Consider the following 72,089-nt stretch of genomic DNA (forward strand, 5'->3'; position numbering starts at 1 on the left):
TATTGTTCCATAACAAATTATGAGCAGGGGGATTTCAGAAAAACCTGGAAAGACTTACATGAATTGAGGCTGAGTGAAGTGAGCAGAACCAGGAGAATGTTGTATGCAGTAACAGTAATATTGTGTAATGATCAACTATGATAGACTTAGCTCTTCTCAGCAATACAATGATCCAAAACAAGTCCAAAAGACTCATGATGGAAAATTCTATCCACCTCCAGAAAAAGAAAAGAATTGATGGAGCCTGAATACAGATCAAAGCATACTATTTTCACATTTTTATGTTTTTTCTTTTGTTCTATTTCTTATTTTACAACATGATTAATATGGATATATGTTTTACATGATTGTACATATGTAACCTATATCAAATTGTTTACCTCTTTAGGGAGGGGGGTGGGAGAAAGGGAGAAAATTTGGAACTCAAAATTTTATATAAAATATGGATGCTAAAAATTGTCTTTATATGTAATTGGAAAAAATAAAATAATATCTACTGAAAAAAAGTAAAAATTGTCTTTAAAATATATTTTTCAAATGGCATGGTTCTCTGGGAGGGGCAGAGATATCAAGGGAAATTATGGCGATGTAAAAAAGGGAGCAATAAAAACAAAACAAAAAAGGATATATGAAAATTAGTTTTGTGGTCCTTTTAGTTGCTAATAATAATGATAATAATAATAAACATTTACATAGTGCTTTATATAATGTTATATCATGTTCTTCAAATCACGCCAGGGGAGGTGCTATTATTATCTCTATTTTATAGTGAGGAGACTGAGGCTGGAAGAGATTAAGTGACTAAATCTCTCCCAGAGTCACACAGGGTCACATAATAAATGTCCAATTTACAGCTGGCAGTCTCATGGAGGTTGTGTCCATGGTCATACAGCACCATGACAGGCAAATACTGCTGGATTTGGAGTCAAAGTCTCACCTATGGAACCTTGGGCAAGTCCCTTCATCTCCCTCAACATTTCCTTCATTTGTAAAATGCAAAGGTTGCTCTAGATGATATCCCTTCTAGCTCTATCTCTGATCTTGAATGTCAGAAACTGGAATTCAAACCTAAGTCCAGCATATTCTTTTTTCTCATTATGCCATTCTGTTTGTCAAGACTGACAATAGTTTGTTCTAGTTCTAGAAGCTTGTTGAGATCATTTTCTGCCTTTTCTTTTCTCTAAGAGGGCACATTGACACCTTTGCAGACATAAGAAAGGGCCTGTGATCTGTACAATAATGGGCAGGAAGCAGTGAGGCAGAATTGTGTGTGGCCCATATCCCCTTTGCCTGACCAGAGTTTCCACAAGTCACTATAGATTGATGTGTGAGATTCCACCCCTGCCTATGCCCTAGGCACAGAGGTGTTGTTGATTTTTTTAATCCCATGGGCTGGGTCCAATTTTTTCCCTTCTCTGTCCATTTTAAATGAACATCAGAATATCTTCCCTTTCTCAGAGATTCAATATGAAGAATCAAGAAGTATTCATCTTGATGTCCCTTGCCCTCAATTTATGGCTGATCCAGAGTAGGGCCTCTTTGTAAAAGTGATGGAGACAAATTCCTGAGTACAGTAATCACTGAGGCTAGGATAACTCAAGGTGAATTATCCTCTCTGAACCATCCATTTTATTTCTCCTTCCAAACTCCAGACCCCAAAAAGTATAGTCTCTGTTTTTCTGTCAAACTAAGGCAGAATGGCCACTGATGGTCCCTGAGAATAATTTGGTTCAATCTTCATCTCTAAGTCACACACAGCTCACAGATGAGAATATCCCTGCATATGATGATATATCTTTTAGTAGTCTGGTCAGCATTGCTGTTGTTTGCTCCAGTGAGGTCTCAGATGAGACCTCTTTGGCAGTCTGGTGGAGCCTATGACCCCTTCTCAGAAAAAAAAATTTTAAATGCATAAGATAAAGTATATAGGTTTACAAAGAAAAATAATTACATTGAAATAAAGATGTGTAGGTTCTTTTTTTCCTATCTAAGTTCACAGAATGCCTGAAATCTATCCATAGACTTCTTGGGGGTTCACAGGCCCCAGGTTAAGAATCTCTGCCTTAGGTGTTAGTTGTTAGAATTCTGAGCTTATTTCCTTCACTTGTTGCTTCTTGTTATTTGTTGTTGTTGCTATTGTTGCTGTACCACAAGGAATAGGAACCCATATAACAAAGGTGTTCAATCAATAACAACTGTTGAATGTCATCCTTTCATTGCTGGGTTGCATAGTAAGATGGGGAGGATGATTCCCACCCCAACTTAATGTCAGTTTAGGATTCTCTAGTTAGATTAATTGAAGTTGGAAAAGCCAAGAGGAGGAGCCCAGAATGGCAAATGACATTCCAGCCTGTGAAGATGCCTAATTATTGATTTATGGCAGGTTCCTAATCCTTCCTAAATTTTTCTTAAGCTTCCAAAATCTCAGATGCAGGAGGTAATGAACAGCTTAATATAAAATTCTTGAGTTTTTAAAGGTCCTTCAAGATAAATAGGAAAAAAGATTGGAGCACTATTAACATACCTGAGTATTTATACCATTAGTGGGATCTCATCTTAATAAGATATTACAAAAAAAGGTCCTATGTTCTTTCTAGGTCAATCAATTAATCAATAATATTTATTGAATGCCTACTATTTGCTAGTTACCATGTCTAGCACAATATTGCATAGTGCCACCATAGGATCATCTCCTAACAAATTTGACTAACCTTATGAATTAGCCCACCACAAACTAAGCTCCAATGTGGGAATTCACAGAGAAATCTACATACAGTTTTTTACAGTTTTTCTATTGGAGCATTTGCAGCAGAATATACCTCACCTGTGGAGACTCTTTCCTAGATACCTGCTCACCTTGTGCAGATCTGATATCGTCATGGCTACACCAGGCTGCCCTGTCACACTGGCTAGGGTATAGTCATTGAAGTGATGGTTGCACAGTCTTGAGGAACAGGTGGTAGTCAGAGACCCTGTTTGGATTGAGTGATCCTATCCACAAGTAGGAACTGTATTAACACAAGGACAGGTTCAGGATACTCCTTGGATAGTTGGCAGGCTTTTGGATTGAAACCTACTAAGATGGTAGTAACAAATGCTTTGAAACTTCAGTTTTAATGAAACCTATTTAAGGTGAATCTAATTCTTGTGTTAAAAAACTAATACTCTAGCTTTAATGACCCAAGGGCCTCCTCCCTACAATATCTATTGACTGCTATATGAACACAACAGCATTAGAGGCTGTTCAGTAATCATCATAAAGAGCATGCTTATCAAACTCAGTGGCACTGGCCCATGGCTCCTTATTTTAAAAATTGCCAAAAGAATTGTCAGTCTTTACAAACAGAATGGCATAAGGGGAAAAATATGCTGGACTTAGGTTTGAATTCCATTTTCTGACGTTTAAGATCAGAGATAGAGCTAGAAGGTCTAGAAGCTCTGATATCATCTAGACCAGCCTTTGCATTATAGTCAAGGAAGAGTTGTCAACTCTTGTCTGCAGGTTGCACATCCTGATATTGATCCCTCAAGATTATTAGAGAATTATTATTATTAAAGAATAGACCTAATAAACTCAAAGAACTTATAATCTGATAAGTTTTGCTCAAGATAGTCACAGAATTGACATGGAACTACAATGTCTTGGTGGAGAACTGGTTTCTCCCTGAAGGGCATGACTTTAGAGCCATAGGAGAAGAGACTGATAAGAATGTAAAATCTCTTCAGGAAAAGGGTACTACAATTGAAAGAGTACCAGTCAAAAGACAAAGATAAAGCATGGGCAGTAATACTGAGACAGGGAAACTTTGGATGAAAATGTAAGCAAAGAGGTCACTTAGAAACAAACAGGAATGTTACCTATTGATGAAGAAAAGTAAGTATGTTTGCCATGTTCAGGCCAGTTGCTTCGTGTTATATTGTCTCAACTGTTTTAGTAATTATTTCTCCTCTTAGCCCTCCATCTCCACTAAAGATGTTTGTTCATGCCTGTAATGCAAGGTGCAGGTGTATAGCCAATTTACCATTTTTATGCTAACTAACTAGTTAATGGAAACATCGATTAGATTTATCCTTCTCACAGTGTGCAAATAATACCTGTCTCTAAGAGCAAACCACCCACCCAATTCTTAGATGTTCTGATAAACTTCATTTATACTGGACTCAAGACAAAATCCTCTCTCTGCCCAGACAGAGGACATGTGTCTCCTTCTTAGGTGGCCAGTCATCTGGCAAGTCTCTGTCAGTCAGCACTGCCCTCAAGTCAACTCCAGCTGCTTGAGTCTCAAGTGTGGGGAATGCATAAGGCAATCCTAGCCACAACCTAGGAAGAGGCTAAGGGCTAGGGCCCCAGGTGGGTTTTTTATACTTTTATCCTTATAGCTATGGGTGTTCCTAAGTTGTTTACCCATATAATTGGATTGATGTTTTACTTCTAAATTACTATTGATTTGTTTATATTTTTTTCTTGGTGGTCTGTTCTGTAAGAGGATCCACATATTTTTATCAGTTGTTTAAGAACATACAAGTGTTTATTATGTATCACACAAGTGATTATATTATTTTTGAAATACAACTTATAAAAAATAGTTTTCTAAAACATTTAAATCACAAAATGGAGACTTAAAATGAAATAGTCAGATATACTAAGTTGACAGACTTATTCCTATTATCTTATTGAGTTAATCAAATATATTTTCACTACAATGCCCCATTGCAGTGTGAAAGAGACTCTGGATATTCAAAGGCTATGACTGTGTGGGGCAAGGTTTGACAGGTCTTACCAAGTAAACAAGGCTTTAAGGATGGGTCTAAGTGACTGACCATACATCTTTGTAGCTGAGGACCAGCCCATTGAGGATTGATGGGCTCATCCACAGAAGTCTGGCCATCAAGTAATGAATTCTTCTGGTCACAGCAACCTGCAAGTTGGTTGATGACTAAGGTGTGGGAGGGAGGACCTGCACTGGTGAAATCACAGATACTTGAAAGGATTAAAATAATTCTTGGAAGGGAAACTTTGTTTGAAAGTGGCTCCACCTTCTTCCCATATGCTCGGTACTTTCCTGGTGAAGTAACAATTGGTCAATTTTTCTCAGTCTGATTGCCTATTTATTACACTTTAGCCTGGAATCCTTAGTCTTTTATCTAGTTTAAAAGTAATTAATTACCAGAAATAAATGAATTCAGTAATCTAGTATTGGATAAACTACAAAACATAAATTATTTAGGAAAGAACTCATTTTATGTTGGGAAAACTGGGACAAAGTCTGGGAGGAGTTATTCTATAATGTATTCTAAATTCAAAGTGAATTGAAAGATGATATGGATATGAAAGATCATAGTTTAAAAAGTTAGAAGACTCATAACACTTTCATGGTAATTGGTAGGGGATGATTTCTTAAGAACGAATAGAGACAATTATAAAAGATAAAACAGATAATTTCCACTAAGTGAAATTGAAAAGCTTTTGCATAAATAAAATTAATTCATCTAGGATAAGAAAAAAAGCAAGCAATTGGGAAAAAACTTCTTTGAATCAATTATCTCTGATAAGGGTTTGATATCCAAGATATATAGACAACTAACAGAAATATGTAAGATCAAAAAGAAATTCTCCAATAGATAAGCAGCCAAAGGTCATGAGTAAACACTTTTCAAAAGAATTTCAAAAGAATTCATATAAAAGCATACTCCAAATCTCTAATAATAAGAGAAATGCAAATCAAAACCACTATGAAGTTTTACTTCACACCTGGCAAATATTGGTAAAGATGACAAAAGATGGGAATGGTTTTCTTCGGCAGGGTTGCAAGAAGATAGGCCCACTAATGCATTGTTAGTGGAGCTGAATTGGTACAACAATTCTGAAAAGCAATTTGAAACTATGCAAAGAAAATGACTAAAACATCTATATCCTTTAAATTAGAGATTTCATTGCTAGGCATATACCCCAAGGATGTCATTGGGAGAAAGAAAGGCTCTATATACATCAAACTATTTATGAAGTACTTTTTGTGATAGTAAAGAGCTAAAGAGAAAAAAACTGCCCTTTGATTGGAAGAATGGTTAAGCAAATTATGATGAATATAATGGAATATTACGATTCTGCAAGAAATGGCAAATATGATGAATCCAGAGAAGCATGAAAAGTCTTATGTGAACTGATGAAAGCGAAGTAAAAAGAACAAGAAAAACAATATGCAAAATGACTATAGCAATATAAACAGAAAGAACAACAATCACAAAATAATAAAAATTGAATCTTGCAAAATCATAAAGCATAAGCTTAGCCCAATGCAGGATGTCATCCAGTCACACTGCTAATCATGTGTGTCTCATTGGTCTCTGTACTTGTTCCTCTTCTCTTTTCCCTTCTCCATATATTATTTCACTTGATGATCTCATATGCTCTCATGAATTCAATTATCATCTCTATGCTGATGATTCTCCAATCTACTTATCCAACCCTAACCTCTCAGCTGACCTCCAGTCTAACATCTCCAATTGCCTATTGAACATCTCAAACCAGATGTTTACAGACATCTTAAATTCATATCCAAAATTAAACCTATTATTTATTATCCCCAAACCCTCCACTTTTCCTAACTTCACTATTACTCTTGAGAATACCTCGTAGTCACCCACGTTCACATACTACATGTCATTCTCCAATCTTCATTCTTTCTCACACCCCAAATCCAACTTGTCACCAAGGCCTATCAACTTTACCTTTTGCATCTTTTTTTTGGCTAAACAATAGAGTTAAGTGACTTGCCCAGGGTTACACAGCTAGTAAATGTCAAGTGTCTGAGGCCAGATTTGAACTCAGGTCTTCCTGACTCCAGGTCTGGTGCTCTATCCACTGCACCACCTAGCTGTCCCCCTTTTACATCTTTTGCATATACCTCCTCTCCTCTGACACTGCCACCACCATGCTATTACCTCAACCTAGACTATCACAATAGCCAGCTGGTTGATCTTCCTACCTCAAGTCTCTTCCCACGCCAATCCATCCTCCACTCAACTGACAAATTGTTCTTTCAAAAATGAATGTCTGGCTATGTCACACCCCCAGATTAATTAACTCTAGAGGTTCCCTCTTGCTTCTAGGATCAAATATAAAATGCCATGTTTGGCTTTGAAAGCCCTTCATAACTTTGAGCCCCCACCCCTCACCCTCTTCCAGATTTCTAGTCCTCTTACACCTTACTCCCCACCATACACTCTGTGATCCAGTGATACTGACCTCCTTGCTGTTCCTCCACCATGACACTCTAGCTCCTGACTTACAGCATTTTCATTGGCTGTCCCTCTTGCCCGTATGATTCTCCCTCCTCTCCACTGCCTGGTTTCCTTGGCCTCCTTCAAGTCCCAGCTAAAATCTCACCATTTTTTTCTTCCTTGAACTCATTCTTGACTTTGAGGATCTGGTACAGTGAAAACAGTTTTGTCTTTGGAGTCAGAGAACCTGGGTTCAAATCTTGCTTCTGATGCTTAATAACTTTGAGACATTGATCAAATCACTTGACTTAGTGGGACTTTAGTTTCCTCCTCTGAAAATGAGGATATTGGACTAGATGGTCACTGAGATAACTTTTCTGATCTCCCTTAATTTTAATGCTCCCTCTGCCCCATGCTGTGTTATTTCCAATTTATCCTGCATGTAGATTGTTTATACATAGTTATTTTCATGTTGTTTCCCCCATTAGACTATGATCTCTTTGAAAGCAGGGAATAACTTTTGCCTTTTTTTTGTATCCCCAGTGCTTAGCGCATAGTGCCTGGTACAGAGTAGACACTTAATAAATTCTAGTGAATTGGCTGACCCATGAAGAGATATGAGAAGATAATTTCTCCTGCTCCTGTGCAGAGGTGGTGGTGGTAATGTGTCTATAGATGTAGAACATTGGATATAAGGACAGATTTTTTTAATGTGGTTATTGATTTTTTTATTTTTAATTTACTTATTTTTAACATTCATTTAAAAAAAATTATGAGTTTCAAATTCTCTCCTACAATCCCACCCCACTTCCACTCATTGAGAAGGCAAGCAATATGATATCAATTATTCATGTAAAGTCATGTAAAACATATTTCCATATTAGCCATGTTGGAAAAAGAAAACCAAGAAAAAGCCAAAAAAAAATGAAGAAAGTGAAAAAAGTATGCTTCAATCTGTACTCAGAGTTCATAATTCTTTCTATGGAGGTGGATAGCATTTTGCATCATAGGTCCTTTGGAATTGTCTTAGATCAATGTCTTGATCAAAGTAGTTAAGTCTTTCATAGTTGATTATCATTACAATATTATAATTACTGTGTACAATGTTCTTATGGTTCTGTTCACTTACTTTGCATCAGTTTATATAACTCTTGCTAGGTTTTTCAGAAACCTTTGTAATTGGCATTTCTTAGAATACAAAAGTACTCGATCAAAATCATGTATCACAACTTATTCAACCATTCCCCAATTGGTGGGCATCCCCTCAATTTCCAATTCCTTGCCACCACAAAAAGAACTGATGTGTGTGTGTGTGTGTGTGTGTGTGTGTGTGTGTGTGTATTTCTCCTTTTCCTTGATCTCTTTTGGATTCAAACCTAATGATAATATTATGGGGTGAAAGGGTATACACAGTTTTATAGCCCTCTGGACATAGCTCCAAATTGTTCTCCAGAATGCTTGGACCATTTCACAATCTACCAACAGTGTATTAGTGTCCGTATTTTCCCACATCTTTGCTAGCCTTTATCAATTTCTTTTCTGTCATGTTAACCAATGCGATAGGTAGAGGTGGTGTGGTTATTGGTTTTGATGATTTTTTTCTTATTATTTCTATTTTTAAAAAATGTTATAAGAGATAGCTGGGAGGGATACAAGGAGAAGTGTGGTTAATGTTAAAAGGCCAATTTTTAAAAAGTAATTGATGATGCTTGGTCTGGAATCACCCATAGTATAAATGAGTGAGTGAAAAGAGTTCAAAAAGTAATAGCTTGTTTCCAGATAATATCTTGAATTGTTCAGGTCCCAACAGGCTTTTCCCCTGCAGAGCATTTTCACATCTATTATTTCTTTTTGTTACTTAATCTTCTCTGTGTCTCAATCCCAGATCATTCACTCCATACAGACCCGAATTTTCTGTTTATTCCATACATTGCTGATTAATAAATAACAACTTTAATGTTTTAGTTCAATCCCATTTAACAGGTATTTATTAAGTATCTACTGTATGCCAAACACTATGCTAGCTCTTTGAGGTCAGAGACTGTCTTCTGCCTCTTTTTGTATCCCCAGTGCTTAGCACAGTGCCTGGCACATAGTAGGTACATAATAAATGTTGGCTGATTGATTGACTGATTGTGGGGAATATAAAGACAAAAGGGAAATAGCTTTTGTCATGAAAGAATTAAATTACATTGTTTTTCAAAAAAGAATTTCTGAAGTAGCCATAGCAGTGGTAGCTGAAGTGATGTAAGGTCCAGAAGCTATTCTTTCCATTCCATTCACAGGAGCAAAGAGTTAGAGCTAGATATTATCTCAGTGACCATCTAGTCCAATCTCCTCATTTTACAGAGGAGAAAACTGAGGTCCCACTAAGTCAAGTGACTTGATTAATGTCCTAAAGTTATTAAGCATCAGAAGCAAGATTTGAACCCAGGTTCTTTGACTCCAAAGACAGAGTTCTTTTCACTGTACCAGATCCTCAAAGTCAAGAATGGGTTTAAGGAAGGAAGAAAAAAGAATGGACTCAAGAATAAATGATCAGATGGGAGACATGAATCATTTTTCTCCTTGTATGACAATTGTCTTTGTTTATATCTTAGTGAGTTCCTTCAAAGCTCCTGCCATTCTTATGATTCATGGATTACAGTTCACCCAATAATTGTGAGTGGGTGTATAGTTAATTAATATGAAATCATCAGTATTATCATAACTTGGGGCTAGTTTTTCAATTTCACAGATGGTCAAACCTAAAAAACACACCCTCAGTTATTCCCAATAATTGTGCCAAGCACCTCCCTTTTTTGAAAGGAGAAAAATCAAACCGGTCCATGTTGTTATTTTTCCTCAAATTCTGCCTCTGATACATATTTGACTGTGTGACTTTTGGCAAGTTTCTTAACCTCTTAGTGCCTCAAGGAACACTCTTAGACTAAAAGGTATAGATAAATATATATTGGACAGAGTTTGTTGGAGAGAGTTTCCACAGTAGGAATTCCCCATACAGAGTAAACATCAGATATGGACCAAAAAGTAACTTTATATGAAAACTTCATATTTAATAAAAAGATACAAGTTTTGACTCTCTGGCCACTGTTCTGCCATTACATCAAATCTTCATGTTCACATTAGAGTGGAAAGATACTTTTTATTAGCTGCCAATGTGTAGTCATATTTCAGCTTCTATTTGTTGTAATGAACTCGAGGGTATAGACATTTGAGTCTAGGATAGAATATGTTATGTAATAGAAACAGGTGATTTGTCCTTCTTTGCTATCCAAAATAGTTTTTTAAAAAAATCAAGGTGGGGAGCCAAAATGGCAGAGTAGAGGAAGCACTATAGCTAAACTCTTCCAACATTCCCCTCCAAAGAATTTTAAAATAATACCTCAAATCAAATTCTGGAGCAATAGATTCAACCAAAGGTCAAGGTGAAACATTCTCCCAGCCCAAATGACTTGTGAGGTATGAAGCAGAGACCTGTCACACAAGGGTAGAGGCTGGCCTAGAGTTCAGCATCCAGGATGCTGATGCAACATCAATGATGGGACTTGCTTGTGACAATGGCAGCAGTAGCTTCAGGAGCTCTTAAGCCAGAGACAATAAGCCAGAGACAGAAAGAGATTACAGGGGACTTCTGCTAGCACTGAACACAAGACTGGGTGCCATTACCTATACTCACTTCTAGGTCACAGTTCAAGGGTAGAGAGGAGGACTTTCAGTTATAAGGAAGCAGGGGCATCGAGGAGCAATATTGCTTTTGGTCCCAAGGGAGCAGAGAATCTAAGGAGCAGTATCTATTATGATACTTAGGGAATCAGGGCCCATCCTGGGTAATGACCAGATCTCAGATAAGGAGAGCAGCAACCACATTTCTTGCTAGATCACACCATCTTGGAAGCACTGAAAACTTCCAAACCCTCAGAACTAGCTTTGAAAATAGCAGTGAGAGGAAAAATGAGGAAAAGAATCTTGCATAAAAGAAGCAAACAAGGAAGAACTTTTATGATGCAGGGGAAAATATTGGCAGGGAGGGATAATACTTGAACCTCATTCTTATCGGAATTGGTTCAAAGAGGAAAGAATATATATGTGTACACACACACACACTCAAACACACACTCACTCACTTGGGTATAGAAATCTCTTATATAATAGAGAAGTAGGAGGGGAAAGGAATAAGAGAAAGGAGGTGGGTGATAAAAGGGAGGGCAGATTAAGGGAGACAGTGGTCAGAAGCAAAACAGACTTTTGAGAAGGGAGGGGTAGAAAGAGAGAGAGAGAAGGATAAACAGAAGGAAATATATAGTTAGTAATCATAACTGTGGGTATGAATGAGATGAATTCACCCATAAAATGGAAGCAGATAACAGAATGGATTAGAACTCAGAATCCAAAAATACGTTGTTTACAAAAAACACAATTGAAACAGAGAGACACATATGGTGTTAAAAAAAAAAAAAGGGTGGGGAGGGGCTGGAAAAGGATCTATTATGTTCAGCTAAAGTAAAAAAAGATAGGTGTAGCAACCATGATCTCAGACAAAACAAAAGCAAAAACATACCTAATTAAGAGAGATAAGCAGGGAAAATAAATCTTGCTAAAAGGCAACATAGACAATGAAGTAATATCAATATTAAACCTATTTGCACCAAATGACATAACATTCAAATTCTGAAGGAAAAGTTAAATGAGTCATAAGAGGAAATAGATAGTAAAACTATACAAGTGGGGGACTTTCCTTTCATAAAGCTAAATAAATCTAATCATAAAGTAAGTAAGAAAGAAGTTAAAGAAATAAATAGATTTTTAGAAAAGGTAGATATGATGGACCTCTGGAGAAAACTAATTAGGAATAAAAAAGAGTATACCTTTTTCTCAGTTGCACATGGCATCTTCACAAAAAAAGCGATCATTTATTAGGGCATAAACACCTCACAAACAAATGCAGAAAACTTGAAATATTAAATGTACTCTTTTCAGATCATAATGTAATAAAAAACCACATTTAATAAAGGGCTGTGGAAGCGTAGAATAGACATCAATTAGAAGTTAAATAATCTAACCCTAAAGTATGAGTGGGTCAAAAAATACATCATAGAAATAATCAATAATTTTGTTAAAGAGAATGACAGCAATGAGATAACGTACCAAAATTTGTGAGATGCAGCAAAGCAGTACTTAGGGAAAATTTATATCTCTAATCGTGTACATCAATAAAAGAGAGCAAGAACAGATCAATGAATTGGATATGCAACTGAAAAAATAAACTAGAAAAAAACAAATTAAAACCTCCAATTAAATACTAAGTTAGAAATCCTGAAAATCAAAGGAGAGATTAATAAAACTGAAAGTAAAAAAAAATCATTGATCTAAAATAATAACAATAAACTAGGTGCTGGTTTTATTTAAAAAAATCAATAAAATAGACAACCCATTGTTACTTTGATTTAAAAAAAAAGAAAGAAGAAAACCCAAATGATCAGTATCAAAAATGAAAAGGATGAATGTACCACCAATGAATATGAAACTAAAGCAACTATTAGGAGTTATTTTGCTCAATTATGTGGTAAAACTGACAATCTAAGTGAAATAGATGAATGTTTACAAAAATATAAATTGCTTAAGTTAAAAGAAAAGGACATAGAATACTTTAACCCTATCTTAGAAAAAAGAAATTGAATAAACCATAAATGAGTTCCCTAAGAAAAAATTCCCTAGTACCTAAAGGATTTACAAGTGAATTTTATTAAACATTTAAGGAACAATTAATCCCTACACCATATAAACTATTTGAAAAAATAAGTAAAGAATAAGTTCTACATAATTCTTTCTATGATGCAAATACTGTTTTCATATTTATATCAGAGAGAGCAAAAACAGAGAAAGAAAATTATAGTTTGATTTTTCTAATGAATATTGACACAAAAATTTGAAATAAGATACTAACAAGAAGATTACAACAATTTATCACAAATATAATACACTATGGCTAGGTGAGATTTTTACCAGGAATGCAGGGCTACTTTAATATTAGGAAAACTACCAGCATAATTGATCATATGAATAACTAAGGCAACAAAAAAATCATATGATTATATCAAGAGTAGCAGAAAAAAGCTTTTGACAATAAAACACACATTCCTATTAAAAATACTAAAAAGCATAGGAATAGATGGAACTTGCTTTAAAAATATAAGTTGTATCTATCTAAAATCAAGAGCAAGCATTATATGTGATGGGAATAAGCTAGAAGCCTTCCCAATCAGATCAGGGTGAAACAATGATGTCCATTATTACTACTGCTATTCAATATTGTACTAGAAATGCTAGTTATAGCAAAAGGACAAGAAAAAGAAATTGAAGGAATAAAAATAGAAAATAAGGAAACAAAACTATCACTCTTTGCAGTCAATATGGTAGTATACTTAGAGAACCCTAGAAAATCAAGTAAAAAACTAGTTGAAATAATTAACAATTATAGAGATTGAAGGATATAAAATAAATCTGCACACATCATCAGTATTTCTGTATTTTACAAACAAACCCAACAGAGATAGAAAGAGAAATTCCATTTGAAATAACTGCAGACAGTATAAAATACTTGGGAGTGTACCTGCCAAGACAAACCTAGAGACTATTTATATGAACATAATTATAAAACATAATTCACAGAAATAAAGACAGACCTAAACATTTGGAAAATATTAATTGTTCACGGGTATGCTGAACAAATATTATAAAAAGATAATTCTACCTAAATTAATTTACTTATTAAGTGCCATACTGATCAAACTACCAAAGAATTATTTTATAGCACTAGAAAAAATAACAGAATTGATCTGGAAGAACAAAAGTTCAAGAGTATCAAGGGAATCAATGAAAAAATATGAAGGAAGGAAGCTTAAGAGTACCAGATTTTAAACTGTATTACAAAGCAGGAATCTTCAAAACAATAGGGTACTGGCTAAGTAGTAGATTAGTGAAATAGATTAGGTACCCAATACATGGTAGTAAATGATCATAATAATCTAGTGTTTGATAAACTCAAAGATCCAAGCTTTTGGAAGTAGGAACTCACTGTTTGATAAAAACTGCTGGGAAAACTGAAAAGCAGTTTGGCAGAAATGAGGCATAGATTAACATCTCACACAGTATACCAATATAAGGTCAAAATGTATAAATGATTTAGATGTACAGGGTGGTATCGTAAGTAAATTAGGGGAGTCTGGAAAAAATTTACCTGTCAGATCTATGGATAAAGGAAGAATGCATGACCAAAGAAGAGACAGAGAGGATCATAGGAAATAAAATGGATAATTTTTTTTTAATTTATTTTTTTTATTTTTTTTAAGGCAATTGGAGTTAAGTGACTTGTTCAGGGTCACACAGCTAGTAAGTATCAAGTATTTGGTCTGAGACCAGATTTGAACTTAGGTCCTCCTGACTTCAGGGCCAGTGGTCTATTCCCTGTGCCACCTAGCTGCCCCAGATAATTTTAATTACATGAAATTTAATCTTTTTTTTTTTTTTTTTGCAAAAACAAACCAATGTAGTCAAAAGTAGAAGGAAAGCAGGAAACTGGGGGGGGGCAATTTACAACAAGTTTCTCTGATAAAGACCCCATTTCTCAAATACATGTGGAATAAATGAGACAAGCTTACAAAAATAAAAGACATTCTCCAATAGATAAATGGTCAAAGGATATGAAAAGGCAGTTTTCAGAGGAAGAAATCAAACTATCAATAGTCACATGAAAAAATGCTCTAAATCACTGTTGATTAGAGAAGTGCAAATTAAAAGAACTCTAAGGTATCACCTCACACCTATCAGATTGGCTAACAAGATAGAAAAGTAAAATGATAAATGCTAGAGAGTATATGGGAAAATAGGGACACTAATGCACTGTTGATGGAGTTATAAACTGGTCTAACAATTCTGGAGAACAATTTAGAACTATACCTTAAGGGCTATAAAACTGTGCTCCCTTTGACCCAGCAATGCCACTACTAGATCTGTATCCCAAAAATATCAAAGAAAAGGAGAAAGGATCTATATGTACAAAAACATTTAAAGCAGCTCTTTTTGTGGTAGCAAAGAAGCAAAAATTGAGGGGACACCCATTAATTGGGGAATGGCTGAATAAGTTGTGTTTTATGATTGTGATGGAATACTATTGTGTTCTAAGAAATGACAAGGAAGATGATGTCAGAAAAACTTAGGAAGACTTATATGAACTGATTCAAAGTGAAGTGAACAGAACAAGGAAAACATTGTACACAGTAATAGCAATATTGTAATGATGATGTAGCTGTGAAAGACTTAAATACTATGATCAAGATAATAAAGCAAGACAATTCCAAAGGACTCATGATGCAAAATGCTCTCCACCTCCAGAGAGAGAACTGATGAACTCTGAATGCAGAATGAAGTGTACTTTTTTCACTTTCTTTAATTTTTAAAAAATTTGTTTTGTTTTGTAACATGGCTAATATGGGAATATGTTTTCCAAGATTTAACGTGCATAATTGGTATCATATTACTTGCCTCCTCAATGGATGGGAGGGAGAGAGAGAATTTGGAATCAATTTTTTTAAAAAATGAATGTTAAAAATAAAGATTAAAAAATTTAAATAGATGTCCCATAGGCATATCAAATTTTAGCATGTCCAAAATAGAACTCATTCCCATCTAAAGCCTTCCTTCTTCCAAACCTCTTTATTACTTTTGAGCATAGCACCTTCCTTTTGGTGACCCATTTTTGGCAATATCAATGTCATCCCTGGCACTTCTCACTACATAATCAGTTGCCAAATTTTAATATTTCTATCTTCCCAACACTTCTCACATCATTCTCTTCTTTCTGCTCATGTAGCTACTATGAAGTGCAGCTTGCATCACCTGTCATCTGGACTATTTCAATAGCCTCGTGTTTCCTCTGTCTAAAATCACTCTCTACTCTAATCCATTCTCCACAAAGTTGTCATTGTGACTTATCTAAAATTTAGATTTGATCATGTTATCCCCTCTATTCTCCTCAATATACTTCTATGGTTCCCCATTACCTCTACAATTCAAATATCAGCTCCCTTGTCTAGCACATAAAATACTACAATTTGGCCCTTTCTTAGCCTTCTAGTCTTACACATTACTCCCCTCCATACCCTTGACCACCCAGTCATATGTAGCCCATTTACTATTTCTTATGTATAATACTTCATCTTCCATCTCTTTGAATGGGTTGTCCCCCATGCTGGGAATGCCCTCCTCATGGTGCCTTTTAGAATCCTTTAAGACTCAGCTCAAGTTCCACCTACTCCAATGGGTCTTTCCTGGTCCTAGAGTTGCTTACACCTTCCCCTCTCAGGTTAGCCTAAATGTATTCTGAATATGTCTTATATATCCTTATTTACGTACAAGTTGACTCCCTTCTTAAAAAGTAAGCTCCTTGAGGGCACTTTTTCACTCTTTTTTATTTCCCAGAGCATGTAATAAGTATTTAATAAATAGTTATTGACTGAATGACCTTCAAACCCTTCTCTGCCCATGTCTACTCATCCACAAAAAGCTTGGCAAGAAATAATGTGAGAACTGATACTTAAAGTCATATATGTATAGGACAGAGCCATGTTCACTGTTACCTCTGTTTGGGTTGATTTATCAATCAATCAACAAGCATTTATTAAGTGCCTGTATGTAGCTAGTATTTATATGACTAGCATTTGTGCAGTGTTTTAAGGTTTCTAGGAGCTTTAGAAACATTCTTTCATTTTTGTATCCTCGCAACAGCCTTGTGAGGTAAATACTACTGTTATTGCCATTTTGGAGATGAAGAAACTGAGGCAGACAGAAGTTGAATGACTTGCCCAGGGACACAGAAAGTGCCTAAGGCTGAATTTAAACTTAAGTCTTCCCAACTCTTTGTGGAGTATTTGATCCACTGCACCACCTAGCTGCTTCTGTGTGCTACTATGTGCTAAGCAGTGTAGATACCTATACAAAGTAAGATGATTTCTGCCCTGAAGAAGCTTACATTCTACTACAGGATACATGTTCACAAACAAGTACTACAGGATACATGTTCACAAACAAGTAAACAAAGGATGTTTGCAAGATCAATGCATAAAATTTGGGGAGGGGACACTAACAACCAGGGTGAATCAGGAAGGACTTCTTGAAGAAGGTGATACTAGAACTGAGGCTTGAGGGGAACTGGGAGTTCCAATAGGCTGAGGTGAGGAAGGAGCAAAGAAGCAGGAGATAGAATTTTATGGATGTGAAACATTCCGTAAGCAAGTTTGGTTGGAGCATTGAGTTTATGTGTGTATTGGTTGGAGTGGGGAGAGGTTAGGGATAGGTGGGGGAGGTAACAGGTTAAAGCCTGCAAAGACAGGCTGGTAGTGGGCTTGTGAAGGGCTTTACAATGTAAATGTCTATAAGTGTCAAACAGAGGAGTTTGTATTATTTAGTCAATGAGGACCCATTACAGTTCCTATTTTAGGAATATCAATTTGGCATCTGTCTGGAGGGTGGATTTTAAAGGGGGAAAAACTAGATATACAGAAATGAGTTAGGAGCTATTGTAACAGGCCAGGCAAGAGGTGATGAAGGGCCTGGACTAGGATAGTCGTGATGTGACTAGAGAGGTGATGGGGCAAATGTTGAAAAGGTAGAAATACAAGACATAGGAGATGGTTGAATATGGGCAGTGAGATAGAATGAAGAGTCAAAGATGGTTGCAAAGTTGTAGATCTAGGTTATTGAGAGAATGGTGGTATTCTAGAAATAGGAATTTCTCTTTTCCTAATCCAATCCAAACCAATAAACATTAATTGATTGATGAATTCCTATTAGAATAACAATTAGTTCAAATAATTGCTTTGCCACTTATTCTTTATGTGATTTTGAGTAACTCACTTAATTTCTCTGGGCCTCAGTTTTCTCATCTAAGAAATGAATGTGTTGGAATAAGTGACCTCCAAGTTCCCTACTAGGTCCATGAATGATACAATGAAGAATTTATGGAAAGACCATAGGATAGAGACCAAGAAAGAGCCTTAAGAAATCATATAGCTGAACTCACTAATTTTATAGATAAAGAAAGTAAGGCCTAGAGAAGAGGTGCCGTGGGATCATGAACTGGAAAGACTTCAGAAGTCATCTAAGCCAATCCTGTAATTTTAAAGATGAGGAAACTGAGGGTCCAAGATCATATATGTAAATGGTAGACCAAGGATTCAACCTTGATCCAGCTTCAAATCTAGAACTCTTCTTATGGTACTAAGGTCACAAGGTAAGTAATAGGAAATAGAATTTTAACCTAGATCCTACAAAGTTAGATCCAATACTCTTTGTCCCAAATTACACTGATTTTGGGGAAAAGATTCATACTTAATGATGGGAATTGGATTAGTTGTGACATGTATCAGTTGGTGGAGTACCCTCATGTCGGAAATCACAGATCCATAAAAGTATTTCACTATATTTTTAGTTGACTCTCCAGGATTTGCCAAACACTACATTATTCTGCTCATTTGCTTCGATATTTTGTTGTTCAGTTGTTTCAGTTGTGTCTGACTCTTCGTGACACCATTTGTGATTTTCTTGGCAAAGATACTGGAGTGGTTTGCCTTTTCCTTTTCCAGTTCATTTTTCATCTGAGAAAATCGAGGCAAACAAAGTTAAGTGACTTTCCCAGAGTCACACAGCTAATAAGTGTCTGAAGCTGGATTTGAATTTAGGTCTTCCTGATTCCAGACCCAGTGCTCAATCCACTGTGTCTCTAGCTGCCCTTCGGCATATTGCATATCTAATCTATTACATTGAGCAGCCACTCTATTTCTGATCCAACACTAAACTGTTTTGATGACTACCACTTTGTAATGTAGCTTAAGATTTGGTACTGCTAGTTTTTTTCAGTTGATTCTTTAGGGCTCTCTAAGTATACGAAGATGGACTCAAAATATGATTCAGACATATAGCATGATATAAATGACTAGGCATAGACCAACAAAACCAGAGAATTCAGGAACCAGCAAATCATTTGTTGGCATGAAAACATACAATCGTTGCTCATTCTAATGGTTTTCAATAACAATCTTTAATATCCAAACCAGGATCACTCAGGGAGTTGGTCCAGACAATACCATTCTATACTAAAGGGTAGACTTCTAATGATATGGTCAAGAGAGTCTCTCAAGGTGTTATGTTACACTCACCCTCCAACCTGGGGGTACTGCCCACCCTTCTCTCCTCACCTCAGTCTACCTCTAGGTACCACTGTAGCATCTGGTTGTTGCTGTTTTTTTGTTTTTGTTTTTTGGATCACAAAGGATTTGGGAGCACAGAGATTTAAATCTTTTTGCGTTTCCTTGTTCAATTGTTTCTCTCCCTTCCCCAGCAATGATGGTGGGGCAGGGGCTACATTAACCAAGAAAACAAAGCATGGAAAAGACATTTTTGGAGCACATGAGAGGACATATTTCCCTCTTATAGTCACACCCTAAAACTTGCCCCCTCCAATAAATTCTTTTGTAAAACACAATTTTAAAACTGAAAGTTACTTTAGAGAATATTCTCTTCATTTTGCAGAATCAGTACATCAAAACACATTTATTAAAGTGCCTACTTTTCACTAGGCCCTCTGCTAGACATTGAGGTTACAAAGAAAAAATAACAGTCTTTTTTCCCAAGGAGTTTACATTCTGTTAAGAGACTTTGGGGATTAAAATTGTCCAACTTACAATAAAAGAGACTGAGTCAGAGCTCTGAGTCAATGGCACTTCATTAAAGGGTCCATGGTGCTTTCTAATGAAGTAGACCTCAAATCTTCCTCACAATCTGAGATGCCTTATTCTTCCAATACCTTGTTTTTATAGAGTTTGATACTGAAATATGCAAAAGAGGCATTGCAAAATACAGAATCTCATTGATTGATAGACCTTGCTCTTGAGGGCCAAAAATGACATATTAGCAGGGGTGGGGTCATAAGGTGGACAAAGTATGGGACATCTCCTCTACATGGTCACAAGATGATCACTTGCTCATGTTGGACAAGAGAGGTCCAGAGGTACAAAAAAAAATTGGAGGACTTTCCAAAGCATCAAGGCATCCCACTCATTCTGGGTTTGGACATGGAATTTGAGTAAAACAGGATGGAGATATCTTTGTCACCATTCTCATGGTTGTACAAGTAAGTTTCATAACTTGGTAAACAGCTAGTGAATATTACATTGAAGTTTGAGGCCCGCTATAAGAACCTATGTATCTGTATATGATTTATGTAAAATATCAAACTGATTAATGCTGATTGGAATAGAGTAGGGGTCCAAATGAATTATTTCTCACAAGAAAAATGTCTAACTAAATCATACAAACTTCATTTGGAAAAGACCTTAAAGGTCAGCTAATCCAGCTTCCTCATCCTTAGATCAGCCCTCTTTTATATAACACTTTTCAAGGACAGATCTGCTTGAACATTTGCAATGATAGGGGAGCTCATTACTTCACAAAGCTACCTATTCCTTTTTTGGTTCATTCTAATTGTTGTAAAAGTGCAGGTAGGAAGCGCAGTGGATAGATTGCCAGGCCTATAGTCAGAAAGACTCAGCTTCATGAATTCAAATCTGGCCACAAGCACTTAATAACTGTGTGACTCTGGGCAAGTCACTTCACCCTGTTTGCCTCAGTTTCCTCATCTGTAAAATGAGCTGGAGAAGGAAATGGCAAAACCACTCCAATATCTTTGCCAAGAAAACCCCAAATGGGGTCACTGAAAATGACCAAATAACAACAACAATGACAATTGTTGTAAAATCTTTCTTCTATTGAATCAAAAATCTGCCTTCTGTAATTTCCACAATTTAGTCCTAGTTCTTAGCTTCTAGAGTTAAGTCCAATAAATCAAATCCCTCTTCCACATGACAGCTGCTAAGATGTTTGGAGACAGATATCCTGTCACCATCCACAATTCTTGTAACTGTTCTGCATATCACATGGTTTTGCGATCTCAGCTCATCCTTCTCTAGACACACTCCAGTTTCTCAATGTCCATCTTAAAATGTGATGTATAAAACTACATCTATTCTAGACATGGTCTAAGCAGCATAGAATACAGTGGAATATTACACATCCAGGGAGAGTCAGTATATGTAATGAATAGGGTGTTAGACTTGTAATCAGGATGATCTGAGTTCAAATACTGACACTTGCTGGCTACATGATCATGGGCAAGTCATTTAGACCACATGATCTTCATTCTTGTTGTCTGTAAAATGTATATATGAAGATAATAATACCTGTGGTACTTACCCTGTACCTACTTCACAGAATTGTTGTAAGGCTGAAAGTAAATAAAGTTTTCAAAGAGCTTCATAAATCTGAAAAATCTATAGGAATACCAAATACTAGGATTTGAGTAACCAAAGATTATATTGGCTTATTTTGGCAACTTTATCACACTGATGATTCATATGACGCTTACAGTCAACTAAAAAACTTTGCATTTTTTTGATCATTTTTTGACATGAACAGCTACCTCCTAGGTGTCTCATCATGTCTCATGCCAGTTAAGCAAGGAAGCAAAATCCATTTTATGTTGAAACATGCTGGTTGTCAAAACCCTAGATTTATCATGGCTTAGAAAGATGGTGAAAGGGCAAACTTCTGATCATGGTGCTACTCTTGACTTAAAGGTCCCATAACCACCTACATCAATGTGTGGTCAGATTCCATGTCATGCTACTGATCTTGTTAGCTATTATTTATTTATATGAGCCTGGTACATGGTAGAGCAATGTCAAAACTGCCCGGTGACACTTATGCTTTCGATGTGGTTCACTTGGAAAAAATAATTATGTTGAAATATGTATCTAAAACTCTATCTTCTCATATCCCCAAAGGCATAAAAATTCATATCTATGGGATTAACCATAGAAGAATGGTATAAATGAACAAAAATCACCAATCTGTGCTAGTTTCCAATCTCTTTGTCACCTGAAGAGCTATGTTCTGCAAGGTTTTGCAAGGACAAGCAGGAAAGACCTCTCTTATGAAGGAGTCGGCACTTTTTTGAGATGGACTGGGTCTTTCTGACTCTAGGTCCAGTGTTCTGTTAGTATCTTCATATAACATTAAAAGTCAGGAGGCAACTTGTAAGATCCTTCCAAAACTATAGTTAAACTCTTATCAGGTGAAGTGCTGATATCATGCAATTATTTATGAATTAAGCACACAGATATCATCGAGCACACATGTGATTTTCACAAATGACGAGAGTCAAATGATCTTCTACTTCTAATACTTGGAAGAGAACATGTTTCCATGATCATTTCTCGCCATTGTACATGAGTTGTCTATTTTCTGGTTGAATCACTTAAATGTTTGGCAATTTTTCCAAAAGACTCAGCTCATAAAGAGAAGTAGCTGTTAGCTACACAGTCCACACCCGAATAGGGGTTTTGTTCTTCATTTAGTGTTGAGTAAATTTGGGATTTCTCAACTCCAAATCTATAAAAGGAAAAGGGAAATTTCTGGGAAGTATTACTACCCTCCTCATGGACGAAGAGCAACAGAAACATCGTAACGATATTGAACAAAGCGTGATCGAGCTGGTGAGTGTTATAAATGACATTTTGACGATTTTAATGAAATCATAGAAGTTTATAGCTAGAAGAAACCTTAGAGGTTATTTAGTTCACTTAACAATGAAGAATTTAACAAATCATTTAACAAATGAAGCATCTGAGGCCCATCCAGGGGAGGTGGCATGCCTAAGGTCACACCACTAATTAGTGTCACAGCCAGAATTAGAAGTCAATTCAGTGCTTTTTCCTTAAAATGTCTAAGGCCCTTGTTTGTAATATTTTGCCTCCTAATAAAAATCAAATTACATTTTAACTATAATGTTATGGAATAAATAAAATCTTTTTTTTACCATTGGGTATGAAGAAAATTTAAGTAACTATTCGAGGAACTCTATGATGTGATCAGTTTCACTTGAATATATTTTAAAATGATACATTAAATTGTTCTTTTATAAACTTGATATCATATCAGGAACTCACATTGGAAGTGTCATGTTATTTCCAGCCCTGACCTCTCTTATAAATTCCAGACCCCCATTTTCCTACTATCTAGTATTCCGGTCTACTTGCATCAATAGTGCTTCAAATTCTGTATGTTCAGAACTGAATTAATCATCTCAATACTCCTCTCCCCTCCAGATTGTATCTCTTCCTGACTTCTCTATTTCTGTTAAACCTATCATTGCCCCTAGTTACTCAGGTAAAAATATCTAAGTCATCTTTGACCCCTCTGGTTTCTTTGCCTTCCTGCATCTAATCAATCACCAAATCTACTGATTATGAATTTTGTAGTATCTTTAACATTTCCCCTCTCCATTTCATTCCTATTTCTACCACCCCAGTTCAAGTCTTCATTATATCCCACTGAGATTATCTCAGTAGATTAGTCTCTTTACTCTTAGTTTCAATCCTTTCCAAACCAGACCAGAATGGCCAGTCAGTCAATAAATATTTATTAAGCACTTACTATATGCCAGGCACTGTGATAAGGACTGAGGATACAAAGAATGATACATAATAGAATGTGGTAGGAATACAGGAAAAAGTCAAAGTACTCTAGGAAAATTCCAGGAGGGAATGGTATCTTGCTGCCAGGGGAGATCATGAAGGCTTCCTAAAGGAGATGGCATCTGAGAAGAATTTCAGCAGGAAGAGAAAGAGAAGTAATATGTTTTCTAATTATTCCTCATGGTATTGCACTGAAGTCTGCATGAATACACAAGTCAAAGAGTGCAGGATTCGACTGGGGAATAGGTGGCATCCCAGTTTGTTCGATACATAGAGAAACATAAATTCAGTTGGAAAGGAAGGTTGGAGCCAGACCATGGAGGGCCATGCCAAGGACTTTTCATTTTATTCTATAGGCAATAGGGAGTAACTGAAGAGCTTTGAGCAGGGGAGTAATAATCAGGCTTACCTGTCAGGAAGATTGTTTTGGCAGTTGTGTAAAGGATGGATTTAAAATTTTTAATTAATTTATAATAATTGATAGTAATGTTCATTTGATTTTTGGTCTTGTGTTCAGGCTGATTTGAAGTTCTTTGTATAAATACATGCTATAAAAAAAACAAAAAACAAAACAAAACAAAAAAAAAGACTTTGGAGAATACCTCCAGGGGGGCATTTGTACTTTACATGTGTTTCAAGAATAAAATTAGAACCCAACTCATAAACTCATAAAATTTCAGGCCTGGAAGCAGCCTTAAAGATCACCTAGTCCAATTTCTTCATTTTATAGGAAACCGACGCCCAGGCAGTTGAAATGATTTGCCCAAGGTTGTTGTACCCTCCAATGAATGGAAGATTCTTGAAAGCAGGGACAGTTTTGCTTTTGTATTTGCATTCACAGTGCCTGGCACGTAGTAGGTTTTCATATATTATTGTGGATTAGAATGGATTTGGATTGGATTGGAGAACCAGGGCTAGAACCCATGTCTGCAGTGCTTTTTCCATTGCGATTATTTAAAAACAAACAACAAAACAATTGACAGTGAAAATTCTAATACCAATGTGATGATACATTTAATAATGAACTTATATTTAACAATGAAGGAAGAAAAATCAAATTGTCAAAAATCAGGCATACTATGAAGTACAATCATTGCCCTTTACATTTAGGAGTATAGGGGGAAATCCATGCAGAGAACAATTGGCTAGACAACTCTTAGTGAATTTAAAATACAAAATCTCATTTATATTGAATATTTATTCAGTTCAGTCAATTTGTTAAAATACTCAGACTATTAAATTTATACAGTAGCAACAACAACAAAAAATCATCAAACCAGTGGTGCAATGTCCATCTATTGAGTATATTCTTGTACTAATGTGTTCAACAATTTCTTACTGGAATTTTTCATTTTTCAACTATTGATTTTGGAATCATACAGACAACTTCTTTCAATTCAATTCAAGTCAACAAACATCTATTTAGAAGTACTTGTTATGTGCTCAGGATGAGCAGCAGCATAGTTCTTACTTTAAAACATCTTATAGTCTAAGGAGGAGGCATCCAATATGGACCATCTCCCACATCCCAAAGGAAAATAGGAAGTAAAGCAATCTGATAAGGAATGAGGCAGAAAAGAGCCAATTAACTGTGGGATGGGGATAATTAATCCTTCCCTCTCCCACCTCATAGGGTTGTTGTGAAGAGTCCATGTTGTAAACCTTAAAGTATTCTATTAATGTGTGCTAAGATTTTTTTTTTTTGCTTTTTGGTGAGGTGATCAGGGTTAAGTGACTTGCCCAGGGTCGCACAGCTAGTAAGTGTTAAGTGTCTGAGGCTGGATTTGAACTCAGGTCCTCCTGACTCCAAGGCCAGAGCTCTATTCACTGTGCCACCTAGCTGCCCCTAAGTTTTTTTAAACATATAAATTGTCTGGCCCATTTTCTGGCATCTGCTCCTTTGAGAAGTTCTTTGGGAATCTAGCGTAGCAGTACTAATTGTGAGTAACACTTGATTCCAGTGAGATCATCACCACCATCATTATCAGGGCTTACAGCTAGTCTTTCAATTTCAGGAGTGGCAGGAAGTGTTCACGGTCACGAAAAGAGGTTTCACGGCAGTGGAAATAATCCTGGATTTGGAGTATGAGAACCTGGGGTCAAATCCTGCTTGTGTCCTTTACTACCTATGTGACCTTGGGCAACTCACTTAATCCCATCTGTAAAGTGGGAGAGTTGGACTAGATGACCTCTGGGCTCCCTTCCAGCTCTAACTCTAGGACCCTAAATCACCAAATCTCTCCGGGCCTCAGGATCATTGCAGACAAAGGGACTAGATGTCTTCCAAAGGCCTGTCCAGCTCTCTCTCTACCATCTTATGACATTCTGTTTTTGTGAAGCAGAAGAGAAATGTGTTAAAATAACACTCTCCAAGAACAGAATTCAGCTTCTCTCTGCAGTAGGACGTCACCTAGAAGTATAGTTCTCTAAATGAATCTAATTTTTTTACCAGTTGTTTCTTTCCCTGCAGTTAACCATGAATCCAAGAAGTCCATATGCTGGAACCTACAGCCATTGTGGAACATGCAGCAAAGGACTGTGCCAAAATGGGTAATAATTTTAAGTCCCAGGGTGGCACACAGAATGAGGGCTCTGAAGTGCGGAGTTGGAGGTGGAGATAACTCTAATTAAATCTCAGCAATATTGCTAAATATGGAAAATTTCTCTCTACCTCTGCCAATCCCTTTTCTAGTGCTTCCTACTCCATCTCAGACCCCCTTCTGAGGTAGCTACTGTTTATATGTTGTACTTTGGATTGGTCCCCAAACTCCTAGAAAACCCCCTGTGTTCTGAAACCACAGTGATTGTAGGTTCATCTTGTACTTTGTCCATCCCTAACACCAGCATCACTCTTCACATTGACGGGAAGTCTGGCATTGTCACCTATACCTCTAATTCTTTCCTTGGTCCTGTCTCAACACCTGTTTCCTCACTGTATCCAACTATAGGAACAACCATGCAGCCTTCTACCTCAGTGAACAATCAAAACAACCCCACTGAAATCACCACACAATCTGTCACAGAGACAACTAAAGCCACAACCCCACATCATAGAGTCATTATAGAAAATGATGGCAAATAGGCCTTTTTGCTTCTCAAGTCCAACAGTCAAAAAACATTTATTGAAGCACTTACTATGTGCCAGGCACTGTGCTAAATGCTAGGGATACAAAGAGAGGCAAAAGCAGTCCCTGTCCTTTGGAGCTTACAATCAAATGGAACCACTGTCTAGTTTCTGAATTTGTATGACAGCATGCTAAAGTCCTGAAAGTCTTGTTCTCTTTCATGCAGCTGTATCTCCCTGCCACTCCACCCCTTAATATAGCAACTGAAATCAAGGATCCATCCAAGGAAGAACAGCTGAGTCATTATATGATCTCTCTGGCTGCCATACCAAGTCACTGTATCAAATGGGAAACTGTCAGTTCTTCCTGGTGATGCAGTAAGGGGGACATCACCTGGGGGTGATGACACAGAACAATCTCCCCCATTTATCCTGTGCAAACATTGTCTTTTATTATGACAATATGAATATGATACGAATATGAACAATATGAATTGTGACCATATGAATTGAACTAGAATATGAATTCATATTATGAATTATGAATTCATATTAATTGAATATGAAAAATTAACAATATGACAACATGAATCAGAACATCACACATGGACTTCTAGGTACCAGTCTACTGAGCATCTTTGCATCCAAGGGAGGAAAACAGCCATCTAGAAATGTTATTCTCTCAGGACATGGGCTAGTCCCCAGCTATGACTCTTTCAGGCCACCAAAGTTGGACCCAGTTACTGATCAAGGGAACCAAGAAACAGCAGTGGGAACCTAAAGAACTAATACAATTTTCAAACATGGTTCATTTTCTAGAAGAAGTATCTGGAGCAGGAGCTGAAATCTCCCCGGAAGTCACTCTCCATTGTCTTACTGTAGTATGGAGAAGCTCCTGGGCCTTTGAAATTTATGCCCATTAGTCAAGCAATCAGCAAGCATTTATAGATACTTACTATGTGTATAGTAAGTATCTGGGCATACAAAGAAAGAAAGGAAATAGTCCCTGCTCTTGAGGACTTGTCTTTTTTTTTTTTTTTTTTTGGCCAGAAGTCCAAGTCCTACAGACCCTAAGGCTTTGTGTCTAAGGACAAACCTAACCAGAGCTGTAACTAATATGGAGCAACCAGGGCTTGGCCCCAGGTACCTATGTAGTGGTAGGGCCCCTAAAACCAATCTTCCTCATACGATCTCTATGGCTCATCTATAATCTTCCCTGAATTCTTCCATGTATTCTCAGTATCTTGATCCAAACTAGAGAATTTTAAGTAAATCAATCAGCCAGTCAAGAGGAATATACTAGGTGCCTCATCTGTGCCCAGCTCTGTGCTAGATCTTATGGAAGATACAAAAGAAGCAGAAGAGCTGGTCCTTACCCTTAAGTTGTTTCTAGGCTTATGGAGAGAAAAAATAATTAACAGACTTTAAACATTAAATAATAACATAAGATTGCAAGTAAATGAATGTTGAGTTGCAGGGTTCAGACTCTAAGTGCAACAAGAGTAGAAAGAAAGGAGAGATCTGAGTGATGCAGAGGAGTCAGACAAGGCTTTGAGGAGATGCTAGATTTGTGCCTGACTTTCAAGGGTAGAAATTACTGAATTGGATACTGCAGATATTATAGATGTGAAGACAGTATGGTAAGAGTCAAATGAAATGGATAAACTCAGAGACAAACTTTGGAAAATGTAGTGACTGATGTAAAATATGCCTATTTTCAATGTTTTTCTCAAAGATAGATGGTAATACATTCCCTCATACTATGTATATATTATTCTTCAGATAAAGATATTCTTTAGGGAAATTAAATGAAACAATTCTTCAATTTCAACAATTCCATTTGGAACCCATTTGATGCTTTTTAATACTTTTGTAATTTGAGATGTTTGCTAAATGGTCCTTCACTCCATACTTGTTGGGTGCTTGATAAATAAGTATTATATATATTTAAATTTTCAATGATCAGCTATGTTGTAGGTATGCATTCAAGAGATGAAATGAGAAACAATATGTCTTGAAAAGTTACTCTCCCAGCCACATAAATCATTCCCCAGCTAGACTACTATCAATCTGCTAGTTACCATTTCACTGAACTGTATGACCCTGAGGAACTAAAGCAGTCCCCAAAGGTGTGTAATTTTCATTAAGGAGTACCTAGACATGAAGCTAGATGTGTCCTTCTCTGAAGTCCTCTTCTGATGCCTTGTTGCATGTAGGAATGACTTTAGGTTCTTGAAGATTATATTAGTGGGGTCCAAACCACATAGAACCTTTTAAACCTTTGAATTGATAATAAACTATGTGTCTAAAGACCAGTCTTGAAAAAGATGTAACTAACTTGGGATATTAGTTGGGTTTTGCACCAAATGGCAGATAAGTGGTTGAGTGCTTCTTCTCTTGGCAGGCCCTTGCCTAGTCACAGCTCACTACCCCCAAGGGTCCCATGATCCATCTTTCAGAATCTTTTCTGGGATTGTCTTGTACCACCTGGCCTGGGTATAAGCAATATACTTGATTTCCAGGATCAGAAGTGAAGGTGTAGGGTCTGGCTACAACTGTAATGTTGCCCCTCTGGTGAAATTTCTGATGGCAAAAATTCTCTCAGTTTTCTCTTGCCCTACCTAGTACTGAATGTAGTACCTTATAGTAAGCTCTACGTAAGTTTTTTGTTAATGATAATGATAACAGTTGATCCATTTTTATGTGTTTTTTTCCAATAAATAATCCCCCAGTTCATCCCCTGCTATAATCACCTGGGAAAGGGGAGTGGGGTGGTGGGGGTAGGGGAAGACTCCATTTCAGTGACAGGATATAAAGTGCTTAGCTGACTTAACTTCTGTAATTGGTTCTTCCCATGCCCCAAGGCTAGCTGGTTTCTCCCTCTTGTCCCCCTAATATCAGCCTAGGTGAAAGCCCCTCTTCCCTCCTACATCTCTATCTCCTCACCCCTACCCCCACTCTCATCCTTAAGTGAGTTCAGCCCTAGCCTTATCTTCCTTTGCTCTTACTTCCCACTTTGGCTGCCAATTCTTCCTCTATTGCTAACAAACACCCCTTCTTCCTAGATCTTGTATTGAATGAATAAATAAAATGAATGACAAAACATTTATGATATGTAAAGCAGTATGCCAATCAATGCAATACAAAACAAAACAAAACACAATGAAACAAACAAAAAACCCAATGAGACAGTCCCTGCTCTTGAGGAGCTCACTCTATAATGCAGGGAGTTAACGCATAAAAGGAAGTTCAGTCGCTAGGAAGACGGCAAGACTTGAGAGTGTATGATCTCCATCACTACTTTCATACCCTCCCTTTACAACCATCACTTAGCACCCACCTTATCCCTTTAAAGTTCATTCTGTCCTATCCAGATACTTATTGCTCTCACCTATAGACCTACAGGTCACTCTCCATTTTCCCCATTAACTTCAGGACTTGACTCATAGACTTTTTCCCCCCTTGACCCCTACTCCCTTCCAAACATCCTGGGCTCAAATTTCATTATGTCTACTTCCAATCTACCTCAACTACACATAGCAGTGTTAATATTTTAGCCACTCTGTTCCCCACACTGCCTCTATTCCCTATTCATTCCCACACAATTACTTCAACTGAATTTGCCACAGTCTCTAAAAAGTCCTAACTATACCTCTGGTTGAGAAACAAGATGGAAGTCAAGGAACTGTGCTGGGAAACAGACTGAGTATCATTTTACCAAAGATGAGTGGGAGCAAACAGACAAAAGGTCAAAACTATCAAGGGAATCGATGAAAAAAAAGTGAAGAAAAAGGCCCTACAAGTATCAGTTCTCAAACTTTATTATACATCAGTAATCATTAAAACAATTTGGTACTGGATAAGAAATAGGTGTTGATCAATAGAATCAATGGATTAGGTACAGAATATACAGATGCAAATGAGCACAGTAGCCTAGAGTTTGATAAGCCCAAAGATCCCCATTATTGGGGAAAGAATTCTCTATTCGATGACAACAATACCAACCAAAAAAAAATGATGAGAAAATTAGAAAACACTGGCGGAAACTAGGCGTAGACCAACATCTCACACCAAATACTAAGCTAAACTCAAAATGGATACATGTTTTAGACAAAAAGGATAATACCATAAACAAATTAAGGGAGCACAGAAGAAATAACCTATTAAATCTATGGATAGGGAAAGAGTTCATAACCAAGAAAGAGACAGAATGGTCCACAGAAAGTAAAATAGATTATTTTCATTATGTAAAATTAAAACATTTTTGAGTAAACAAAACCACTGTGTCTAAAATTAGAAGAAAAATGGGAAACTGTAGAAAAATATTTAAAGCAAGGCTCTCTAATAAAGGTCTCATTTCTCAAATATATAGAGAACAGAGCCAGATTTATAAAAATACAAGCCATTTCCCAATTGATAAATAATCAGGCAGTTTTCAAAGGAAGAAATCAAAGCTATCAATGGTTGTATAAAAATGCTCTAAATCACTCACTAAAGAAACACAAATCAAAACAACTCTGAGGTACCACCTCATACCCAGTATATTGGCTAACAAGACAGAAAAGGAAAAATGACCTTTGTGACCCTGAGTCCCTGGGGTTTTGTTGGCAAAGATACTATAGTGGTCTGCCACTTCCTTCTCTAGTGGATTAAGGCAAATAGAGGTTAAGTGACTAGCCAAGGGTCACCCAGATAGTAAGTGCCTGAGGTTGGATTTGAACATAGATCTTCCTTAGTCTAGATGCAGTGCTGTATACACTGAGTCACCTACCTGCTTCCAATTTCTTCTATACCATCTCATTTTCCCAACAGTTTTTGTCAGATACTGAGTCCTTATTCCCATAGCTGAGATCTTTTAGCTTATCAATACTAGGGTATTAGATATATTTGATCTGACTATACACACTGCCATGCCATTCCAAAGAGAAATTAGAGGAAGAGGAAAAGGTTCTTTATGTACAAAAATATGTATAGCAGCTCTTTTATTGGTGGTAAAACGAAAGAAAACAAAACAAACAAACCTGAAAACCAAGAGGATATCCATCAATTGAGAAATGACTGAATAAGTTGTGGTATATGAATGAGGAGTACTTGTGCTACAAAAAAATGAGGAAATAGATGACTTCAAAGAAATATGAAAAGATTTATATGAATTGCTGCAGAGTGAAGGGGGTAGACAGGAAAAAAATTATGCTATAACATCAGTATTATAAAAATGATTAATTCTGAGGACTTTTATAGACTAGTGAAGAATAAAATGAGCAGAGACAGGAGAAGAATTTATATAATAACAGCATTGTAAAGACAAACAATTTTGAAAACTATAGGAACTGTGATCAATGACCATTTATAATTCCTGAGAATTGCTAATGAAATATGTTATCCATTACAGTGATGTGTGTAGGTGATGGATTTGGGGTGCAGAATGAGACATATATTTTTGTGTATAGCCATTGGGGAATTTGTTTTGCTTGTACACACATACACACACATATTTGTTATCAGAAACCTCTTTTCTTTTTTTTTTAATGAGGCAGGAGGTAATTAAGAGAAGATAGATTTCTGTTCATTTAAAAATTAGAGAGGTAGCAGAATGCTACAGATAGGAAATGTTGCATGTACTTTCAGATGTGCTCACTGGTTTACTTAACTATCTTTTTCAGTTAAAAGAGACTTCTCGCAAAGTGAGAGTAATCTATAAGTGTATGTAATGTAAAAAATAATAATATTAATAATAATTATAACTAGCATTTATATGGTGCTTTAAGGTTTATATCACATATGTATTATCTCATTTGATACTCTCAACAACCCTGGGAAGTAGCTGCAGTTATTTTTCACATTTTGCAGAGGATGAAACTGAGGCAGACAGAAGCTGCCTAGGGTCACATAGCTAGTAACTGTCTGAGCCAGGATTTAAACTTAGGTCTCCCTAACTCCAAGTCCAGGCTCTCTCCACTTCAAGCCACCATGGTTCTCACAGATCAGTAAAATGAAATTACACACACACACACACACACACACAGAGAGAGAGAGAGAGAGAATTATTGCTTTCAGCTTTGGAGTTCCTGCTCTGGGGTTAAGCAGCTTGATTGGTGATTAATTGAGTAAAAACATACCTTTCCTATTAGATCTTATTGTGGTTGTTCAGTAGCTTCAGCCATGCCTGACTCTTTGTGATACCATTTGGGGTTTTCTTGGCAAAGATACTAGAGTGGTTTGCCATTTCCTTCTCCAGCTCATTTTACAGATGAGGAAACTGAGGCAAACAGGGTTAAGTAACCTGCCCACAGTGACACAGCTAGGGAGTGTCTGAGGTCAGATTTGAACATGGGTTTTCCTGACTTGCCAGGCCCAGATCAAACCATGTTCTACATCTCACACTACCATTCATTCAGGCCATCTTGCCATGTGCCTTGCTGCCTAGCATGTACTCCCACTTCCCTTTTTTATGTCTTGCTCTGAACAAATTAATACTACCATTGCTTTACTCTTTGACCTAGCAGACCTATATGTACAAAAATAATTATAGCAACTCTTTTCTGGGGGCAAAGAATTAGAAATTGAGGGGATGCCCATATATTAGGGAATGGCTAAACAAATTGTGGTATGTGATTATGACGGAATACTATTGTATTATAAGAAATGATGAGCAAGATGCTCTCAGAAAAACCTGGGAAGAATTACATGAGCTGATACAAAGTGAAATGCACTGTGTACAAAGTAACAGTGATATTGTAAGATGATCAGCCATGAATAACTTAAGCTGTTTTCAGCAATACAACAATCCAAGACAATTCTGAAGGACTTTTGATGAAAAATGCTATCTGTCCTCAGACAAAGAACTGATGATGTCTGAATACAGACTGAAGTATACTTTTTTTAACCTCATTTTTCTTCAGGTTTTTTTTTTGTCTGTTTTCTTTCACAACATGACTATTATGGAAATGTTTTGCATGACTACACATGTATAACCTATATTGAATTGCTTGCCTTCTCTCAATGAAGGGGGGTGAGGAGGGAGGAAAGGAGAGAATTTAGAACTCAATGTTTTAAAAATGAATATTCAAAATTATTTTTATATGTAACTGGGAAAAAATAAAAAAGATTTGGAAAAAATACTACCATTGCTTCTGGAAATGATTTATTAATTGACTATCCTATGGAATAACTATCTTTGTGACTCCCCAGACCAAAACTACTTTCTCTGGTCACTTCCCCCACAATGTGTATTATCTCTTACTATTTAAGAATGTAAGAAAGCAGGGACTGTTTCACCTCTTACATTAGTATTCCCAACACTTAACTAATATTTTTTCATTCTTTACTTCATTCATTTCATTTCTTAATTCATCTGCAACTTTCATCCACTGCTCCAAGTTTGACTCTCTTCCACTGAATAGAACACATCTAATTCCCTATTCCATAAGACAGCTGTTTAAATACCTAAAGATAGCTATAATGTGTCCATTATGTTGCTTCTCTCCAAGCTAAATGTCTCCAATTCATTTAATCAATTTTCATAAGGCATGAATTTGAAGCCCTTCAGCATCCTGATTGCCAGCCACTGGCCATCAAATAGGTCTTAAACTAGGATAGTGGCTGTGGGAACAGAGGAGAGAGAGGGGGCTAGTAAGAACCTACAAAAAAGAGGACAGATGCTAGAGATGTTGATTTAGAATTCCAGACCTTCAGAGCGAAACATCCAAGTTGGATGTGTGCAATAACCCTTCCCTGTCCATGACTTCCTTTTATATAGTATTTTATACTATTAGAATGTAAATTCTTTGAAAACAAGGACTGTTTTGTTGTTTGTATTTCCATTCCCAGGGGAAAACACAGTGTTTGGTAAAAGTATTTAATAAATGCTTTAATTCATTTGTTCATTCATTCACCAGTGCTGGTTCTAGATGAAATCTCAGGATTCCAAGTTGCCCAGCTAGTCTCTTTCTCTTAGGTGTGTGGCTATGCCATAACTACTATCCTTCAGTTTCATTCATGGTGCTCAGGAAAAAAGACTCAAGGGTTCCTTCTGCTCCAATTACTCAACTCTGATTCAGTACATACCATGTGACTTTCTATCCTTATGTGAATAGAGTAATTTTCCATAGCTGACACCTACCATGGCTTAACTCTTCCTTAAATACATACTTTAGTTTCACCCAGGTGAATAAAACCGTGATTAGTTACCCATTTAAAGATGGGTTGGGACAAGTAGGAAAAATTGGAGAAACCCTATATGGACATCAGTGTGGCCTAGTTAAGGCTTTTGCAAAGCCAAAGTAGGGTGTGGAAGTTGAGAATGGGGATGGCATTGCTTCTGAAGAAACACTGCAGGTAACAGCAAATTAGAGGCAGAATCACAAGTAGGAATGAGCTCTGCACCAAGTGCTCACAGCCTCAAGTCAAAACTCAAGCTTTACATGTGCACAGCATGGAAAGGACTGGAGGTCAAACTTTGGCTTTTTCAGCCACACCCATAAGCCCAAAGGGCAGTTACGATCTGTCTCACCATCCCAGAAGAGGGATGTTCACTACACAGGTGTGCAACAGTTGACTGCTTAGTCAGGCCAGAAGACTCATAGATAGGATTATAGAATCAGAAATTTAGAAGTGGAAGGAGGTCACCCAGTCCAATTCTCTTATTTTTATAGATGAGAAACTGAGGTCCAGAGTCAAGTGATTACCTAAAGTCATATGGATAGCCAGTAGCAAATCTGAGTTTTGAACCCTGGTCCTCTTACTCAAAAGTTAATGTTCTCTCAACTGTACCATGAATAAATAATAAAGAAGATACAGCCTTTGAGTCTATGGAAGGAGTAAAGACAAGAATAGCAAGTTGCCTCCAAGGCCTAACACAGTACTTTGTAAATGAATGAATGAATGAATGTTGATCTAAATTCTTAGATGTTTACTATTATTTCCATGATGTACAAATACATATAGTTATCCCTTCCACATCATGACTTTCCTTATAGCAGTTTTGATATATGGCGTGTCAGCATAAGAAATTAAATGGGAATTTGGGGGAGTTTTGCAGAAGCTGCAGACAATAAGTAAAGGCCAGCAGATGACACAGACCAAATATTTAACCCAAATTTTACAATAAGGTATTGTAAACACCCCATAAAAGAAAAAATTCAGAATTCTTTCTCTGGTATGAAGGGAATGCCAAAAAATTTTACAAAATTTTTCTGGATCATGGAATACCACACCTTACCCCTGCAATGTGGAAGGGATAACTGTACTTGAAAAGCTTGTTCTTTGATTTGATTCAATAGGTGCTTTGTGCTGAGCTGGTGATTCTGCTTCAAACTTGCTGTAAGCCCTTGGTCTTCTTTCAGAAGTGGTGCTCTCCCCATTCTCAAATTCCACACCCTTCTTTGGCTTTGCAGGGTTTCCCAGGGGCCTTTAACTAAATGGCATTGATGTACATGTAAGACTTCTCCTGTCTTTGTTGCTTATCTCAATCCTTATTCACACGGGTAATCTCAGTTTTATTTACCTGGGCAAATGAAAATTATACATTTAAAGCAGAGTCCAGATGATAATCTCAGCTTTACTTACCTGAGTTAATCTAAAGTACATATTTAAGGAAAAGTTCACCAAATCATGAACTGAACCAGGTACTGTGTTGCCATTCCTACCATGCTGACTCTGGTTCTCTACCCCTCTGAACTATCATAAGGCTCAGTGACCCTTAAGACTTGAGACAATCACAACGCTCAATGATTCTAGTAACTTAGAGACTGTTTCCACAGGACCCAAGAACACATGAATTGTCCCAAGAAATGCCAACTGTGGAAATTGTTTACTCAAGACCTAAGAATTGTGTTGTGGTCTTTTTTTTGTGGTTTTCATCCTTAAAAACCCTACCTTTGCCACAAGCCACAACTCCTCCTTCTCAGGAGGACTTTGGTTTGCAAACCTGTTTTCCTCACTCTGAAATTAAACTTCTGTTTGATTCCTGACTCTCCCATCTCTGGCCTGCTTTGTTTGGTTCCAGCCACCCACAGGTTAGAGGCTGGTTCCAGTCTGGTTGACAATGGTCAACTGCAATACTTTCTTAATAGTTTTCACCATCTCAATTTTCTCTCCTCCATCCAATTCATTCTTTACAGTTTTGTCAGACATATCTTTCTTGTGACTAGATCTGATTATCTAGTTTGAAATCTTCAGATTACAGTCTCACTCACTCTCTCTCTCTCTCTCCCCCTTTTCCTTCTTCCCTTCCCCCCCCTTTGTCTCTCCTTCTCTCTCACCTTCTCCCCACCCCTCCTGAATTCCAGTTCCTCATTGTCAGCTACCAGCTGAACATCTACTCTGGATGTCCTGCTGACATATCAAACTCAACAGATATAAAACAGAACTTTTCACGTTCTCCTCTAAGCCAAACTAGTAAGCAATACAAACTTCCTTAATTTTATTGAATGTACCACCATCCTCCCAGTGACTCAGGTCCAGAGCTTTGGGGTCATCCATGGGTCTTCCCTCTCTATCAACTCATACATAATCAGCTACCAAGTCTCTTTCCATAATATCTCTTTCACCTATCCCCTTCTCTCCACTCAAACATCCCCCTTCTAGATTTTCTCCTCTCTAATCCATCCTTCACACAGCTGCCAAAATAAACTTCCTAAAACACAGGTTTGGCCATTTCATTTTCTTGATCAAAAATCTTCAGCAGCTTCCCATCAGGGTATTTAATTAAAGAAAGGTATAAAAAGCTTATGTCTGTGGTTAGTTAATCCAGTTTTAAGGCACTGAAGCTAAGGTCATGGATATGCCCTCTACATGTGACTATTTCACTTTGTTATATTATGCAAGTAGTCTTATTTTTTTAATGATATAGGAGCTTATCTTTCCTCTTCCCCCAATCAGGAATATTTTAAGAATATATTAAATGGTGCCACTAGGTGGCATAGTAGATAAGAGTACTAGTCTTGGATTCAGGAGGATCTGAGTTCAAATTGACCTCAGACACTTAGTAGCTGTGTGATCCTAGGCAAGTCACTTAACTCCACTTGCCTCCCCCCACCAAAAAAAAGACTATATTAAATGGAAAGGTATTTCAGAAATGTTAATTATTCATCAAATGGATGAATGAAAAAAGAGAGTGTGGGTATATCACCATAAATCCATCTGTATAAAAAACTTATAGCATACGCTTTACCAATAGTAAGTTATGGAGATCATCTTGGTTTTCATTGTACAACATTTTACTTGCATAGCTTTAGAAAAGTCATTTAACTTCTCTGGGGAGGCAGAGTCAAGATGGTGGAGTAAAGGCAGGGATTTGCCTGAGCTCTCCCCCAAACTCCTTTAAATAATGATTCTAAATAAATTCTAGAGTGGCAGAACCTACAAAAAGATGGAATGAAAAAATTTTCCATCCCAAGACAACTCAGAAGGTCAGTAGGAAAGGTCTGTTGCACCAAGGTGAGAAAGGAACATGGTCTGGTGCAGGCCATGCCAGAACAGAACTGGCCCCAGCAAACTGGGGCAGGCCTCAGGGTGACTGAATCAATGGCAGGAGTGGTAGTTTCCAGATCTCTCAGCCCACAGACTCCAAAGACAACTTAGAAGGTCAGCAGGAAAGGTCTGTCACATTGGAGTGAGAGTGGAGCACGGTCCAGTGTAGGCCACACCAGCACAGCCCCAGCCCCAGCAAACCAGGAGCCACTGTATCAGCAGCAGCAGTGGTTGCTTCTGGAGTTCTCAGTCCATAGATGGTAAGGGGGTTGAACAACTGGTCAGTAGGAGATTACAGGGGTCTCTTTGCTAGCACTGAGGCAGGACTCTATTGCTTTGCCTATATTTGGATCCAGGTCACAGTCCTGGATGGCAGTCCCAGGATGAGGAGGAATGCTAGCACACCAGATCCTGCAGCCACAACAGAGAGGGGACGTTCCTCACAGTTCTAAGGCAGAAAAGAGTGGTTGTGGTTACTTACAGACCAGAGCACAGGCCAGGAGAGTAGAAAATACATCTCCTTAGATCATACCACCTTGGACAAACTAAAAATTTACAGCGCCCTAGCTGCACAAAACCCCTGAAACTTGGGACAGTGAGCCCTCCACCTTGGAAGCAGAGCTCTACTTTAACAAATAGTTAAAAGTCAAGTAATAGGCTGGAAATATGAGCAAACAACAGAAAAAAATTCTGACCATAGAAAGTTACTATGGTGACAAAGAAGATCAAAACACACACTCAGAAGATAACAAAGTCAAAGTTCCTACATCCAAAGCCTTCAAGAAAAAATAGGAATTGGTCTTAGGCCATGGAAAGGCTCAAAAAGGATTTGAAAATCAAGTAAGAGAGGTAGAGGAAAAATTTGGAAGAGAAATGAGAGTGATGAAAGAAAATCATGAAAACGAGTCAATAGCTTGATAAAGGAAAAACAAAAAAATACTGAAGAAATGGTAAAAGAGGTACAAAAAGTCAACGAGGAGAAGAATGCATTAAAAAGCAAAACTGGCCAAATGGAAAAAGAGACACAAAAATTCACTGAAGAAAAATACTCCTTAAAAAGTGGAATTGGCCAAATGCAAAAGGAAATTCAAAGACTCACAAAAGAAAATAATTCCTTAAAAATTAGAATTGAGCAAATGGAAGCTAATGACTTTATGAGAAATCAAGAAACAATAAAATAAGACCAAAAGAATGGAATGGTAGAAGACAATGTGAAATATCTCATTGGAAAAACAACTGACCTGGAAAATAGGTCCAGGAGAGATAATTTTAAAATTATTGGACTACCTGAAAGCCATGATAAAAAAAAAAGAGGCTAGACATCATCTTTCAAGAAATTATCAAGGAAAACTGCCCTGATTTTCCAGAACCAGAGGGTAAAATAGAAATTGAAAGATTCCACTGATCACCTCCTGAAAGAGATCCCAAAATGAAAACTCTCAGGAATATTATAGCCAAACTCAGATCCTCCTGAATCCAAGACTAGTACTCCCAGGACAAGGAGAAAATATTGTAAGAAGCCAGAAAGAAACATTTCAAGTATCATGGATCCACAGTCAGGATAGCACAAGATTTAGCAACTTCTAGATTAAAGGACAAGAGGGCTTAGAATATGATATTCCAGAGGGTAAAGGAGCTAAGATTACAACCAAGAATCACCTATCCAGCAAAAGTGAACATAATCCTTCAGGGGAAAAAGTAGACATTCAATGAAAGAGAGGACTTTCAAGCTTTTTTTTTTTAAAGCTTTTAGTTAGTATTTTATTTTTCCCCAGTTACATATAAAAATAATTTTTAACATTCATTTTTTAAAACTTTGAGTTCCAAATTCTCTCCCTTCCTCCATCCCCACTCCCTCCCTATTGAGAAGACAAGCAATTCAATATAGGTTATACACGTGTAGTCATGCAAAACATTTCCATAATAGTCATGTTGTGAAAGAAAACATAGACAAGAAAAAAACCACAAGAAAAATAAAGTTTAAAAAATATGCTTCAATCTGTATTCAGACACCATCAGTTCTTTGTCTGGGGATGAGTAGCATTTTTCATCATATGTCCTTCAGAATTGTCTTGGATGATTATATTGCTGAGAATAGCTAAGTCATTCATGTCTGATCATCTTACAATATTGCTCTTACTTTGTACACAGTACATTTCACTTTGCATCAGCCTATGCAAGTATTCTAGGTTTTTCTGAGTGTATTCTGCTCATCATTTCTTATAGTACAATAGTATTTCATCATAATCACATACCACAACTTACTCAGCCATTCCCAAATTGATGGGCTTCTCCTCAACTTCTAATTCTTTACACCCAAAAAAGAGCTGCTATAAATATTTTTGTACATATAGGTTCTTTTTCTTTTTGTTTTTTTAATCTCTTTTTCAAGCATTCTTGATGAGAAGACCAGAGCTGAACAGAAAATATGACTTTCAAATTCAAGACTCAAGAGAAGCATTAAAAAGGTAAACAGGAAAGGGAAATCATAAGGGACTTAATAAGGTTAAACTGTTTGCATTCCTACATGGGAAGATGACACTTGTAACTAATAGGAACTTTCTCATTATTAGGGCAGATAGAAGAAGCATATATAGACAGAGGGCACAGGTGTCAGTGGAATATGAAGGAATGACAGCTAAAAAAATAAAATTGAGGGGTGAGAGAGAAATGTACTGGGAGAAAACAAAAAGGAAAGGTAGAATGGGGTAAATTATCTTACATAAAAGAGGCAAGAAAAAGCTTTTACAGTGAAGTGGAAGAGAAGGGACTTGTGGGGGTGTGAGTGAACCTTATTCTCATCAGAACTGGCTCAAAGAGGGAATAACCCTACACACTCAGTTGGATAATGAAATCTATCTTACCCTACAGGAAAGTTGGAGGGGAAGGGAATGAGAGAAGGGGGGTAATAGAAGGGAGAGAAGACTGGGGGAGAGGGTCATCAGAAGCAAAACACTTTTGAGGAGGGACAGGGTGAAATGAGAGAAAGAAAAGAATAAATGGGGGAGGGGAAAGGATGGAGGGAAATACTATTAACAATAATTACTGTGAAAAAAATTTGAAGTAAGTTTCTCTGATAAAGCCTTCATTTCTCAAACATAAAGACAAATAGTCAAATTTTAAAAAATTATAGCAATTTCCCAGTTGATAAATGAACCAAAGATATGAACAGTTTTCAGATGAAGTAATCAAAGCTACCTATAGCCTTATGAAAAGATGCTCTAACTCACTACTGTTTGGAGAAATGCAAATAGAAACAATTCTGAGGTACTATTACATGCCTATTAGATTGGCTAATAGGACAAAAAAAGAAAGCTACAAATGATTTTTTAAAATTTTTCTTTCTTTTTTTTTTTTACAACAACTATTTTATCCCAAAAGACTGTATCTTTTGCCTATAACTGATAATGGAATAATTTTCTTTTTCTTTTTCCACGTGTTCCAAGAATTGGTCAGAAACCCAGGATTTGGCAACTTTTTGAGGGCAGGAAAAATCCCAGTTGTTCATTGAGGGCCATGACTACTCTCTGGTTTGGAATTATTGCCACTGGAAAAATTGACAGTCACACTTTTCTCTGTGGCATGGTTAAAAAACAGAATAAAGGGTATTCATAGAATACGTGGGATGTGGGAAAAATGGGGCATTAATGCACTATTGATGGAGTTGTGACTTGATTCAACCATCTGTAGAGCAATTTGGAACTATGCCCATAGGGCTATAAAACCACGCATATCCTTTGACTTAGCAATACCACTCCTTTACCAAAGGAGATAAAAAACAAAAAGGAAAAGGATGTTTTATGGGAGCAAAGAACTGGAAATTAAGGAGATGTCCATCAATTGGAGAATGGCTGAACAAGTTGTGGTATGTGACTGTGACAAAATACTACTGTGTTATGGGAAACGACTAGTGAGATGTCCTTGGAAAAGGCAGGAGAGACTTGCATGGGATGATGCAAAGTGAAATGCACTGTTTACAAAGTAACAGCAATATTGTAAGATGATCAGCTGTAAATGACTTAGCTATTCTCAGCAATACAATGATCCAAGACAACTCTGAAGGACTTATGATGAAAAATGCCATTTCTCCCCAGAGAAAGAACTGATGGTGTCTGAATATAGACTGAAGCATAATTTTGCTTTCTTTATTTTTCTTGAGTTTTTTTTTTGGTCTATGTTTTCTTTCACAATATGACTATTATAGAAATGTTTTGCATGACTATACATATATAACCTCAAATTACTTGCCTTCTCAATGATGTGGGGTGGGGAAGGAGGAAGGGAGAGAATTTAGAACTCAAGATTTTAAAAACTAATGTTTTTACATGTAACTCGGGAAAAATAAAAAAGAATATATAGAGAGATATGTAATGTATGCATATATATATTAAAACTTAAGAATATATGCCTATGTGTATATATGCATTTGTGAATGAATAAATTGATAAAACATTTATTAAGCAACTTCCCTGGGCTTCAGTTACCTCATCTGTAAAATGTAGGATGGTTGGACTTGCTGATATGTAAGGTCTCTTTTAGCTCTAAATCTATGATGTATGTGATATAAAGGGCTAATAAATACTGACTTTCATGGTATTCATGACAACTTGTATGGGGTACAACAGTGTAAGAGCTGAAGGCTCACTGCATTGACCCCAGAAACTTGACTTGGAGCACAGTTGCTATACACACACATTCAAACCACTGCTAGAAGGCACAAATCTCTGTAGGCACAAATCTCTGTAGGCACAAATGAATTTCTATGAATCAAACATGAAGGAAGAGTGAATTCAGAGGGTTTGGCTTTTCCTAAAGAAGTTTAATCCTTGGAATCCTACCTATTCTTCCTCTGAACCCTTGGAAATCTGCTTTACAAAAACCTTAGATGCCTATCTAATTATGTCTGGCTTTCCCCTCCTTATCTATCATGAACTTGAAAGTGGAACATTTATTTTCCCTCAATATAACTATCAATCATTTACACCCCAGGAACAACTAGTTCTTCCTCATTAGTGAGAAGCAGACATAGAATAGAGTTTCACTTGATGATTATTCAGTTGACCAATTTGCCTTTGCCTTCCCTCTAAAATGACACCTGCCTTCATGGAATTTATAGTCGGGCTGAAGACAACAGGCATATTGAAAAATAGTGATAGTACCAGGCAATGAATAGTAAGTGCCCGGTAAGCTAGAGGAGCTCAGAGGAAGCAAAATGTAGGCAAAGAGGAGGGAGAGAGCATCATAAGTACAGTAAATAGAGGATGGTAAAGCACAAAGCAGGACACATACCAGTTTTCTTGGAGTTCATTTACTACAGACAAGATTTGTTTGCTGTCTGTGTCCTCAAACAGAGATCTCCCTAATGTCATACTTGCCTTGCCCATTCCCTTCCCTGAAAGACCTTTCTTCTATACCTTTGCCAGGCTTGCCTGAATTCTTGAAATTAATTCATTTTGGAACAACAAACCTACACCAAAAAAACCCAAAAAGTATAGTAATGATAATAGGATCATTAAAGCAAGAAAAGGGGATAGGAGTCATCTAGTCTAACCCCTATAATACAGGTAAGGAAACTGTGGCTCAGAGATTTTGAGTGACTTGCCCAAAGTCACAGAGTTAGAGCCAAGATTTGAACCCAAGTTCAACAATAATCAATCAAAGAATCAACCAATAAACATATTAAACACCTTCTATGTTCCAGGCACAAATACATACAAAGCAAGCTATATTTAAGATAAATAGGAGATAATTAACAGAGTGAAGGCAGTGGAATTAAGAGGGGTTGGGGAAGGTTTCCTGTAGATGGTGGAATTTTAGTTAAGACTCAAAGGAAGTCAGGGAAGTCTGTATTGTAGGCATAGGGGACAGTCAGAGAAGCTGAGAGATGGACTGTCTTTCTTGCAAAAGCAAGGAGTTCAGTGTCATTGAATTGAGGAGCACATGTTAGAGAGTAAGGTATGAGAAGACTGGAAAGGTAGGAGAGGGCTAGGTTATGAAAGGCTTTGAATGCAAACAAACAAACAAACAAACAAAAAACATTTTTTATTTGATCCGGGAAGGGATAGGAAGCCATTAGAACTTAATGAGTAGGGAGGGGAGCAGGGTGGTGACATGATCAAACCTGCACTTTAGGCTAAGCATGTTAGTGGCTGAATGGAAAATGGATTAGAGTGGGGGAAAGGCTTGAGGCAAGCAGAGCTACCAACGGACCATTGCAACGAACTAGGCATGAGGGGGCAGCTAGGTGGAGCAGTAGATAGAGCACCAGCCCGGGAGTCAGGAGGACCTGAGTTCAAATCTGACCTTAGACTTGACACTTACTAGCTGTGTGACCTTGGGCAGATCACTTAACCCCATTGCTGAACCAAAAACAAACAAAAAAATGAACAAACAAACAAACAAACAAACAAAAAAAACCTAGGCATGAGGTGATGAGGGCCTAGTAGTACTAGAGAAGTCACATTGTCTGTCAGAGGAGAGAAGAGGGCTTTTTTGAGAGATGTTGCAAAGAAGAAATTGACAGGCCTGGGCAACAGATTGGGTGGAGGGAAGGGGAGAGATAGTAATCCAAAATGACTTCTAGGTTGTGAGCCTGAGGACTGGGAGGATAATATTGTCCTCTATAGTAATGGGAGAGGGGGAGGCATTTAAGAGGAAAGATAGCGAATTTCTTTTTGGACATATTGAGTTTAAGATATCTACTGGACATCCAGTTTGATCTGTCTGAAAGGCAGTTGGTGCTGTGAGATTGGAGGTCAGTAGGAAAAGTAGAATTGAGAATCATCAGCGTAGAGATGATAATTAAATCCATGGGATCTGATGAGGTCACAGTGAAGTAGTACAGAAGGAGAAGAGGACCTAAGACAGAACCCTGAGGGATTAGAGGTGTGATCTAGAAGAGGATCCAGCAAAGGAGACAGAAGAGTGGTCAGATAGGTAGGACAAGAGCCAGGAGAGAGTGGTGTCACAAAAACCTAGAGAGAAAAGAATATCAAGGAGGAAAGAGTGATTAAAGATTCAAAAACTGAAGGGATCTGCTGAAGCAGAATGAGGATTGAGAAAAGGCCATTGGATTTGGGAACTAAGAGATCATTAGTAACTTTAGGGAGATTGCTTTTTTGTGGAATGGTAAGGTCAACAGTCATATTGTAAGAGATTGAGAAGAAAGTGGGAAGAGAGAAAGTCAAGACACTTATTGAAGACAGCTTTTTTGAGGAGGCAGAAGATACAGAAGGTGATAAGCCCAGTCGGAAGGACTTTCAAGGGAAGGATTTTTCAAGATAGGAGAGACGTGGGCATGCTTATATGCAATAGGAAATAAGCTAATGGAGAGGGAGAGATTGAAAATAAGTGAAAGAGCGGGGATGAAGAAGGGTAGATCTGTTGGAGGAGACAGGATAGAATGGGATTGCTTGAACAAGTAGAAGTATAAGCCTTGGTAAGGAGGAAGGGCACTTTATCATGTGAAAACAGGGTTGAAGGAAGAGAAAGTGGCAAAAAGTCTCTGTGTGACAGAAGAAGAGGAAGAGGAGAGAAGAGGGAACTCAGGGTGAATGGCCTTAATTTTTTCTATAAAATATGAAGCAGGGTTCTCAGTTGAGAGGGTAAGGGGAGGAGGAGCCATGGGAGGTTTGAGGAGGAATGAAAAAGCTTGGAAGAGCCAAATAGTGAGTTGATAAGGGATATATAGTAGGATTGCCTACCAGCAGTGAAGGCCCAGTTGAGGTTATATAATATAAACATAGATCCAGTCAGAATGGTTGGTAATTTTCTTCATTTTGACTTAGTGGTATGTGTGTAGGAGTGTAAAGAGTAGTAGGAGTGATTTAAGACTGAGGCTTGGCTGGGCATGATCAGTGATATGATAAGAGAGATAGGGATTCAAGAGAGAGGACAGTATAAAGTTGAATTGGTTCACCAAGGAGGGAGAAGAGGAGAAAGTGGGTAGTTCAGGGGAGATGGCCTGGGAGAAAATTGAGGGGCCAAGGGATTAGATGACATGGTGCAGAAAAAGAGTCTGGTTTTGTAAAGGAAGGCAGAGGAAGAGGTGAAAAAACAATAGATTATAGTCAGATAAGGGGATTTCAGAATTTTTGGATACTAAGGTAGTACATTTGTGGGTGATGGCAGGTTAAGCAACTGAGAGGTTAGGGTATTGGAGGGAGAGTCAATGTATATGTTTCGTGGGGGAAGAGAGAAAAATTGTGAGCCGGGTAATGAACTCATTGAGAAAGAGGAATGAGCTGTGGGTCTATAGACAAAAGCTATCAGAATTTTGATTAGGTGACAGATATGAATAGCATGAACCTCAAAGGAGGGGAAATTACTGAGTGATGGAGGAAGGGGGAGAACCTACAAATGGCAATGGGGAACAAGGAGTATTCCAACTCCCTCCCTTCAACCAGTGAACCAAAGAAAATAAATGAGGCCAGTATGGGAAAGGGTGACCAAGGAGGCTGAGTCATCAGGGAGTAGATGGAAATAAGAGGTAGTAGATGGAAACAGTGGGAGAGGGAAAGATATAAGATGCAATAAAGCTTGTTGGCAATGGAATAGGCATTCCAGAGGACACAGTAGAAGGTATAGGTAGAATTACATTGAAACTTTGGGGTGGGAAAATTGAGGGGAATGGGAATGAAGATTTGGGTCTTGGAGAATATGGAATGGAATTTGGATGATGATCAGTAGGAGTTGAGTCACTGAGATGTGAAAGGCATGACCAAGTGTGAGAACATTTATCATTGAGTGGAGGCCACCCCTCCTTTAGCACTCTCCCCATGGATTCATAGCCAGTCCTAAGCCTATACAGCAACAGTGTGATTTCAAAGAGTGCCATGATGTCCTAATTTCCTCTAAACATATTTGCTATTGACCTGCTTTGACACTTGGAATCCACACTATGACATTCACTGTTATGAATTAAGGCACAGAAGTAAGGGAAGGCAGAAAGTGAGAACTCATCAGTACACACTTTAAAAACAATCAAACAATTTAGCTGTCACTTAGGTGATATAATAGTTAGAGTCCTGGACTTGAAGCCTCAGTCTCAGTTTCCTTATCCATACAATGGGAATAGTATCTACTTCATATGGTTGTTGTGAGGATTGAAAGAATAAACAAGTAAAGTGCTTTGCAAATCTTAGAACAATATATAAGTGTTAGCTATTATTATCTATTATTATCACAGGGAAAGAAAGTTTGTTGTTGGAAGGAAAAGGTCTCTGGAGAGGGTAGTTAAAGTGGGTTAGGGTTAAGAACACTCAACTAGTAGTCAGGAGACCTGGGTTCAAGTCTCAGCTACGATATTTACCAGAGGGGCAACTTTGGGAGAGTCACATAGTCTCACTGTTTGTCGGTTTCTTTTCTCTTCATCTCTAAACCTGGCACAAGAAATCTCACACTATGTACCACATGGAGTTGGTTTAAGTATCAAAAGACAAATGCGAAGTGCCCTATAACTATAAACATTATATAAATATCAGCTACTATTGGAGTATAGAATTCCAAGGGATTAGGGGTTAACACTGAGTGAAGGAGTTAGCTGCCCTCTGACTTAGGTCAGAGGGAGATGGGTCGATTCTTTACTTCCAAATCCCCACTAAGGCTGGTCCTATTCTATTCCATGGCGAGCTCCAGTTGGTCCTAGGAAGCTCCTGTGGATTTAGGTAGGACTCATGAAGAAGAGAACGCAAGACAAAAGATGGACAGATAGATTTTTTTGAAAGCTGTATGTCAGGCATTTCACAACATCTGAGTCCAAGGTGAGGCTGGATGGTTGAATGAAGGCAAGACAAGCTTGCCCAGGTGCTCAGCAGACCTGATACAACACTTCCACATCTGAATTCCATCTCTCCAAAAGTTGGGAAGAGTTCAATGGATTATCACACTTAGGGAAATGAGCCTATTAAGGTGTTCACAAAGATCATAGCCGATTAATAAATGTCTGGGGAATCAACTCATTGTAATCAATTGAATTGATAGCTCTGGGTGGTAGTGAAAATAAAAAGCACACCCAGTAACAACTGATAGGGATAAAGCTCAAGATAAAGTAGAAGTTGGGTAGGGACCGGCTGATGTCATGCTGCAAAAACCAGGCCTTAGGCAGGTGCGGAGAAAAAGTGTTATCTCTTCCCAGCATCTCTCCCTAAAGGAGGAATGCAGGCAGAATATATGAACCACACAGCTCAAATGCCTTATATTCCCCCCCAAAGCATAATCAGATACATCCACAGCCAAAAGATTCAATGCCTGGGTTTCCCACACGATGCAGCCAGCAGTATATCTCTAGATAACAAAAATAAATATTTATGGACTAATTCCATGGGAAGAAAGGAAGGAAACAAGCACTAATTAAGCACTTATATGTACCAGACACTGTGCTAAGCACTTTACAAATATTACATTTAATGCTCACAACAACCTTGGGAATAGTATTATTACACCATTTAACAGCTGGGAAAACCTAGGCAGTTAGAAGTTAAGTGAATTGTCCAGGGTCACATAGCTAGTAAGTGTCTGAGGCCAGTTTTGAACTCAGGTCTTCCTAACTCCAGGCCTAGCTCTCTGTCCACTGTACCATCTAGCTGCCTCCAATACTGGTTGTTTCTCATTTTGACCAAGATAACATCTAGTCCTCTATAATGAGGCTGCCATGGGGCTCCATAAATATGTATTCCATAGGATCAGTGGCCTTTAGAGATTTAAGGGACATTAAAACAGAGAGATCTAGGCCAATTCTAATTTTTCCAATGAGGAAACTGAGGCCTGGAGAAGTGATCTGCCAAAGGTCCCACAGGCAATAAGTGTCTGAGCCAGCAAAGGATGGGGGAAGGAGCTCAGACGTCAGAAGGTGACATCCTGTCTCTCAGATTTATTCCTTGTGTGTCCCTAGTTTAGACTAGATGGTTTCTGAGATCCCTTAGAGAGACATCTTTGACCCTATGATTCCAGCTCATCTGTTGACATGACATTCAGCACCCTTTCTATTATAATTATTTGTTTAACTGCTTATGCCATTGAAAAGGATAAAGTGAAACTAATCTGCCCTTCTCTTTCAGATTCCTGATTTTGCTCTCTTAGTATCTTTCCCTTCCTAGCCTTTCACAGGCTAACCAAAGAAAAGATGTTTGGTCTTGGAATGAACACCAGGGTTTAGCCATGGATTAGAGGAATTAAAAAAATTTGGTTATAAGTAAATAGCTTGTGGCTGCTTCTCTCTCTTTCTCACTTCCTTAAGTAAACAGGCAAGCTCAAACACAGTGAATGGAAAGCTGGTCTCAGAACCAGAAAAGCTTGGCTTCATGTCCCGCTTCTAACACTGACTGACTGTGTGACCTTAGGCAAGTCAACATCTCTCTTGAAGGCTTGTAGTTTCAGAGAGTGGTGTTGGACTGCATCATAGAGGAATTTCTTCCTCTGGAAGTCCCCTAAATGACTAAAATCTCTAGTCTACCCAGTCCTTAATTCTTTAAGCTTTCTAAAATACCATTCTCTTGCTCAGAAATGTTTAGTGTTCATGTTGTCTATGAGAAAAAGTTCAAATTTGTTTACTTAAACCTACCATTCAAGCCCTCTGTAGTCTGGACCTAACCAACCTCCTGGCCTTATATCCTATTGTTCTGAATAACTGGAGAATTCCTGATCCATTAAGACTAAATGACAAGTGTGTCAGTGATTCTTTTTTTAGCGGTACATTATCTGGGTTGTAAAGGGAGAATATTTTGAAAAAACCAGGTCACTTCAAATTTTGGAATGAGAAAACATTTGGTTCTTAAAGTTTCAAAAGTAACTGAAGTTACTTAATTCCTTAGGGATTCTGGGTGGTACTTTTGCTAATTCTCAGTGGAGAGTTATTCTTTCAAATCCACATTCTGACTGTGAAGGAAATGAAGGTATGGAGTCCTCAAGAGGAATTTTGTCAAGGTTAAAAAAAAAAAAAAGACCCTTAGCAGGATCTAGCCTATAAAAAAGTCCATAGGTCAGGGGTTCTTGACTTTTTTTTTTTGTAATATAGATCCCTTTGGCAAGCTGTCAAAGCCTATAAACCCATTTTTATAATAAAAATATTAAATAATTAAAGAAAATGGTGAATTTTAGATTAAGATGTATTAGTTTTTCTCATTCAAGTTCACAGAGCCTTTAAAATCTATTCAAAAATACTTTGGGAATCCCCGGATCCCAGGTTAAGAATGTTTATTCTAGAACAGCATAGAATGAGACCATTCCCTCTTTCAAATGACAGATCCTTCAAACATTTGGAGATAGTTAATATATGTCCTCAGTCCAGAAAAGAAGATGGTAATGGAAGGAAAAAACATGATCTAAAGAGACAGCTCACTTTAGGGTGCCCTAATTTCTGTTTGTTCATTTTTTATTCTCAGACCTTTGGCTACTGTGTTTGGAGAATTTCCAACTTTTTTGACTTTGCTGATTCTCCGGGCCCAAACCTTTAACTTCAGTGGTGCCATAGAAAGCTCATAGGCTCTTGGGTTAGAAGAACTAGGTTCAAATCCTCTTGGTCACCTGTTACCTATAGGATCGTCATTTAAGCTCTCTAGGCCTCATTTTCCTCATCTGTAAAATGAGAGGGCTGGACTCTATGGTCATGCTCTATGGCCTGTTTTTAATGCCTGTATTCTCATCTGTGGGTCCAGCCCTTTTGTACCCACATGATCTCTTCCATTGCCTCTAGCGACTACAAAGTAGAACAAAGTGTACACGTAGGCATCCAAACCAAACACTGCATGCTTTGAGATCAAAAAGTTCATTTCCCAAAGCTCATGAAATTAAATTAATCTTTTAATAACTATGTTGGGCTGTGTGATGATGCGAAACTTGCACAGACTCATGGCCCGGTCAGGCCTTCAACATTTGTCAAACCAGAGGGGCAGAGATGAGGGACAAGGTCAGTGCTTACAAACAGCTCTCTAAGGAACCTTAGTCAAACACTTGACCCACTGTTGTGTTTCTTCTCTGTGACTGATGACTGATTTCTTGACTTATTCCTTGGCTTTGAGATCAATGACAAATTTCCCACTCCCCTTTCCATCTGCCTGATCTCCAACATCCTGCAAAAGGCCTGATCACTGGCCTCTGACACTGGTCACTCCCTGTCTGAACAATCTGTTTATAAATGGGGGACTGCTTAGAATCAGACTCTAAAGGTCTGGCCTTGCAAAACCAAGCCAAACATGAGTCTTTTTGTGTTTGAGTTGGACTGTCTGGTTCTTGCCATCTCTCAAATTCTGTGATTCTGTTAAGTGATGCCACATGTCAAATCACTAAAAAGACCTTAGTTATTATTTAGTCGTGTTTCAGGCGTGTCCAACTCTTCATGACCCCTTTGGGATTTTCTTGGCAAAGATACTGGAGTGATTTGCCATTTCCTTCTCCAGTTCATTTTACATATGAGGAAACTGAGGCAAAGAGGGTTAAGTGACTTGCCGAGGGTTACACAGCTATTAAGTATCTGAAGCTGGATTTAAACTCAGGTGTTCCTGACTCCAGGCCCAACACTCTATCTACTACACCACTTAGCTGCCCAAAAAAGAGTTCTTCCTTTCAATTACTAAGAATATCAATTGCCAGTAAGGGCATTTAATTTAAGGACATTTAAAACCACAACTCATTTTAAGGTTCTATTGATATCAAAATACGTTAACTAAATCCTTAGGAACTTGAAAATTGCTTACCAAATGAAGATTTGTACCATATTTTTGTGTTTGTATCATATTCTCTCAACCCACTGCATACAACCAGTTGGTCAGCCACTACTCTTCTTGAACACTTACAGAGGGGAATTCACTGAAATACAAGATAGGTCAATTCATTTTCAAAAAGTTCTAATTGTTTCAAAATTATTTCTCATACTGAATTAAAAAAAATCCTCCACATAGCATCCACTCATTTTCATTTAATCAATAAGTATTTATTAAACGCTTACCACGTACCAGACACAAGGCCCTGGAGATACAAAGACAAAAGTCTCTGCTTTCAAGGAGCTTACTGAGGCAGTAGACTCTGGAAGGATCAGGGAGGATCTTATGTAGGTCATGTTGCTTGAGCTGAGTTTTAAAGGAACACAGGGTTCTCAGGGGCAGAGACAAAGAGAGAATTCATTCCTGGGATGGGGGACCGTCAGGACAAAAACATAGAGAAAGAACATGAAATGTAGTGGATGAATTGTAGTCTCTTTTCAGACTACATAGAGTCTTTTGAAAAAGTATTTTAAATATCCAATTTGGCAAGAATGTCACACTTACCATATTTCACATTGTAATTGTACTAATAGCACTAGAAGAGGGTAGATTGGACCGGAGAGCTTCTTTTGAGAAGTTTTGAGAATTCGTTTTTTCTTTTGTTGTTATTGTTTTTGCTGTTCAGTTGTGTCCAACCCTTTGTGACCCCATTTGGGTTTTCTTGGCAAAGATACTGGAGTGGTTTGCTGTTTCCTTCTCCAGTTCATTTTACAGATGAGGAAACTGAGACAAACAGGGTTAAGTGACTTGCTCAGGGTCACACAGCTAATTAAGTGTCTGAGGCCAAATTTAAACTCAGGTCTTCCTGACTCCAGGCCTAGCATTCTATCTACTGCACCTACCTACCTGCTCCTGGGTCTCACCATGTAGGAGCTGGTCTTAGTGCAGACACCTGATGAGTTTAGTCCTGTTGCAGTTCAGAAATTCTGAACTCAAGTGATCCACCACTCTTTTTATTGCCATTCTTTTACTTCATAATAAAAAAGTTTAATTAAGGGAAGATGGGCTTAACTACTGAAATTTTCTTCTGATGATACTGATTGTGAAGTATACAACTGCTGTTAAGGATATATGCAGTTAAAAATCAATTAGCTGTAGAATTTGATTAGACTTTATTCTTTAAAAAAATTCTTTCAAAGCTTCCCTCTATATGAAGATGTAACAACATTTCTCCATGTTGTATAATGATGGAGGCTGGTGTAATGGTCTTAGGATACACAAATTGGACTACTTAGAAGTGATATTGCCTCAAAATGAGGCTCTTTTCTTACTCTTGTAAATAACCCTACTTGGACAGGGGCCAACACAAGTTGTGCTTTATCTTGTACTTGTATCTATGGAACATGATGTTATAAGGAGATTCCAGTAAATTCCTTCATTTTGTAAAGCCACCTGCGACCAAAGCTGGGTAACAGAATGCCTCAGCCATTCATTAATTCCTAAGGACTGTCACATAATCGGGTAATGCAGCTTGATTGACAGCACTAAAACATCACGACAAGCTCTCTTTTAAAAATGTTATTTCTCCCTAGCATATATCTATGACATAATACCTTACCTACATCATCATCATCATTATTTTATTTTTTTAGAGCCTGGGTCTCCCCATCTTGCCCACACTGGAAGCACAGTGGCCACTCACAGGCCTAATCCCATTACTGGTCAGCACCAAAGTTTCAACCTCCTTATTCTTCTAACCTGGGCTGGTTTGCCCCTCCTTAGGCAGCCTGATGACTCCTGGCTGGTCTTAGTGCAGACACTTGATTGATTTTAGTCCCATTTCAGTTTAGAAATCCTGAACTCAAGTGATCCCCCAGCCTCAGTTCTCTGGCAGCAGGGACTACAGGTGTGTATCTATGCCTAGCCCTACCTATTTTATTAATACAATCAGAAAAAAAAAGTTTTATTTAGACAGTCAAGTAAAATACTAGATTTAGAGAAAGGTTTTTTCTCATGCTTATTGACCTCTCTGCACCATGTTACACTATCAATAACCTTCTTTTCCTGGATACTGTCTCATGTCTGGGGTTGGTTGATAAGTTTGTTTGTTTTGACTCTCTTTCTTGGTTCTCCTCCTGCTTGTATGACTGAACCTTCCTCACCTACAGGAGCTCTCAAGCCAGAGATGGCAAGGAGATCTATAAAATGGTCAGAAAGAGATGACAGGGGACCCCTGTGGTGGCATTAGGAGCAGGACTAGGTGCTGCTTAGCAACTCCAATGACTATAGTAATTTCTGGGTCACAGTTCCAGGGTGTAGAGGAGTGCTTGCAGTCCCAAGGAAGAAGGGGGCCTGTAGAGCAGTAGTGCTTTTGGTCCCAAGAGAGCAGGGGCCCTCAGGAGCAGCACTGCTTTCAGCTGCAAGGAATCAGAGTCCCTTCCTGGGTAAGGACCAGAATGCAGACTAGGAAAGCAGTGCCCATACCTTTCCCTGGATCATACCACCTTGGAAGCACTGAAAACTTCCAAACCCCAAGATTTAGCTCTGAAAACAGCAAAGCAAATAAAGCTTGAAGCTTGGAACAGCATCCCCTCCAACCTACTCCTGTCCCAGGAACAAAGTCACCTTTAACATAAAGTTCAAAGTAAAAAAAAAAAAACAGTCTGGGAAAAAAATCTGATCATAAAAAGCTACTATGGTAACAGGAAGATCAAGACATAAATTCAAAAGAAGACAATGATTCAAAACAGCCACAAGCAAAGCATCAAATAAAAAAATATGAATTGGACACAAGATCAACAAGAATTCTTGGAAGAGCTAAAAAAAAATTTTAAAAATCAAAAAAGAGTGCTAGAGGAAAATTGAGAAAAGAAATAGCTTTCCACTCTCGGTGCTAAATAAAACTAACAATGAAATAAATAAAAAAGAAGTTAAGAAGATGAATAGAATTTTAGAAAAGTTAGATATGATAGACCTCAAGAAAATTAAATAGGAATAAAAAGGAATATACCTTTTTCTCAGATGTACATGGCGTCTTCACAAAAATTGGCCATGTATTTGGGGCATAAAAACCTCACAAATGCAGTAAAGCAGAAACTTTACATGAACTTTTTTTAGACCATAATGCAACAAAAATTGTATTCAATGAAAGAATATCCAAAACAAAACTCATCATCTCTCCCCCCCAAAACCTTCCATCTTCTGAACTTTCCTAGTACTCTTAAGGGTACCGCTATGCTTCCAGTCCCTCATGTTTAAAATGTCAGTGCTATCATTGGTACTTTTCTTTACTTATTTATATCCAATTAGTTGCCAAATCCTGTAATTCCTTTTTTTTTACATCTCTCACATATGTCTCCTTTTTGTCACTCACACAACCATCACTCTAGATTAGATCCACATTGCCTCTTACCCAAACAAAAAAGTCTTTTAATTGGTCTCCTTATATTAACTATCCCCCCCTCAAATTTATTCTACATTCAGCTGTAAATGTAATTTTTCCCTGAAGTGTATATCTGACCATGTGAACTCCCACTCCAGTGGTTCCCACTTAGTAGTTTGTAAACCCCCAAGGAGTTTGCAACGACGGTCCATAGTTAAGCAGTCAAGCAAAAAATTCTTTAATGATGCCTTAAGCAGTAAATATTTGCCAAATGATCATGCACACGATGATTTTAGTGTTCATGCAGAATTACATCAAACTCCGACCACTTCTTACTAAGTGTGCCATGTACTTGCAGTTTCTCAATTTATCATCAAATGGTTTCCAAACTGCCACAAGTGTTCTTTATTCAAGTACAAACTTATTCCCAACAGATAGTCAGATAGAAGTACATTGCCTCATTTGTGTTCACCTTGACTATTAACAACAGCTTCCTATTTTAGTCTCCCTACCTCAAGTCTCTCCCCACTCCAATTCATGGGTCACATAGCTACTAAAATAATTTTCCTAAAACATGTTCTGATTGTCACCCCCCCCATCCTATGCTTATTAAACTCTAGTGGCATTTTATGCCTAGAGCATCAAATATAAACTCTCCTTGGCATTTAAATATATTCACAACTTGGCACTTTCCCACTTTTCCAGTTTTCTTGCTCATTACTGTCTCCACATACTCTGAAATCCAGATATTCTGGCTGACTTGGAGCATTGGTTGTCCCACCATACCTGGAATGTGCTTCCTTCTCACTTCTACCCCAGTGTCCCTCTCTTCCTTTAAGATGCTGCTCAGACACAATTATCTACATAATGTCTTTCCTGATCCTACAGCTAGTATTTCCCCCCTCCAAAAATTATCTCATAATAATTTTGCATGTGATAGACATATACACACATATATCTATCAGTCAATCAACAAGCATTTATTACTCTTTGTTATATAATAGGGAAACAAAAACAAGATGGAAGATGGATATATATCTTCCATTAAAATATGAGGTCCTTGAAGTTAGGTTTTGTTTTTGTTTTCCCACTGCTTAACACAGAGTAATAAATACTTGTTGATTGACTGATTGATGACTGATCACTAAAGGTCTACTTTGATGCTTCACTGTAGTTTGAAGACGACCCTGGATTCTTGAAGACTATGACAGCGGAGCACAAAGGTCTGGCCATTTCCACCATGCTAGAACAAGCTCTATGACAGCTTGCATGTCTTTCATCTAAGAAGCAAACTAGCTAAGAAAGGAGAGTTTTGTCACCTGAGGGTTGGCCACCAGATGATCATTTTTTTAAGCTACAGAAATTCATGAAGAGCATCTCCTAAGGCTTACAGGGATTATAATAAAATATATACAAAGTTATATATTATATAACATGTAATGGATGTATTATAACATAACACATAAATTATCTATATATTAAAACAAATTATAAACTCTCACCTGTGGCCCCAAGATGCTGTAACACCATCTTTGTAGACAAGGGTAGCCAACAAACTTTAATCTGTTGGTGAGTTAGAGGGATGCCTACTTCAGGCATGTGAAGACTTCTCCTGGTGGAATGGGTAGAGGAGAACAATCTGTTCCAGCGGCTATGAAGGCAACTGAAGCAGGCACTGGGGAACACTTGGAATTTGGTCAGACATGAAAGACATTAAAGTCATCCACTACATCCTGGGCCATTGCCAGTTGTCCTGACTTTTGTCCTGACACTGGACTTTGATGACTCTGGAAGAGTGAGGCTAATAGTTTGTGCAGCTCTGCCTCACTCAAATCTAATTCACACACAAGTCAAGACCACTGTTTTGTGATGCCATTGATCTTAAAAAATAAAGGATGGATGACAACAACATTATATATATATACACATATGTGCATATATATTTTATACATAAAGTTATATACAAAATACATAAAATTATAAAGGAGGTTAGAGGTTAGCGAAAATTGGTGGAAGATAATAGCCACATCAAAGAAGTCATGAATGCTTGAAAACAGTTTTTGGACAATAATGGTTTGATGTGTTAACTCTTCTGTATATTTGCTTCAGAATCCATTACTTTGACCCAAAAAATGTTTTTAATGGTGGAAATTTCAAAAATTACGGAAGGTGTGAATATATTCATTTGACTCAGCAGACCTCTAATTCTCTTTAAACCCAAGGCAATTACTATACTAATGGAGAAAACCAACCCTGTGGAAGTCCAAAAGGAAGGTGACAATGGGGCTATAATCCTATTCCCTAAATCAGCTGTGGGGTTCCCCAAGGACTATAGTGCTTTTGGCAGCTTGCCTGTCTATAACCCATTCTCATAAAAGGAAATTACAAAATTTATGAGTGAAGGAATGGTGTGCCCTCTTTATGAATAATAATAATTATAAACATGTTTCTGGGTGTGGAACTTTGTGGAGCTTTGAAAACAGTTTATTCATAGCTGGAGAGCTCATTCTAGATTAGAGAACTGTAAATATGGCTGTCATACTCTGGTGGTGTGTAATATAGACAAAAGGTCAAAATCTGAACCACAAATTTCCTTGTTTGTTTGACCATTGGGAACATACTTCCCAAATTTAGAATGATTGTCCCAGTTATTATGTATCAGGGGAAGACGTGTAGGCTCCTTCGTTTGAGCTTTTATGGCAGAAAAAAGAGTTAGGGGTCAGTATCATATTACTAGGATAGGATAAAAAACTTGGACATCAGAATATGGGAAGCAGTGAGGCACAACAATTAGAAAGTGAAACATGAACATAGGAGGTCTGATTTGAACTGTTATTCAAAGAAACAGAGCTCTTCACATGTGGCACACCCTATATTTAGAGCACCCTCCCCCCAAAAAAGTTCTCACCCCATTTCCACCACCACTACCATCATCATCAACAATAACAACAACCACTTTTTTAATGATCATTTTTTGGATTTCACCAAGTAGAGAAAAGGCAGAGGGAATGGTGCAAGTCAAAATGTACATGATCTCTTCTGGGAACCATGCTGAAGTAGAAGATCTTTGTAGTGGGACACAGAGCTATAACTAACATGCAGCAAATAAGGTTTTTCCCTAAGATGCTGTGATGGGGGGTGGGAAGTGGGGTGGGAGGGTACATGTTTACTTCCTGTGATGATTGCTATAGACACTCTTACATCACAGTCTGGGCAACTGGGTAGTATAACTACTGCCAGACCACCCTGTCCTAGGACCCACTGCCATGATATATGTGCAGTGCTTCTTACCTTCCCTTACTCATGTCCTATGCCTCTCAAATAACTCTCCATAACTATTTTTGCCCTAGGTAAAATATTACTAATTATGGCTCTGGAGACATCTGATTGTGGAGTATTTTGAATGCCAGGAGGAGATGGGGAATCCCTACAGTCCATATTTACATACAAAAACTGGTTGGCATAAAAAGGTGGATCCCCAGAAGAAAGGAGCATTCATGAGATTCCTTCATTATGTGACCATAATCTATAACTAACTCTTCTTTTATCTGACTCTGGTTTGTAGGCTATATAGGCTTCTGACAAAATAGATTTAAATATTTAAGTTCTGGGATAAGATATTTAGAACATTTTTCTTGATCAAAGTCTCTGTTGTGCAAACATTACACAGATTTACCAGATATTCTCTTTCAAGTAAATTGTCATCTGTCTTCTTTTTTTTCTTACTATGTGCCAGGGACACAGTGTTATAGATGCTTGTTGATTTGGTTCTCTCTCACACAAAATAATAACGATAATAACAACAACTAGTATTAATATAGTACCTTAAGATTTGTAAAACGGGGCTTCACAAATATTTCATCATTACAACAACCTTTGGAGGCAGGTGCTATTATTAATCCCATTTTACAGATAATAAAACTGAATTAGGCAAGGGTTAGGTGACTTGTCTAGTGTCACACAGCTAGCAAATGTCTGAGGCCATATTTAAACTCAGGTCATCCTGACTCCACTACGCCACCTAGCTGCCTCGAGATCACAGGATAGTAAGACCACAGGTGTAGAGTGGGAAGGGACCTTGTGATGAATAAGCTATAAAACAGAAATATCATTGCTTTTGGTAGTTTCTTAGCTAGTAATTCAATTTAATTCAACAAACATTCCCAAACTCATAACTTAACTTTGGAGGCCAGTAATTTAACTCTCTATTGACCATGGAAAACAATAAAATGGTAACTAGTTCATTTGTCCCAAAGAACTAATGACCATTTTATTGTTTTGCCCATTTTCCACTTCCAGTTGCCCACAAAAAGACACCATGAATTTACTGAAGCTATAGATGTGTGGGATGAGTGTGGGGAGGAGTTTCCCCTCACTCTCTTAAATCCTCTGCTCTAACTGGGCTAATGCTGCTGGTAAACACACATTCCTGGATCTATTTTACACCAACATGGTGCCACCCTGAAGATGCATACCTGGGAAAACACAGGGAGTATATTATTCATGCTCCAAAGCAACTCAACTCCACCTTCCTATTTGGGTTACTGACCAAGCTTTTACCTGACACCCAGAACCATCCAGAGACGGCGTTTTGTCATTGCCAAGGGGTACCTCTGTCCATACTCATAGAAATCAACAGAGGATTTTCTCCTAGGAAACCAGGAGAGGAATTTGATGTACCCAACATTGATCAAATGGCACATGAAGGAGCTTGGCTAGATCAGAAGGATTTACTTAATATTTGTAAGCACTTAGCATTATATAAATGCTTGTTCCCTTCTCTCTCCCTTCCCCACTCCCCTGCCTTCCAGATCATCTGAATAATGAAACATTCCTTTTAGGTGACAAAACATAATGAAATAATCACTACTACGATTTTCTGAGATGTACTTACCAACTTTTTCCAATCTGTCTTCTATACTTATTCAGTTTCTTTGGGAAGAAAAATTCTTTTGAATTTTAACCCTCTGTCTTATTTTGTTTTACAGAGTGTAAGTATCTCCTACCATCACTTGTTTGGAATGAAAAGCATAACTCACTTCTTGTGGAGAAATAATCATGCTCATAAAACTTTGTAAAATACTGGCAAACAGAAGAAATATATCTGCCTCCAGGCTTTAATTTACACTCCCTGTTTTCTGTCAAAGAGAGATTCCATTTTAATTTCTTTTTTGGATGGTGTTGGCAAAAAAAATTAATTAATTATCTGCTTAACTCTTTCTTTTATTTTTACAATTGTTATTAATATTTAGAGGCTGGTGGCAGGAGCCTGCAACACAGGACAACCCCAAATCATGGAATCTCCAGCCCAGGTTTGGAAATTGAAAATGGAGAACCATACTCTCAGCTCTGCCAGTTTAATTTATGATTCGTTGTTCAGTCGTTTGAGTCGTATCCAACTCTCTGTGACCTCCTTTTGAGATTTTCTTGGCAAAGATGCTAGAGTGGTTTGCCATTTCCTTCTCCAACTCATTTTACAGATGAGGAAACTGAGGCAAACAGGGTTAAGTGACTTGCCCAGGGTCACACAGCTATTAAGTTTCTGAGGCCAGATTTGAACTCAGGAAAATGAGTCTTAGCACTCTACACACTGTGCCACTTTGCTGCCCCCAGAGACTCTACATTAAGGGATCTTAAAAACTATTATGCTGACATTGTAGCTTCTCCAATAAAGATGATCAAGGGACTGTCTTGCTTTTATTTGTATCTTCAACCCTTTCCACAGTGCCTGACGCAATAGCAAATCATGCTTTGTCTATATTTTATTATTATCATTCCACACCCCCTCCCCCATTTTACTGATGAAGAAACTGAGACTGAAAGAGCAACTTGTTTAGGGTCACAACCTTAGTAAGTGTTTGAGGTAGGATAGTTAGAGCTGTATCCAGGATGCCACCTACCTGCTGGCCTGCAAGTCAGTTGCTGATACCCACTTCCACAAACCCCACCCCCACCCCTACCACCATTCCCCAAGGTGTGCAGGGATTCTCAGGGGAGGGGGGAGAGGGAAGAGTGGTAAACAACTTTGCTACCTTATTATCAATCCATTCCCTTCTCCCTTTCTCCTTCACTTTCCACTCCCACACCAAGACATTATCGGTACATTTCATCCCCCTAGTCTGGGAAAAGGGAGGCTCCCTCAAGACTCCCAAACAAAAGGTGTTGGTGACTCAATCATTTAATACCTACATATCTCAATTTCTCTCTCATAATCCTCAATTAAATCACAGGGATGATTGGTGAAATACTTAGGGACTGACAAACGCTTCCAAACTTTACCTGTTGTGCTCAGCAATAATCCTGTCTTAAACTGGTGTCGAATATACTTTGTAGATCAAAGGTTCTAGTAGGCTCAGTGGGGAGTTTGATTTGATACCCCAAGCCCTGCCTTTCAGTTCTGAGAAGTGGTAAGCATGCTTCCAGGGCCCTAGGAAATTTCCTAAATGGGTTAAAAAGATTCAATTTCATGAAACTTCTCACTCCTCATAGGATGATACTGTTGGGGCTTCAGGGAGATGGTACTTTTCCTAACTGGCTGATTCAAAGGATTAAAAGTGGCTTCAATCACCCCCACTGTTTGACGGAAGTGGGACTTAAGTGGTATAAATATATTCACATATAATTCATTACTATATAAGACGTAGCTGGTGTAGTAGATCTCATTCTAGGTTTGGAATCCTGCCTCTGATGCTTACTAGCTGAGTAACCTAGGATAAGTCAATTAATCTTGCAAGGCTCCATTTCTTCAACTGTAAAATGAGGAGACTGGATTAGATCAAAGGCGTCAAACTGAGTGCCTGAGTGCACTGAGCCTGAATGAAATGTAATTGTGTATGTAGTGTTCAGTCATTTCAGTTGTGTCCTATTCTTTGTGACTCCCTTTTGGGTTTTCTAGGCAAAGATACTAGAGTGGTTTGCCATTTCCTTCTCTAGCTCATTTTATAGATGAGGAAACCAAGGCAAAAAGGGTTAACTGACTTGTCTAGGCTCATATAGCTAGTAAGTATCTGGGGCCAGATTTGAACTCAGGTCCTCCTGACTCCAGTGCTGGCACTCTAGTCACTACATCATCTAGCTGCCCCTAAATGTAATTGGGAAACATTTAACAAAATAAATAAAAATATAATTAAACATAGATAACACTTCATTTTAAAACTAAGTCAACACACAACCCAGAGGGATCTTTATCTAGTTTTAGTGGCTGACGTTTCTGTTTTAGTCAACATTACTGGATTAGAGGACCTCTAAAGTCCCCCTCCAGCTATTTCTATGATTTTTTAGCTTCATGGAAAGAACTTTGGAGTAGGAGTCCAGAATACCTGGGTTCTAGTTCCACTTCAGTCACTTTCTAGCTCTGTGACATTTCTTTTCTGAAAAATAGAGAGTCAATTCACCAAACAGCTGCTTACCACCTTAAAGGTACTGAGGTCTTCTCCAGGTGCAGACACAAAGTGCAATACACCACTGTCCCTTCCCTCCTGGAGCTTTCGGGCACACAGGGTCTGTAACATTTGCACAAATAACTATAAGGATACAAAATTATATGTGAACAAGAAATAATGATGCTCGTCTCAAATATTCTGCAGGGGAGTTGTAAAGATCAAACGAGATCATGTAGGTTAAAGTACTTTGGAAGTATTAAGTACCGTGTATACGAGGAATTATCATAAACTAGATGGTTGTCAATCAGCTTTTTCCATTGACAGATGAATCAGGAGCAGCCAAGTGGTCACATAGCTACTAAGTATCTGAGGCCAGATTTGAACTCACCAGCACTCTTTCCACTGGGCCCCCTAGCTGAATTACCTGGCACATAGTAGGTGCTATATAAATGCTAGCTATTAATTCAGCTCTTCCATTTTGAACAAATGTCAAACGCCTTTCCTTTCTTTTCCTCTTCCCTCTCCTCCCCTACATTCTTGGTTTCTTTTTCTCTTCTCTTCATCTCCTCTTTTTACTTCCTTCCTAAAGCAGTCCAGTGTGGCACACAGGTAGATATTGTCAGAAATGAAAGGAGAGATTTTTAAAAGAATAAAAGAAAAGGAATCAGGTTGAAACTGAATTTAAACCTTGCTAGTTCCAGCTCCCTTTTTTTCTTCTTCTTAAACCCTGACTGGGACATAAAGCTTAGCACTTTGCCATTTGACCTTGTAAAAAAGTCTTAATATTGTTTTTTGAGGAGGCATCTCCTTTGGTTGTCTCCAAAACTCAAAATGCAGCAGAAAGGTGGCTGGCGCAGTGCAAATGCCATTGGATTTGGAGTCAGATGACCTGAGTTGGAATTACCTCTTCTGCTACTTATCACTTTTGTGACCTTGGGCAAGTCATTTGGGTGATCACTCTGGGCTTCAGTGTCTTCATCTGTAAGAACAAGGGGTTGTACTAGAATCATCTCCAAGGTCTTCTCCAGCTTCTAGTCCTATGATACTAAGCATGATGACCTACACCTGCTAGTCTTAGGTGACTCCTTGTCTTACCTCTCCCAATTAATTGTTCTTTGATACATGCTAGCTGTGGGCCTCTCCTCATCAAACAGCACTTTCTGCTTACATAGAGTGACATTGTTCTTTATTTAACTGTAACCCACACTCACGTGAAACAATATGCTCCTTTACAGGAACACAAAATGACTATTTCAGGCCTCATCCAGTTCTTACTCCAAGAAAAAAAATATTAAAAATACTCAGTCCATATTGAGCTTAATATTATCTTAGGTATGTTTTACATACTTTTTTATAATATAAAATTAAATGAATGAAGAGAATGGGTGTTTTTCAAGGGAAATATGTTAAAATTCACTCATGTTATAGGTGTTGATCATTCCTTGCATCACCTCCTTTTTAACAGAGAAGGATATTGAGGCCCAGAGAGATTAAGAAGTAAGTGTCGGAGATAGGATTCAAATCCGGGTCCTCTCATTTAAAATCCAATGCTTTTTTCTATTGTATCTAACTGCCTCTTTAAGTAGGAAGTTAATAAAGATTTGTAGAGTTGAGCTGACTGATGGAGTCATCATTCTCATTATTCCTGAAGAGCAGACCTTTGTGGATGAGGGGAGACATCTGGTGGAGAATAATTTGAAAAGCACGGAAAAATTCCAGAAGCCTCGTCTTGCTAATAGGTCCAAAAATTTAGGTCTTTATAGGAATCCTTCACAAAAGGAAAATAAATAAATAAATAAAAGAACACAGGGTACTAACTTTTCCTGCCTTACTTTTCATAGTCCTTTCTTCATAGCTAAAAAAAAAAACTGAGTGTTTCTATTAAACACCTACAAAGTAGGCATTTAACAAATGCTTCTTGATTGGGTGTTTGAATTTTTGTCATACACTCCTTAAAGTCAATGACTGTTTTGTATTCATCTTTGTATGTCCAGCACCTAGCACAATGCATGGCACATAGTCACTGATGGATAAATGCTCATTGAGTGAATCAACTGAAAGAATGATTCTGTAAAATGAGGAGGGTGGACAAGATGATGCCTGAGGTCCCTTCTGTGTGTATTAACTTCTATGAAATAGACACATACTAAGTGCCTCGGTTTCTATTATTTGGGAGCTAGTGTCCCTGATTGCTACCCTGACCACTTTGAGATATGGCAGCCATGCACCACTTTGCCTCAGATCCTGCCTTATTGCTTCTTCTTGAAGATATTTTTCAAGGCCACCCCTGAAGGAATAAATTGCAAAATCAGGCAAGCAACAAATTTATTGGCACTCATGCCTACCTGTGAAGTGGTCAATAAATGCCTTTGGAATGATGGATGGTGCAATATACATTGATTCTTTTTATTGGATAAAGCTCACATTCTGTTAAATAGTAATAGGAAAATCCATTGATTTATGTACCCAACTGGTTCCCTAAATCAAAACAGGGGAAGGGGAGATCTTTGTATTGGACTAGAGATTGAGGCACATGCAAGATGAAGACCGGTCGGTTATAGGACTAATACAGGGCCAAACAATTCAGAATAGGGCTTCCTAGAAACCAATAAATCACCCCTGCAATAAGTTATATGGACTAGTTGGTGCTGCGGACACTTCTTGCCCAAGTAAGACTCTTACAACCAAGGAATTGTGTCAGTTCAGCATCAGGCAGTGTCCTTATCATACCTGGAATTGGCCTCCATGTTACTTGCTGGCTATTTCCAGATTATGGTGTTTCCACTCCAGCCATCCTCTTCAATCCCTTATGATCCAAACAGCCTGGATTCTGACTCTGAGTCCCTGTACTCTGATGACTAGGCTTTTGCCCTATCATGACCAGAACCACACCTCCAAAGCATTACCCAACAATTTCTGGACCATGCTGATGAGTCTCCCCTACCTTTCTATCTCCTGCCTCTTATATTATCTACTTTTATTAGAATCTTTTATTAGTGGTCTCCTTGAGAGGGACTATCTTTTACATTTGTATCCCCAGTACTTAGCACATAATAAGCAATTAATAAATGCTTTACTCTTTCATTTATCATCAGTATAGGATTTAGATTCTTTTTTGAGTCAATTAATAGGCCAAGAATATAATTGCTATCTTCCTCAGAAGCTGCTAGATAGCACAGTGGACAAAGCACTGGACTTGGAAAGAGGAAGACATTCTCAGGAGTTCAAATCTGACCTTAGACACTTGCTAGCTGTGTGACCCTAGGCAAGTCACTTAACACTGTTTGCCTCCATTTACTCGTCTGTAAATTGAGCTGGAAAAAGAAATGGCAAATCACTTCAGTATATTTGCCAAGAAAATCCCAAGTGGGATCATGAAGAGTTGGACACAACTACAGCATAGAAGCAATTAGCCTAATTATAAGTCCCATCATTAGGATCTTGGCCTCTGCCCTTGAGACCCTGAACTTGTATGGCTGAACTTCAGAATCAGGCCTCCATATCACTTTCCAGGCACCATTTCCACACCATGCTGCCTGTACCCCTGCCATCATCCTTCCCTTCCCTTTCCTTTCTAGCTCCCCTTTGTATGTTCTCATCTCCCAATAGCTCCCTTCTTGAATTTGTATCCCCAGTGCTTAACATAATTTCTGGTACACAGTAAGCAATTAATACATGCTCCCTCTCCCCTCTTTCTCTTGATACTTCCCTCTATCTTTACCTTTTTCTCTTTCCCCTCTGTCTCTCTTTTCCTCTCTTTCTCTAGGATAAGGAGCCACAGAAGACATATGCACTGAATAGTATCTAAAATATTTGGTGATGGGAGCTACACATTCATTCATTCATTCATTCATTCATTCATTTACAAACATTTATTCAGAAGCTACAAAATACTAGGTTCTGAGCTAGGTACAAAAATGAAACAGTTACTCAAGTGCACTCAAGGATCACTACTAGACACATGTCCCAAGCTGGTCAAAGACCAGCCTCAAATAGACCAAGAACTATCATAGCAGCACTTTTAAAGGTAGCAAACAACAACAACAACAACAAACAACGACAAACAGAAAGAGGATGCCCATCAATTGAGGAACAGCTGAAAAATGGAGATATATGACTAACAGAAAATGATTGTGCTATAAAAAGCAATGAACATGAGGAATTCAAAGAAACATGGAAAGATTTGTATAAACTGATGCCAAGTAAAGTAGTAGGAGGAGAACAATCTACACAAAATTACTAGAAGCAATGAGGTGGAGATAGATACAATGTTGGACATGGAGTCAGGAAGACCCAGATGAAACCCCACTGACATTCAGTACTTGTGTGGCGTTGGAGTAGGCACTTAACTTTGTCTGTTTCAGTAATGATAGTCCCTACTCCTAAGGATTGTTGTGAGGATAAAAGAGAGAATATACATAAAGTGCTTTGCAGACCTTAAAGCAATATAGAAATGTTAGCTACTACTATTACTACAATGTAAATACTAAATGGAAGCCAAACTCAAAGTAACTGTAATGATCAGTCTTGGTCCAAGGGAAAAGACATTCAAATGTGCCTCCTTTCTTTTGGTAGAGAAACAGGGAAAATGGGTGAAGAATATCAAGTGCAGAGGTAGTCATTGTGCAAGCCGATTTTGCATGATTGCTTTTCTCTCATAAAACAAGAAAGTTCATTGGGCACAGGCTATATCCGTATATGATTGTGATGTTTAAAATAAAGAATATTAATACAACTTATTTAAAATATAAAATAAAATAGAAAAATGCATGTGCTGCTTCTACTATTTCTTAACACATTTACATCCTTGTTTTCTCTTTGTTTCCCCATTCCCTCGTCCTTTTTTTTGCCCTCCTGCTCTACCTGTCTTGGGCCTAGGAGATATACCACCTGATACCTATAAGCATTTGCCTAGCCTTCTCCCCTACTTCCTCCCCACCCACTCCCCATCCCCTGCAACCTTTAGAGTCAAAGAGATTGCTGACCTTTGAGTTAACCTTTGAGTTATTTTCTGACTGACTGATCTCATTATACTATTAGAAAAGAGACAGATTACTCAGAAGGGCAGAAAGAGTCTCTCATCTTCCCAGAACTTAATCAGAAATGTTGTTCACCTTTTAGCTCCAGACCAAAATATTGCTCTATAATGCAAGAAATGGACTAGAGTATATATGGAAGATTTGATAATACTTTTGAGGATAGGCCATTAGGCACCAATATCTCTGTAGTTACTTTTAAACATGAAAAAAACACATAGGTTTGGTGAAACAATACTTGATTTCTTTCTTTCTTTCTTTTTGGTGAGGCAATTGGAGTTAAGTGACTTGCCTAGGGTCACCCAGATAGTAAGTGTCAAAGTGTCTGGTCTGAGACCAGATTTGAATTCAGGTCCTATTGACTCCAGGGCCGGTGCTCTATCCACTGTGCCATCTAGATGCCCAATACTTGATTTCACTGGAAAAAAAAAGACAAAGTTCCATTCCCTAATAGATAAGTGATAAGGATATGTACAGTTTTCATATGAAGAAATGCAAATGATCCCCCACTATATAAAAGACTAATAATAAGGGAAAGACAAATTGAAACAACTCTAAGGTATTCCCTCAAATCCAGAAAATTGGCAAAGATGATAAAAGATGGAAAGAGTCAGTGTTGGAAGGGCTGAGAGAAGATGGGCACATTGACGCACTATAGGTGGAACTCTGAATTGTTCTAAACATTCTGGAAAATAATTTGGAATTAGACAATAAAAGTCAGTAACTATTAAAAACTTTTGAACCAAAGATACCACTATTTAGTATATACCCTAAGTAGGTCAATAACACACTTTAATCCAAATGTAACAATCCAAGAAACAGCACCATTTTAACCAAAAGGAATGTGCCTTGAAGATAGTAAGTATTCAATTAATATCCCTTGAATTTATTTGAGAAGAAGTAGGCTCTGTACTGTTCCCTTTGATTTTTTTGTTTTCTTTCTTTTTAATTTATGGAATAAAGCATTCCCATAATATAGTACAAGAAAAAAGATGATTGTATATGAAACTGCAAATCTACTATGTGTAACTTGCTATTCTTTTCAAATATACATCAAAATTATCATGGAAATTTCATTTTTTTTCTTCCCTCCCTCTACCCCAGAGTGGGCTACCATTAGACACAAGTAGGTATATATATGTAAATTATTCTAGACATACTTCTCTTTATCAGTTCTTTCTCTGGATGTAGATAGCATCTTTCTTCATATGTCCTTTATAGTTAATTTGGGTATTTATAATAGACAAAATAACTTACTCAAAGTCATTCTTTTTTAAAAAAAAATTTATTTTTAGTTTTCAATCTTCACTTTTATAAGATTTTGAGTTCCAATTTTTTTTTCTCCCTTCCTCACTCCCTTCCCTCCCCAAAATGACATGCAATCTGATATAGGCTATACTTGCACAATCATATTAAACATATTTCCACATTGGTCATATTGTAAAAAAAAAAAAAAAAAGAATCAGAACCAAAGGGGAAAACCACAAGAAAGACAAAATAAAAAAAAAGAGAGAGAGAAAATATTATGCTTCCATCTGCATTCAGACTCCATAGTTCTTTCTCTGCATGTGGATAGCATTTTCCATCGTGAGTCCCTTGGAAATGTCTTAGATCATTGTATTGCTGAGAAGAGCTAAGTCTATCAAAATTGATCCTCACACAATGTTGCTGTTCTCCTGGTACAATGTTCTGTACAATGTTCTCCTGGTTCTGCTCACTTCACTCAGCATTAGTTCATGTAAGTTTTTTCTGGTTTCTCTGAAATCTGCCTGCTCATCTTTCTTATAGTACAATAGTATTCCATTACATTCACATACCATGTTCAGCCATTCTCCAATTGATGGGCATTCCCTCAATTTCCAGTTCTTTGCCACCATAAAGAGAGCTGTTACAAACATTTTAGAACATATAGGCTCTTTTCCTTTTTCCCTAAAAAGGGATCTTTGGAAATAGACCAAGTAGTGGTATTGCTGGGTCAAAAGGTATAGGTTGTTTGATTGAAAGACTCCAAGACAGTACAAAAAAGCCTATAGGTGTTCCTGAGATTAGTTATGTTCTTGGTATGCCAAGAGGCACCAATACCATGTATGGTATTACAGCAAACATGATGGACTTGGAGACAGGTGAAACTCAGATTCAAATCCCATCCCTAAAACTTATTAGATGTATGTCTACAGGTAAGTCCCTTGGCTTTGCTAATACTCTGGTTCCTCATCTATAAAAGGAAGATAATAATACCTGAATCATTTACTTCACAAGGTTGTGGTATGGCTCAAATGAGAAAATCCATATAAAATTTTTGCAAACATTATAGTATTTCTACGAATATTAGCTATTAATATATTAATAACTGCAGATGAACAACTTGTTTTCAAGGGATTGATAAAGAGCAGGTCAAGCTCCAAATCCTATATAAGGCCTATCCCTCTACCTTCAGGCATTATGGCTGTCCCTTATAACTTTGTATTTACTTGTCTGTGTTTACATACCCCTCCTCACCACCATCCCTTTCCCCCAGTAGAAGATAAGTTTCTGGAGGCTTATTGAAGTAGCATAATGGATTAAGCAATGGACCTGGAGTGAGAAATACCTGAGGTCAAATCTAGCCTCAGACACTTACTAGTTGTGTGACTGGGGCAAGACAACCTCCCTTAGCCTCAGCTTTTTCATCTATAAAAGGGGCTAATAATAGCACCTATCTCCCAGGATTGTTGGTGAATAAAATAACTACAAAGTGCCTTGCAAACCATAAAATACATTTAAATTTTAGCTATTATTATTATTAAAGGCAGAGACTTGTTTGCTTGTTTGTTTTTTTCCCCAGCTCCTAGTACAGGGCCTGGCATGTTATCAGGTGCTTTATAAACATTTGTTGAATAAATGAATTCCACAAGTCTCTGGAAACCAATGACTTTTCACTGAGGATTGCAAGGATGGCTTAAGGAAATCATTAAGTAATGAGGAGCTCATCATCGGCTGAGGGGGAAAATCACATCATCATATGACAAAGAATGAAAATAATGACAAAACCTGGCGTACTAATGTTTAGAAAGAGAAGATAAAATCGGGCAGGAATCAGGCCAATTCAGCACAAAGAAATGAGCATTTTTCATTTCCAAACAATCACCAGACATTTAGAGTTTTCTTGTACAGAAGAATTAATGCATTTGGCTGTCCACATGCCCCATAAATTATGAAACTCCACCCTACCCCCCACACATTTCCAGACCTATTCTCTGTGCACATATATTTTAGGAGCGAAGAAATATTAAAAAGTAAAAGCTCACATGCTTTTCCCTAAACAACAATATGATTTCTTAAGAGTAAATGACAGTCAGTCTGAATCCTCGTCCCCTTATTCATGCCACCCTAGTTAAATTCAATTAAACACGCATTCTGGGAACAATATATAATCATTCTGGGAACAATAAATGTACATTACAGACATAAGTACAATAAAATTCTATGCAAATAATTACATGGAGCAATATATGCTTTGTATTATAGTTGTTTGTGTATATATCTTGTTTTTGATGTTGTTCGTCCTTCATTTTTGAAGAAGATCAATGACATCACAGGGTAATGCCTTGACTTGGGTGTGAATTAAATTTAAATGAGGCAGTTACATAAAATCATCAGCCTCAATCTCTCTTCCAGAGTCATCAAAATCCAACAACAAGAAAAAGGCAGGACAATTGGCGATGGCCTGGGATGCAGTGGATGACCTTGGCATCTTCAATGTCTGACCAAGCTCTAAGCACTCCACAGCTCCTGCTTCAGCCACCTTGATGGCCATTGGAACAAATTGTTCTCATCCGACCATTCCACCAGCAGAAGTCTTCACATGTTTAGGGTAGCTATCTCCCTAACTCACCGACAGGTTTTGAGGCCTGTCAGTTACCCTCAACCTAGTTTAGCCTATCTGCCCAGAAAGCTTTACCAGAGTGTGGCCACTATGCATGCTACAGCTTCTTGGAGCCACAGGTGATAGTTGGGAGAGAGGTGGACACCAAAAGTGGATGAACAGCCCTGAAAAGGGCTCAGTAAGTCCTCACACCAGAGGTGCCAGTCCTCCTTGAATACCCTATACGCCCCTTAAATCTTTATGGGACTATAAGCTCTGCAAGGACAGAGACAGTGTCTTTTTTCTCCATCTTCATAGTTCCAGCGCCTAGCATAGGATCTGGTACAATATAAATATTGGTAGAATTGAATTGAATTTTGTCTCACATCCAAAACTGCTGCA

Source organism: Vombatus ursinus, unplaced genomic scaffold (assembly GCF_900497805.2).
Source record: "Vombatus ursinus unplaced genomic scaffold, bare-nosed wombat genome assembly UNPS02014791.1, whole genome shotgun sequence".
NCBI lineage: Eukaryota > Metazoa > Chordata > Mammalia > Diprotodontia > Vombatidae > Vombatus > Vombatus ursinus.